Below are 68,926 nucleotides of genomic sequence, written 5' to 3'. Positions count from 1 at the left end.
CCAAGTAGATGGGACTACAGGCATGTGCCACCATGCCTGGCTAATTTTTTTTTTTTTTTTAATTTTTAGTAGAGATGGAGTTTCACCATGTTGGCCAGGCTGGTCTTGAACTCTTGACCTCAGGTGATCCACCCATCTTGGCCTCCCAAAGTGCTGGGATTACAGACATGAGCCACCATGCCTGGCCCTTTTTGAGGCACTGACAGCCTCCACATCCAATCAAGCAGTAAATCCTGTGAACCCTATCTTTAAAACAAATCCTGAATTTTTGGTTTCTCCCTGTCTCCAGCCCTGCCCACCCCAACCTTGTCACCATCATCTCCTTCCTCAATGCAGCAAGACCCTCCTGACAAGCCTGGCTGCTGCCTTGCTGAAGCCACGTCAGTTTATTCTACACACAGCATCCAGAGTGCCCTCTAAAAACTGTGCCCCAGGCCGGGTGCAGTGGCTCACACCTGTAATCCCAGCACTTTGAGAGGTCGAGAGCGTGATCACTTGAGGTCAGGAGATCAAGACCAGCCTGGCCAACATGGTGAAACCCTATCTCTACTAAAAATACCAAAATTAGCCAGGCATGGTGACGTGCGCTTGTAAGTCCCAGTGATTCAGGAAGCTGAGGCACGAGAATCGCTTGAACCGGGAGGTGGAGGTTGCAGTGAGCCGAGATCCCGCCACTGCACTCCAGCCGGGGCAACAGAGCGAGACTCTGTCTCAAAAACAAAACAAAACAAAACAAAAGAAAACAACCGTGCCCCAGATCATGCACACACCTTACTTCAAATCCCTCCCCCTCGCCATTGCTTTCTACTGTATTCAGAAAGAAATTCAAACACCTCATTCTGGTATTCTAATTTATTGCTGTACAGCAAGCCATCTTCGAACCAAGTAGCTTAAAACAATCAACAACATGTATTTACACACTATTCTGCAAGTGGGGCAAGGCTCAGTGCGGACAGCTTGTCTCTGCTGCATGTGATATCAGCTGGGGCAGGCTGACCCAGGCTGAACGTCAAGGATGGTTTCACTCACATATGTGGCACCTCAGCTGGTGTGATCAGAACCAGAGGGCTGGCCAGACCTCTCTGTTGTCTCTCCGCAGTCTCTCATCTCCCGGGGCCCCTCTCTCTTTTTCCACACGGCCTCTCTCCAGCAAGGAGGGTGGATTTCTTCATGTGGTGGCTCAGAGCTCCAAGAGGAAAAAGCAGGTGCTTCCATGCCTTCTACGCCCTAGACCTAGAACTGCCCAGTGTCACTTCCACTATATTCTGTGGGTCAAAGCAAGTCACATGTGAGTGGAGGGCTAGATTTGATGGGAGGAAAAGCAGACTCTGTCTCTTGACAAAGGAGCAAACTGTGCTCTCTACAGGGATGGATGACTTGCTGGTGGCCATTCTTTGAAGACATCTGCCACACCTGGCCTCAAAGCTCCTGCCTTTCTTTCTGTCCTCATATCTCACCTTGCTGCTCCTCAGCAGCCAAAGGCATCTGTTTGTTTTTGTTTTGTTTTTTTGTTTTGTTTTGAGACAGACTCTCACTCTGTCAGCTAGGCTGGAGTGCAGTGGCACGATCTTGGCTTACTGCAACCTCTACCTCCTGGGTTCAAGCGATTCTTGTGCCTCAGCCTCCCCAGTAGCTGGGACCACAGGTGCTGCCACCATGCCCGGCTAATTTTTTGTATTTTTAGTGGAGATGGGGTTTCACCATGTTGGCCAGGCTAGTCTCGAACTTCTGACCTCAAGCGATCCGCCCACCTCCGCCTCCCAAAGTGCTGGGATCACAGGCGTGAGCCATTGTGCCCGGCCCACAGGCTTCTTTTGTTTCCTTAAGAGCACCAGTCTTGTCTCTACCCTGGGGACTTTGCCCTGGCTAATCTTCTGCGGAAATGTTCTTCCCTTGAGTTTTTGCGTAACTGGATTCTTCTTGTCATTAAACTCAATTTAATTTGGTAGAAATGGACATAAAGAGACACAAAGTTCCGTTGGTAGAAAAGAAACAATAGTCACTGGGGACAACTAGAGCAAGGAGGGAGTAAGGAGGGCAAGGGCCGAAAATCTGTGTGGTACTGTACTTGCTACCTGGGTGATGGGATCATTCGTACCCCAAACCTCAGCATGAGGGCATATACCCATGTAACAGACCTGCACATGTACCCCCTGAATCTAAATTAAAAGTTGAATTTATTTAAAAAAAAAAAAAAAGAACTCAGTTTAAATGTCACTTCCTCAGGGCAATCATCCCTGACATCCAACAAAAAGCAGTGCCCAAGTCCCATCTCTTGCCACTTACTTCTTTCCTAATACCTCTCACCATCTACATTTGCAGATGTGGGTAAGTGTGTGTATATTATATATTACTTGTCTGCGTCCACACAATAGAATAGAGAGACATTGTCTAAATCCCAGTATGTAATACATTACCCATCACATAAGATTGCTCAGTAGATATAGCTTTCTAATAACTGTATAATGTAATAGGTTTTTAAATCAATAGAACTTCTTTCTTTCTTTTAAGACAGAGTCTCAGTCTTGTCCCCCAGGTTGGAGTGCAGTGGTGTGATCTCAGACTCACTGCAACCTCTGCCACCCAGGTTCAAGCAATTCTCTTGCCTCAGCCTCCTGAGTAGCTGAGAATACAAGCATACGCCACCACACCCTGCTAAATTTTGTTTTGATTTTTAGTAGAGATGAGTTTTCACCATGTTGGTCAGGCTGGTCTCAAACTCCTGACATCAAGTGATCTGCCTGTCTCAGCCTCCCAAAATGCTGGGATTACAGGTGTGAGCCGCTGCACCTGGCTTCTTTCCTTCTTTTGTTGAAATACACTTCGAATGTGCAGTTTCTTGTTTAGCTTCTTGTGCAAAATCATTACTTGCATAGAATCACTTGTGCTGCAATGTGGAGAATCATATTCCATATTCTCATTGTTCATTATTGACACATAACCTACACGTTTATTGCAATCCTGAGTAAAATACCCTGGGATTTTTTCAGGGAGCTTCAAAAACTGATTCAAAAATTTATATGGAAGATGTAGGAATAGGAAGACTGATCTAGGAAAAGTTAAAATAAGTTTGAAAAAGAAGAATGGTAACCTAAGGTATATGTATAAGAATGTGTACTACTGATAACACTAGAAAAATCGTAAGTGGGATTGAAGCTGATTAAATAAATGATTAAACATCCTCACAAGGAAATAGCAAGCAACCATTAAGAAGAAAGAAATAGCTCTCTGTTCATCAATATGGAAGGTCTCCAGATGCTAAATGAATGATATGTGAAGTATTTGTAGAAGACTAATCGTTTGAGGCATCAGATTGTATATTAGGCTCTCTTCCTTCACCATACTGCTAAGAATGAAGACCAGTGTTATAAAAGCCTTGTTTCAGTGCCTCTGCTCCTACTGGAGGAGCCATGAACCTTATATCAGGAACAGCTGGAAGGCACTGAATGATTTTAACCATGGGTGATGGCTGAATATGATTAGGCTTGCATTTTGCAAAGATTACTCTGGCTGACATGCAGAGAAGGGATTAGAGGGGATTGGAGAAGGATTAGAAATGATGCGAGGAGGCCAATTGCGGCAATCCAGGAGAGATGATGGAGGCTTATAATATGGAGGTCATGATAAAGATAAAGAGAGATGGAAAGATTTGAAAAACATGTATGGAGTAAAATGAGCAGGACTTGGTGATAATTAGTCTTCTTAGGGGCTTTTGTTGGGAGTAAGTGATGATATCACATCTTCACCAGGTCAGTCCCCTCCCCATGCATTCTCTGCACGCTTGTCTTTATCTTTGATTCTGTATCAGCATCTACCTCAGTGCTTGGCACATGGTAGTCAATACAGATCTGTGTAGCTGGGCACAGTGGCTCATGCCTGTAATCCCAGCACTTTGGGAGGCCAACGTTGGCAGATCACTTGAGGTCAGGAGTTCAAGACCAGCCTGGCCAACATTTTGAAACCCTATCTCTACTAAAAATACAAAAAAGTTAGCCAGGTGTGGTGGTGCGTTCCTGTAATCCCAGCTGTCAGGAGGCTGAGGCAGGAGAATTGCTTGAACCTGGGGGGCGGATGTTGCAGTGAGCCGAGATCACGCCACTGCACTCCAGACTGGGTGACAGAGCAAGACTCCCTGTCAAAAAAAAGAAAAAACAGAGGAAATTATATACAGATCCGTGGAATGAGATGGTGTGCAGGTGACCGTGGCAGGTACGATTTAAAATCTTGTAGCTCATTTGTACCATAGTGCAGATTCAATATTGGAGGAGTGAAATCACTTATCTTTTTTTGAAAGCAGATTGATAAAAGCATAAGCAGTTAGCAGAATATGATATGTGGGGTAAGAACTGATGAATGGAGTAAGTTAGTGATATGGGTTGGATGTGTGTCCTCTCTAAATCTCATGTTGAAATGTCATCCCCAGTGTTGGGGGTGGGGCCTTGTGAGAGATGTTTGGATCGTGGAAGTGGATCTCTCACGAATGGCTTAGCTCCACCCTCTTGGTAATGAGTGAGTTCTCACTATGAATTCACCTGAAATCTGGTTGTTGAAAAGTGTGTGGCCTCTCCTCCTTTGCTCCCATTCTCATCATGTGATACTCTGGCTCCCCCTTTACCTTCCACCATTATTGATAGCTTCCTGAGATCTCAACAGAAGCTAAGCATATATCAGCCTGATGCATCCTGTAAAGTCTGCAGAACTGTGAGTCAATTAAACCTCTTTTTCTTTATTCAGCCACGGTGGCTCACGTCTGTAATCCCAGCACTTTGGGAGGCTGAGGCAGGTGGATCATAAGGTCAAGAGATTGAGACCATCCTGGCCAACATGGTGAAACCCCGTCTCTACTAAAAATACAAAAAATAGCCGGGCATAGTGGTATGCACCTGTAGTCCCAGCTACTTGGGAGGCTGAGGTAGGATAATCGCTTGAACTTGGGAGGTGGAGGTTGCAATGAGCTGAGATTGTGCCACTGCACTCCAGCCTGGGCGACATTGTGAGACTCCATCTCCCCACCAACCAAAAAAACTTACCCAGCCTAAGATATTCCTCTATAGTGAAGCAAGAATATCCTAACACAGAAAATTGGTGGGGAGTGGGGCATTGCTACAAAGATACCTGAAGATGTGGAAGCCACTTGGAATTGGGTAATGGGTAGAATTTGGAGACTGCAGAAGAGAGCTGGAAGATGAGGGAAAGTTTGGAACTTCTTAGAGACTGGTTAATGGTTGTAACAAAAATGCTGATAGTGATGTGGACAGTGAAGTTGAGGCTGATGAAATCTCAAAGGGAAATGAGGAACTTATTGGAAACTGGAGCAAAGGTCACCTTAGTTATGTTTTAGCAAAGAACTTGGCTGTATTGTACCCTAGTGATATGTAGAAGTTTGAATTTAGCAGTGATGACTTAAGGTATATGGCATAAGAAATTTCTAAGCAACAAAGCATTCAAGATGTGGCCTGGCTGCTTCTCAGAGCCTATTCTTAAATTTGGAAGTAAATAAATGACTTAAAGTTGGAGCTTATATTTAAAAGGGAATCAGAGCATAAAAATTTGGAAAATTTGCAGTCTAGCCATGTGATAGAAAAGAAAAGCCCATTTTCAGGGGAAGAATCCAAGCAGGCTGCAGAACAACCCTTGCTGGAGAGATTAGCATGACTATAAGGGAGCCAAGTGCCAATATCCAAGATATTGGGAGAAAGGCCTCAAAGGCATTTCAGATATCTCTGAGGTAGCCCTTCTTATCACAGGCTCAGAGGCCTAGGAGGAAAGAATGGTTTTATCAACCAGGCCCAGGGTGCCAATGCCCTGCACCACCCTGGGAAGTTGCTCCCTGCATCCTGGCTACTCCAGCTCCAACACTGGCTCCAAACGGCCCAGGTACAGCCCAGGCCATAGCTCCAGAGGATGCAAGCCATAAGCCTTGGTGGCTTCCATGTGATGTTAAGCCTGCAGGTGTTCAGAATGCAAGAGTAAAGGAGGGTTGGCAACTTCCATCTAGATTTTAGATGACGTATAAGAAAACCAGGGTGCTCAGGGGTGGATCCCATGCAGAGAGCCTCTACTAGGCCAGTGCCAAGGCGAAATGCAGGGTTGAAACCCCCACACAGAGTCCCCACCAGGGCACAGCCTAGTGGAGCTGTGGAATGGGGCAACTGCCTTCCAGATCCCAGAATGGTAGATCCACCAGTATCTTGAATCCTGCACCTGAAAAAGTTGCAAGCACTGAACTCTAACCTGTGAGAGCAGCTCCCTGCAAAGCCACAGGGGCATGACTGCCCAAAGAGCCCAACCTTTACTTCAGTGTGCCCAGGATGAAGGACATGCATCAAGGATTATTTTAGAAGTTTAAGATTTAATATTTACCCTGCTGGGTTTCAGACTTGCATGGGGCCTGTAGCCATTTTCTTTTGTTCAATTTATTTCTTTTGGAATGGTAATGTTTAAATAATACCTGTTCTACCATTGTATCTTGGAAGTGAATAACTGTTTTGATTTTACAGGCTTATAGGTGGAAGGAGATGAGTCTCAGATGACTTAGGACTTTGGACTTGATTAACGAGTTGAAATGAGTTAAGATGTAGGGAGACTGTTGGGAAGGGATAACTGTGTTTTGCAGTATGAGAAAGACACGAGATTTGGGGGACCAGGGGACAGAATTATATGGTTTGGATATTTGTCCCTTCCAAATCTCATGTAGAAATGTCATCCCCAGTGTTGGAGGTGTGGGGCCTGGTAGGAGATGTTTGGATCATAGGAGCAGATCCCTCATAAATGGCTTAGCACAATCCCCGTCGCCATCTGAGTTCATATAAGATCTGGTTGTTTAAAAGTTTTAAAAAAGTTTAAAAGTTTCCCTCTCTCCTTGCTGCTGCTCTCACCATGTGATACGTTATCTCTTGCTTTGCCTTCTGTCATGATTGTAAGCTTTCTGAGGCCTCACAAGAAACCTAGCAGATGCCAGCACCGTGCTTCTGGTACAGCCTGCAGAACCATTAGCCAATTAAGTCTGTTTTCCTTATAAATTACCCAGCCCCAGGTATTTCTTTATAGCAATTCAAGAATGGACTAACACAGTTAGAAATAGATTTTCTTTTTTTTTTAGTCTAAAGAGCATAGCGGACATCAACGTAAGGACTAAAGTATCTACTGTTCCTGTCTCATACCTGCTATACTTCGGATAAGAACACCCTCTTTCCTGGGACCTCAAATACTTAGACAACCCCCATTCATTTTTGGAGATGAAGCTTAAACATGTTCACCTTTTAAAGCCTCTATTGATCCACCCAAACCTGGAGAACTTCAATGGTTGCATTTACACGGGTTCCTACCTCAATGATTGTATTTATACAGGCCCCTCCCTCAGTGATTGCATTTATGCCAACCCCAACTCAAAGATTACATTTACACTGGACTACACGTCTTTATGTCTAGTTGTCCCCCAGGTACCTGCTTTGTTCATTTCGCCACATCCCGTGCTAAGCTGGGAAGGTAGATTGTCAGAAGAATACTTTGACCTTTAAGGCTCACAGCCCAGAGGTGAAGCAGACAGGAAACAGAGAAGGCCTCCTTTTGGATATATGCCGGGTACGCATGGAGTCCACACTTCATATGGCCTCTGTTGGCATCAACTCTCTTCACTGGGCCCCCCAACCTTCACTCTGCTGTCTGGCTTCTGCTTTAGCTCTTGTGCCTTGTAGATGAAGTATTTGTTGGATGAGTAAATAAATGAGTGAATTGTCATGATGGAGACATGGCTAGGGAACTCTGAAAGCAGGGAGGAGGGGGTCCTAACCCAGTCTGAACCCAGGAGGCGAGGGGGAGAGTGATGAGAAAAGGTTTTCTGGAGGAATTTAATGAGTAGGATTAGCTAGGCTAAGTGTTCACACAATGAAGCTTCTAGGCAGTGAACACAGGCCAAGGTAGATATAGCTGATGGAGGCCCTCAGTGGTCCAGTATGGCTGGGGGTAATGTGTGAGGCAGGATGGCAGATAGGAGGGAGGGGAGGCCTTAAGCTCTACTGTGAAGAACTAGTATTTTCTCCTATAGGTGTAGGTTTTAGTATTGAGTGAGGCAATTAAGTTTGCCTCTTTTTTTATTTTATTTTATTTTTTTTTGAGACAGAGTCTGGCTGCATTGCCCAGGCCACAGTGCAGTGGCACCATCTTGGCTCACTGCAACCTCTGCTTGTCAGGTTCAAGCGATTCTCATGCCTCAGCCTCCTGAGTAGCTGAGATTACAGGTGTGTGCCACCACACCCAGCCAAGTTTGTCTTTTAGATAGTCTACTCCCCATTTACCCTGTGTAGTATGGATTTGAAGTGGACAAGACTGGAGGCAGGAAGGCTGTCCTTTGGAGGCAGTACTAGGAAGGATGTAAGAACTATGGGAGAGGTTAAATTGGGCACAGTTATTGATCATGCAGACATGACAGACAAGAGAAATATTTAGAAGATGAAACCAACTGAATTTTGTGTCACGTAGATGTGGATGGTGTGGGAGGGCAGTAGTCTAGGGTTATGTGATGGTTACTTTTATGTGTTAACGTCACTGGGCCATGAGGTGCAGACTTTCGGCCAAACATTATTCTGGGGGTGTCCCTGAGGGTGTTTCTGGATGAGATTAACGTTTGAATTGGTAAACTGAGGAAGGCATATTGCCTTCTCTAGTGTGGGTGGGCCTTGTCCAATCAATCAGTTGAAGACTGGAATAGGACAAAAAGAGGGGAGCTCCTCTTGCCTGACTAGTACTAATCGAGCTAGTTCAAGCAGTCATTTCTTGCCGTCAGACTGGTACTACACCATCTACTCTCCTGTGTCTCCAGCTTGCCAACTATGGATCTTACGGCTTCTTAGACTCCATAGTCATGTGAGCCAATTCTTTTTAACTTCCCCACTTTACACACACACACACACACACACACACACACACACACACACACACCCCTACTGGTTCTGTTTTCGGATGATGGGACTATTAACTGAGCTAAGGAATGGAGCAGGAACTGCAGGTGGAGAGGAGAAGGTGGTGAGTGTAGTCTGAAGTGCCTGTGGCAGAAGATGTTCAGTAGGCAGCCGAGTCTGCATGCCTGAAATGCAGGTGAGCAGAAGCAGCTGCAGACATGGATTTGAGAGTCAGCAGAATACTGGTGATGTCTGGAACCGTGAGGAGGGATGTGATCACCCAGGTGAGTGTGCAGAGTGAAAAGTGTGGATCTTTTCCCCCTGAGGACATCTGCGACAGCAGTGCCCAAAGAACAGCCAGACAGAGAAGATTTCAGTGGGTTACAAGTGAATGGGAGCAGAGGGCCTAGAGCCTGTGAATGAAGATTACCCTTTGGAGAACTGTAGGTAAGATGAACTTGCAAAAGATAAGATGATACAAAAGGAAAAAACGTTTTAAGATGGTTAGATGATAGGTGAAGACATAGGCTCTAGAATGTGGAGGGGCAGGATTTGGGCATGTTTAGAGGCTGTAGGAAGGGGAATTGTGTAACAGGGGAGCATGACAGCTGAATCCAGGTCTCCAAGCATGAATGATGGAGTCAGGGGCACAGGAAGACAAGGGAGACTACCTGGACGGGACAGGCTGGAGAGAGGTCATGATAGGAAGTGGACCTTGATATGATTTGGATGTTTGTCTCCTCCAAATCTCATGTTGAAATGTGATCTCAAAAGTTGGAGGTGAGGCTTGGAGGGAGATGTTTGGATCCTGGAGGCAGATCCCTTGTAAATGGCTAAGTGCCATCCCCTTGGTGATAAGTGAGTCTTAACTCTGTTAGTTCACAAGAGAGCCGGTTGTTTAAAGGAATCTAGCACTTCCTTCTCTCTCTCTTGCTCTGCCTTTTACCATGTGACACACCTGCTCCCCCTTCACCTTTTGCCATGAGTGGAAGCTTCCTGAGGCATCACCAGAAGCAGATGCTGGTGCCATGCTTCCTGTACAGCCGCAGAACAGTGACCCAAATCAACCTCTTTTCCTTGTAAATTACCCAGGCTCAGGTATTCCTTTATAGCAACACAAAATGGACTAACACAAAATGATGAGTACAGAATTAGGTCATATAGAATTACAGGAAAATATATTCACTTATTACAGAACTGAAAGTAATCTTGGAGAACCTCTCACACATCATCATCCAACTTGTTTATTTAACTGGTGAGAAAACTGCAATTCAATAGGGGCTATTGAGGATCTTCGAGCTAGTTAGCAGCAAAGTAAAGACTCCTCTGAGAGCAGCTTCTTTTGCACTGGCTATAGTACACAGTCTCATTGCCTAGGCACTTTTCTTTTGAGGGCAAATGGATAAGGAACTGCCCAAAGATTTCAGACAAGGATGACAGCCTTAGTTTTTATAAAGCACAAGGACTGCCCTCAAAGTGACCAAAGTGGTTGAGACACAATATTTTTCCCTCAAAAGCTTACAGCCTGATGGAGGAAACAGAATTCATACAATGTGCAAGAACTCAAATAGAAATGGCTTAGATCAGGTGCGGTGGCTCATGCTTGTAATCCCAACACTTTGGGAGGCCGAGGCAGGTCAAACCTTGTCTCTACTAAAAATACAAAAATTAGCCGGGTGTGGTGGCAGGCGCCTGCAATCCCAGGTATTCGGGAGGCTGACGCAGGAGGATCACTTGAACCTGGGAGGCGGAGGTTGCAGTGAACTGAGACTGCACCATTGTACTCCAGCCTGGGTGACAGAGCAAGAAAAAAAAAGAAAGATGAAAGAAAGAAAGAAGAAAGAAAGAAAAAGAAAGAAAGAAAGAAGAAAGAAAGAGAAAGAGAGGAAAGAGAAAGGAAGGAAGGAAGGAAGGAAGGAAGGAAGGAAGGAAGGAAGGAAGGAAGGAAGAAAGAAAGAAAGAAAGAAAGAAAGAAAGAAAGAAAGAAAGAAGGAAAGAAAGAAGGAAAGAGAGAGAGAGAGAAAGGGAAAGAAAGAAAGGAAGAAGGAAAGAGAGAGAGAGAGAAAGGGAAAGAAAGAAAAGGCTCAGAGAGCTCTGGGTGCACAGAGGGTAAGTGCCTTGGCAGGTGGGGCAAATTTGTCAGGGTAGGATCTCACAAGTGATACCCGACCCAGAGAAACTGAGGGACCCTCCCAAGGTAACTCATCAAGAAGTGTGGACACCAGGTATTTTTGCACACACAGGACAGCCTCTCTTTTTAACAAGGTGAGAGCTTGCCTGTGGCCTTATTTATGAGTCCATGAATCTCAGTAGTTTTCACTCTATGCAGCATTTTGCGAGGTGGAGTGGAAAGCATTTCGCTTTGCTTTTTCTGTTTTCAAGATGTGTCCCATGGCATGGCAGCCAGATAAGCTATTGTTGGGGTGCGTTCTCTGAGTGACTTCCCAAGCTTCCCTGGCTTGCTCACAACTTAGAGCTCCCAATCCTGGGAGGCAGACACAGTGGAAAACGAAGAGAGAGGTCAGAATTTTGGGAACAAGATTTTTCTAGGGAAAGATGGAATCCCTTCAGAAACTACTGATGGGGTTAGGGGATGGAAGCCAACAACAGTCAGTTGGTCGAGTTTATCTCACCTGTTAGCACAGGGTGAGATGGCTAAGCTGACGTGCGTAGTTCTGGATAGCTGGTTGAGCCGCATACTGGGGGAATACCTGACTTAAATCCATGTTCTTCTTCTTAACCACTAGGGGGCAATAGCATGCTGAGGACACTATTCAACTTTGAACCTTAATATGATTACTTTCATAGATGTGTAAGCTTCAAAATCTTCAAATGTTAAAGTTAGATCAACTTCTATTTGGGGCAGAGATGTTCACAGCATCATGGATTCATTTAAAAAGCAAACTTAAGTATGTTAGAAAAAGATTCACTTTTTTTTTTTTTTTTTTTTTTTACAAAACTGCATTTACTTACCACTTGTTAGGGATATATAAAAATGTACAAAATAATAGTGTTAAAATTCTTATTAGATTAATAGCATGCGTTCTATTATGGTTGTGATCACTACTCTTTGATTTGTTGGGATTCATTTCCATATTTCTATATTACTATAAAGCAAATAAAAGAACAAGTAAAATGTGTCTATTTCAAATACCCGAATTTATTTTATGGAAAAACAGAGTGTAAACAATGCCTTTATTCCAGAACCCTTCAAAGCATTTTATTTCTCCTAACATCTCTACTGTCCTCAGTCTCTTTGACTTTTTTCTCCTATTTGATATTATCTTAATTAAGACTCTTTGGGTGGCAAATAACAGCTACCAACTCAATCCAGCTTAAATCAAAATAGGGGAGTTTATGATAATATTTCACGTGTTGAGGCTCAGAAAACAGCACCCCAAAATGAAGACCTCAGAAGCAAAATTGTTTCTCCAACCTCCTGCCCTGCTGTCTCTCGGTCCCATTTTCCCCCAGGCTAGCCACAGAAACTAGGATCCCCCTTCCCCAGGGTGGGTCAGAGAAACCAGAATCCCTTTTTCTCAAAGCCAGCCATAAACCTAAAAATATTACTCTAACCTTCCCGCTGCCTTTCTGTGCAAAAACTAGCCGTGAGGAAATTATCTGACCAACCTCGTTTGACTGTAGGCCATAAGACCCCCATTCCAGAGAGGGCCCTGCGCACACCCTGAAGGAAGGAAGGCTGCTCAGAAAGGCCAAGAAGAATCCAGGCAGACAGGCCTTGCAGGGAGACCTGCCTCTGTCTATCAGCATATGATCATATTTTGTCCAACCACATTTCTACACGGCTGTCCGTACTTTGTTGAACCCAAGCATAAAAATGGACAATTTCTCCTGTATCTTTTCTATTTTTCTTTTCTTTTTTTGAGACCGAGTTTCGCTCTTGTTGCCTTGTTGCCCAGGCTGGAGTACAATGGCGTGATCTCGGCTCGCTGCAGCCTTTGCCTCCCAGGTTCAAGCGATTCTCCTGCCTTAGCTTCCCGAGTAGCTGGGATTACAGGCTCCTGCCACCACACCCGGCTAATTTTTTGCATTTTTAGTAGAGACAGGGTTTCACCATGTTGGCCAGGCTGGTCTCAAACTCCTGACCTCAGGTGATCCACCCACCTCGGCCTCCCAAAGTGCTGGGGTTACAGGCATGAGCCACTGTGCACGGCCCTCCCCTGTATGTTTGGGTCTTCATTCTGAAGGCTCCCAAGGAATACATGTTAAATAAATTTGTATTCCTTTTCTCTAATTGATCTGCCTTTTGTGAGTTGATTCATCAGCTCACCCTTGGCCCCTACATAGGTGTGTCTCATAGAGCTGGAAAGCAGGGCTGTAGCCAGAAAAAGTGTAGACTGAGGAACTGGGAAGCTACTGAAGACCAAGCATTCATTCTCTTGGTTATTTTCTCAAGTCAGATTGTTTCTTGTCTGACCCTTCCTATGTTATTCTCTTGCTGTGAACAGTGTGTATTTCTCCTCTGTGCATCTTGTTGAAAGGGCTACCCAGAGCTCCTGGGATTGCTGGATAACATGATCATTCTGTTTTCAGGTTTTTTTGAGTTTTTGATCTTCTATACTGTTTTCCAAAGTGGCTGTGCTAATTTACATTCCACCAACAGTGTACAGGGGTGCATTTTATCAGCATCCTCACCGATACTTGTTATATTTTATCGTTATTGTAGTAGCCAGTCTAACAGGAGCGAGGTGATATTGCATTGTGGTTTCGATTTGCATTTCCCTGATAATTAGTGATTTGGCGCAGTTTTTCATCTACCTGTTGGCCATCTCCATGTCTTCTTTTGAGAAATATCTCTTCAGGTCTCTTGCCCATTTTTATTAGAACTCAGGACTAAGAAACTCACTCAAAACCACACAACTACATGGAAACTGAACAACCTGCTCCTGAATGCATATTGAGTAAATAATGAAATGAAGGCAGAAATAAAGATGTTCTTTGAAACCAATGAGAACAAAGACACATCATATTGGAATCTCTGGGACACATTTAAAGCAGTGTGTAGAGGGAAATTTATTGCACTAAATGCCCACAAGAGAAAACAGGAAAGATCTAAAATTGACACCCTAACATCACAATTAAAAGAACTAGAGAAGCAAGAGCAAACACATTCAAAAGCTAGCAGAAGGCAAGAAATAACTAAGATCAGAGCAGAACTGAAGGAGATAGAGACACAAAAAACCCTTCAAAAAATCAATGAATCCAGGAACTGGTTTTTTGAAAAGATCAGCAAAATAGACCACTAGCAAGACTGATAAAGAAAAAAAGAGAGACGAATCAAATAGATGCAATAAAAAATGATAAAGGGGATTATCACCACTGATTCCACAGAAATACAAACTACCATCAGAGAATACTATAAACACCTCTATGCAAATAAACTAGAAAATCTAGAAGAAATGGATAAATTCCTGGACACATACACCCTCCCAAGACTAAACCAGGAAGAAGCTGAATCCCTGAATAGACCGATAACAGGTTCTGAAATTGAGGCAATAATTAATAGTCTACCAACCAAAAAAAGTCCAGGACCAGACGGATTCACAGCTGAATTCTACCAGAGGTACAAAGAGGAGCTGGTATCATTCCATCTAAAACAATTCCAAGCAACAGAAAAAGAGGGAATCCTCCCTCATTCATTTTATGAGGCCAGCATCATCCTGATACCAAAACCTGGCAGAGACACAACAAAAAAAGAGAATTTTAGACCAATATCCCTGATGAACATCGATGCAAAAATCCTCAATAAAATGCTGGCAAACCGAATCCAGCAGCACATCAAAAAGCTTATCCACCATGAGCAAGTGGGCTTCATCCCTGGGATGCAAGTTTGGTTCAACATACACAAATCAATAAACATAATCCAGCATATAAACAGAACGAAATACAAAAACCACATGATTATCTCAATAGATACAGAAAAGGTCTTTGACAAAATTCAACAGCCCTTCATGCTAAAAAGTCTCAATAAACTAGGTATTGATGGAACGTATCTCAAAATAAAAGCTATTTACGACAAACCCACAGCCAATATCGTAGTGAATGGGCAAAAACTGGAAGCATTGCCTTTGAAAACTGGCACAAGACAGGGATGCCCTCTCTTACCACTCCTATTCAACATAGTGTTGGAAGTTCTGGCCAGGGCAGTCAGGCAGGAGAAAAAAATAAAGGGTATTCAATTAGGAAAAGAGAAGTCAAATTGTCCCTGTTTGCAGATGACATGATTGTGTATTTAGAAAACCCCATCATCTCAGCCCAAAATCTCCTTAAGCTGATACGCAACTTCAGCAAAATCTCAGGATACAAAATCGATGTACAAAAATCACAAGCATTCTTATACACCAATAACAGACAAACAGAGAGCCAAATCATGAATGAACTCCCATTCACAATAGCTTCAAAGAGAATAAAATACCTAGGAATCCAACTTATAAGGGATTGAAGGACCTCTTCAAGGAGAACTAGACACCACTGCTCAATGACATAAAAGAGGACACAAACAAATGGAAGAACATTCCATGCTCATGGATAGGAAGAATCAATATCGTGAAAATGGCCATACTGCCCAAGGTAATTTATAGATTCAATGCCATCTCCATCAAGCTACCAATGACTTTCTTCACAGAATTGGAAAAAACTACTTTAAAGTTCATATGGAACCAAAAAAGAACCCGCATTACCAAGACAATCCTAAGCCCATTTTTAAATAGGGTTGCTTTCTTGTTGCCGAGGGAGTAGATTTCCCTTTTGCTCTGGAAAATCCCTGGATGGTGGCAGTCGTCTTAATTACAGGGAGTGGGAAAATGTAAGTGAATAAAACACGGTGTCCATCTCCTAGTGTATTTGCTTGAATACGCAGCAAAGCTATCTCAATATAGCGTCTTGAGTGAAACAATAAATCGAGATTGTTTTGTTAAGGGGTAAAACTCTAAAGAATCTTCATCCTCACTACTACTTAGAGAGCATAAAGTCACATCAAAAAGGACGTGCTGTTTGATAGAGATAAATAGGTACTTGAGTATATTATTATAATTTTGGGGAGGGGTTATCTAAATAAAGTCACTTCGTAAGTTGAATTCCAATGTATGAGGTGGCCTTGTGTTTTAAGTCTAAAGACTTAATTCATTACAATATGTTTTTGTTGGCTTTCTTTTTTCTATTTTTTTGTGGCTTATCTGTTTCCTATCTTCTCTTCATGTGTTTTCCAAATGCGTTAATTGGTATCACCAGAAGGTCTGGTTTATTATCACCCTCTGCTTCAACTGGCATCATATATCTCTTTCTCAAAATCACAATTTCTAAATCTATTTTCAGACATGGCAGTAATTTGATTATTTGTTTTGTTTTGGGGCCTGGAAAGAGACCCCAACAGTTACTTTTAAATTGACGCATTTACCCTTTAGTCATCATTTCTTCATAAGAAACCACACAAACTCAGAGTTATTATGCCTCCTATTTTCATCATACAAACGTTAGTTTTCCCATGGTAATTTTGCAGATTGTTACATTTTGTTATCACAGAATCTTGATTGTGTTACATACTCTAATGAAACTCCATGTGACTGCTGCCCCTAATTTCATTTTTTTCATATGATTTAGGTTTAACTATATTACCATTCTGGAAACAGATACAAATTAGAGGAAAATTAGAAGCCAAATTGGTACAACAGGTTCTCAATTTCATGATGCATTAAATTTGGGGGCAATTTATCACAAGTGGAAAAAGTTTAGGTAGTGGCAATGGTCACATAACTGAATGAGAGCTCTTGAAGAAATACGATTTTCTCTTTAAGGTCTAGTACAAAGAAAACCCATGTATTCACCACCCTTAATAGAATTCAGTACACGAATCATTGTATCTGTCACTAGGTCTAGATACTGTCTGCAGGCACTACAATAGCTACAGAAATTTTATCTTTTCTGGCAAATTTCTGGGAAAACGAATATGAGGAGAGAAAATGTGTTACATCGTGGAGGGAATAACTGTAGCTCCACATGGATACTCTAGTTCACTCAGTAAATACCTAATACCTGTGATGATTCATTCCACAAATCGTCACTGAGTATGTACATGTGTCAAGGAGTGTCCTTGGCACTGGAGATACAATGACAAACAGAATGACAAGGTTCCTATTGGGAAAGACAGACCAACTGATATTATATAGTGAACAAGAAAAAAATTATAGGGCTGGGCGTGGTGGCTCACGCCTGTAATCCCAGCACTTTGGGAGGCCGAGGCAGGTGGATCACGAGGTCAGGAGTTCGAGACTAGTCTGACCAACATGGTGAAACCCCATCTCTACTAAAAATATAAAAATTAGCCGGGCATGGTGGTGCACACCTGTAATCCCAGCTACTTGGGAGGCTGAGGCAGGTGAATCTCTTGAACCCAGGAGGCAGAGGTTGCAGTGAGTCAAGATCACGCCACCGCACTCCAGCCTGGGTGACAGAGTGAGACTCCATCTCAGGAAAAAAAAAAGACAGAAATGATATACCATCTGTATAATCATATATGATACTTGTATGATTACACAATCATATGTGTATAGAGTGGAAAATTAAAATAGGATGGTATTTTAGAGAGTAATTGAGTGGCCTCTTGAGACTAGCCAGCCAGGGAGTGCTCTGAGATGGGGCACTAGAATCTGAGAGGTAGAGAGCACCAGAAACAGAAAGAAACAAATGCATTTCTGCAGTCGGGCACCTGCTGACTCCTGGATTCCGTTAGGACAGAGTAAGAGCTTGTTCTCTGCCGACCCAGAGTTCGGCCCTGTGGCTGCAGCAAAAAGGATCCCAGAAGAGGGCCTCACTCTGAACACATTCTGGCTCCAGAGGCTTCCTCATTAAAATAACAATAATAACAAATTTTAAAAATCCCGGGAGAGATTCGGGAATAAAAATGGAGAAAGTGAGACTTTAAACTAAAATTATTAGAAATCCCCAGGAGGTAAAGAAGGAAAAAGAAACCAGAAAAAAAAACCCATCCTATCAGTTAATTAAACCTTGGAGTGACAAGGAGATCTAGAGCTTCCTAAAATATGGAAATTTCTTGGCTTTGAAGAGTTGAGGGAGAATAATCATGAACAGTCTGAAGCAATTTCCCAGCGTCTCAAGTAGGAGGGCATGAGGAGGAGCTGGCAAGAACGTCTCCAGATGATGACATGTTTGCAGGGCTTTTTCTGGGCCACTCATGAGGCCACACAGAGGCCACGGAGCCATGCTGGCCCTGTTCTTATGGAGGGGCCCTGCACGGGATTTTGGGATAAGGATGGAAGGACAGTGTCTTTTCAGGTCCTCCCTGTGCGGTTGTGGTCGTCCTTCTCTCTCCTGAGTTCCAGCCCCAAGCCTGTGGCATCCCTGTTTCACTTTGAGGGGTTTCCGTGGGCTCCTCCACGCATGAACTACATGGAGGATCCTCAGGTACCCAGATGGGAAACCTGGAACAGGAACCCTCCATGGTAAGCCCCCTGCCTGTTTCCTTTTCCCAGCAGCCAGCCCTCAAGCCCCCTGCAGCAGTGGTCCGCCTCTTCTGATTCTGATCCAGATTCTGAACTTAGCAACAACTGGAACCTGAAGCCCAATTCTGTCTGAAATCAACAGAATAATATAATCTATATGCTGGTGCCTGACTCTTCGCCTAACCCAACTCAATGAGAGTAAAATGTGAAATAAACAGAACATAAAAAGTAAAGAATCTGAGATGTGAGGGGAGAGAAGGAAGCAGCCATATGGGAAAAGTCCCCAGCTTCGTGAGTTACAAGGAAGCTGGTGTGGCTGGATGGTGACGGTTGAGGGCACTGGGCATGGGGTGAAGCTAGTGGGTGTGGAGAGACTAGAAAACTAGAGTTTTGTGAACTTCTACTAAATACCACATTGTTAAACAGGATTTGAGGAATTTTGTTTGTTTGTTTTTTGTTTTTCGAGACGGAGTCTTGCTCTTGTTGCCTAGGCTGGAGTGCAATGGCATGATCTTGGTTCACTGCAACCTCTGCCTCCTGGGTTCAAGCAATTCTCCTGCCTCAGCCTCCCAAGTAGCTGGGATTACAGATGCACACCACCACGCTGGGCTAATTTTTGTATTTTTAGTAGAGACGGGGTTTTACCATGTTGGCCAGGCTGGTCTTGAACTCCTGACCTCATGATCCCCCCCATCTCAGCCTCCCAAAGTGCTGGGATTACAGGCGTGAGCTACCGCGCCCAGCCAGAAGTTTTAAATGTACCCCTGTGTGGCAGACAGTGCCGGGTACCCCCCGGTAACCATCCATTCCCATTTCTTCCCTTTCTCACAGAGCTCCAATTTAGTTTGGAGTTGCATAGTACCCAGTTAAAAGCACCTAGTTCCAGGCCAGGCATGGTGGCTCATGGCTGTAATCCTAGCACTTTGGGAGGCCGAGGCAGGCGGATCACTTGAGGTCAGGAGTCCAAGACAAGCCTGGCCAACATGGCGAAACCCCATCTCTACTAAAAATACAAAAATTAGCTAGGCATGGTGGCACGTGCCTGTAGTCCTAGCTACATGGGAGGCTAAGGTAGGAGAATAGTTTGAACCCAGGACACAGAGGTCGCAGTGAGCCAAGATCGCGCCACTGCACTCCAGCCTGGGCAACGGAGTAAGACTCTGTCTCGAGCAAACAAACAAACAAACAAAAATTCCTAATTCCAGAGTCCCTTACAGCTGGGGCCGGTCACACTACACGGTTCTGGATATGATATGTATCCAGAATGCTGATGAGAAGGTCCTCCCTTCCGCAATAAAACAGGGAACTTCTAGAAGACGGCTTCTCATGCTTTTTCATTCTTCCTGCCTTGCACACTGATGCAACGTCTGTGGGGATAACAGCCGCCTTAAACTATGACAATGAAAACCACAAATAAAAAAGTAAGATGAGAGAAAGACAGGAGTCTAGGAGACTGGTGGGATGCTGAGCCTACCGCACTGCACAGCCCTGCTGACCTCTGCACGTTTTGTTGGACTTAATAAACTAATGTGTGTTTTAGGCGCTGACATCCACGCATGCTCATACTTGTAACCAAGCACCATCCTAAATCATCCAACACAGAATAGGAAAAAAGCATTTGAGGAACTGGGGAAAATACTGGTTAAAATAATCCAGGGATAATAGTAACCCAGAAGAAGGCAAAGGTCGTCTTATCTTTCTGAAATTTGGCCTCGAGGAGTATAGAAGCCAAAGCCAGGAGGACATTCTCAATGCTACTACTCGTACTACTATTAATTCTCCTACTACCAATAAAGATAATAATACATACTAGCAGCAAAGCCAGCTCACATTTTTAAAGTGCTTACCATGTACCAGGCACTCTCCTAAGCACTCCACATGTCTTAAATTATCTAATCCTCAGAGCCACCTTCACAATTATTATCATTATTTCACAGATGAAGATATTGAGATAGAGAGGGTGTAAGTGACTTGTCAGGAAGAAAGAGCCAAAATTTCAACCTAGGAGGCCTGACGACGAGGCCTGCAGGATGAATCAAGTTTTATGAAATTCTTTTAATGTACGATATAATATCTCTTCATCTTCAGTAAAAATTCTGCTCAAATCTTCTGCCTAGTTTTAAAAATTGGTTGCTTATCATCTTAATATCAAGTATCTATTTGCTTTTTATAGTTAAAACAGTAACATTGCTGCCAGGCGTGGTGGCTCATGCCTGTAACCCCAGCACTTTGGGAGGCCGAGGTGGGTGGATCATTTGAGGTCAGGAGTTCAAGACCAGCTTGGCCAACATGGTGAAATCCCGTCACTACTAAAAATACAAAAATTAGCTGGGCGTGGTGGCGTGTGCCTGTAATCCCAGCTACTCAGGGGCGCTGAGGTAGGAGAATCGCTTGAACCCGGGAGGCGGATGTTGCAGTGAGCAGAGATCTTGCCACTGCACTCCAACCTGGGTGACAGACTGAGTGACTGAGACTCCGTCTCAAACAAAACAAAATGAAACAAAACACAACCCAAAAAACAATAACATTGCTGAACAGTACAAAGAAACACAGCGGAAGGAAGCAATGGCATGGCATCTTCAAAGAGCAGGCAGAAAATAACTTCTAGAATTCTGAATCCAAGGAAAATACCCTACACACATGAAAGTGATATACAAACTTTTTTTTTTTTTTTTTTTTTTTTGAGAGGGAGTCTCACTCTGTTGGCCAGACTGGAGTGCAGTGGCACAACCTCTGCCTCCCAGGTTCAAGCGATTCTCCTGCCTCAGCCTCCTGAGTAGCTGGGACTACAGGCATGTGCCACCACGTGCAGCTAATTTTTTGCTTTTTCAGTAGAAATGGAGTTTCACCGTGTTAGCCAGGATGGTCTTGATCTCCTGACTTCGTGATCCGCCTGCCTCGGCCACCTAAAGTGCTGGGATTACAGGCGTGAGCCACCGCACCCGGCCCAAACATTTTTGAATGAACAAAAAATTGAAAAATTCATTGCCAAGGCTACCCGCTCTGAAGGAAATATTAAACATTGTCCTCCAGGCAGATGGAAAATTAAGCCAGATAAAAACTTACTTAGAGATGTAGAAAGAAATGAAGAACAAGGCTGGGCGTGGTGGTTCACGCCTATAATCCTAGCACTTTGGGAGGTTGAGGTAGGTGGATCATCTGAGGTCAGGAGTTCGAGATCAACCTGGCCAACATGGCAAAACCCCATCTCTACTAAAAATACAAAAAATTAGCTGGGCATGGTGGTGGGCTCTGCAATCCCAGCTGGGAGGGGCTGAGGCAGGGAGAATCACTTGAACCTAGGGAGACAGGAGGATGCAGTGAGCTGAGATCGTGGCACTGCACCGCCTGCAGTGACAGAGTGAGATCCACGAAAAAGAATAAAGGAAAGAAAAGAAAGAAAGAGAGAGAGGAGGAGAGAGGAGGGAGGAGGGAGGAAGGAAGGAGAAAGAAAGAAAGAAAGAAAGAAAGAAAGAAAGCAAAGAAAGAAAGAAAGAAAGAAAGAAAAGAAAGAGAGAGAGAGAGAGAGGGAGGGAGGAGGGAGTGGAGGCAGGCATGTTAAGAAAAAGAAAGAAAGAGAGAGGGAGGGAGGGAGGGAGGGAGGAAGGAAGGGAGAAAGAAAGAAAGGAAGAGAGAGAAAGAAAGAGAGAGAAAAGAGAAAGAAAAAGAAAGAAAGAAAGAAAGAAAGAAAGAAAGAAAGAAAGAAATATAGGTAAATCTAAATGAATAATAACTATATAAAACCTCATAAAACAATGTAAATAATGTCTTGGGATACTTATTATTATATATTAGAAAATGCGTATTCAGATACATACAGTCACTATAGTTGCTTGTACGGATATATTATTACATATTAGCAAATATATATTATATATATAGTCATTAAGCTTAGACATTGGCAAGAGGTACTTTTCCCTGGCCCCTGAACTCTGGCCTTATTTCAGGCATTGCCCTACCTTATAGGATGAGGAATCCATGGGGCCCAGGGAATATGCCCACCTGGAGCCTTTATCACCCCATCTGGAGCACAGTTAGGTATCTGGGACCTCAGAATTTCCCACTCAGAATGACCTGATTATTCTTCCCGGCTCGTGTGGACCCTTTCCCTGGCTCCTTCCTTCCAAGGAAGGTACACTGTCAGTACCTAGGACCCAGGAGTAGACATGTGGAGGCTGTTTGTAACCAGTGTCTGCAGAGTTGGGTTCTCCATACGCACATGCACGAGGCCCTCACAGTGTTAGAGCTGGAAGTGGGAAGAGAAGAAGGATGACTGAACATCAGGTACCAGAGGCTCTCTCTCGTGCCGTATCATTTCAGCACAGAACTGAAATTAGAATTTAGAATTTGAATTTGGCTCTTCAAGTTGTCATGAAGGATTATTGGTAAATGTAGAAACTAGCACCCATTTTATTCAATAATCTGTTAGCTTGGTTTATTCTTTAAACTATCTAGATATGTGGTGTATGAGTCTCCACTTCTACTCTTTGTCTGAGCCCAAAAAATGGTTAATGGTCGGGTCTCTCTACATAGAATTAAAATATGCAAAAATAGCTGGGCGTGGTAGCTCACGCCTGTAATCCCAGCACATTGGAAGGCTGAGGTGGGCGGATCATGAAGTCAGGAGTTTGAGACCATCCTGGCCAATATGGTGAAACCCCATCTCTACTAAAAATACAGAAATTAGCCAGGTATGGTGGCGGGTGCCTATAGTCCCAGCTACTCAGGAGGCTGAGGCGGAAGAATCGCTTGAACCTGGGAAGCGGAAGTTGCAGTGGGCCAAGATCATGGCACTGCACTCCAGCCTGAGCAACAGAGTGAGACTCCATCTCAAAAAAAAAAAAAAAAAGATATATATACATATATATATGCACACACACACACACACACACACACACAACAATAGCCCATAATTTGGAATGGTGATAAATGTAGTTAAAGGGTCCTATGGCAGTAGCATGTCTGAGATGAGGTAAAAGCACTAGTATAACACTGCTTTTTTCTAAGTTAAAGATATTTGAGCCTGAGCACGGTGGCTCACGCCTATAATCCCAACACTTTGGGAGGCCAGGGCAGGAGGATCACCTGAGGTCAGGAGTTGGAGACCAGCCTGACCAACGTAGAGAAACCCCTCTCTACTAAAAATACAAAATTAACTGGGCTTAGTGGCATATGCCTATAATCCCAGCTACTCAGGAGGCTGAGATAGGAGAATTGCTTGAACCCGGGAGGCGGAGGTTGCAGTGAGCCAAGACTGCACCATTGCACTCCAACCTGGGCATCAAGAGCGAAAAGAAAAAAACAAAAACAAAAACGATGTTTGTTGTAATATCTAAGGTATCCACTAAAATAATAGGCCGACAGTGTATAGTTAACAAGCATTGAAGAGGGAAAATAAATTAAAAAGTAAACAAATCCAAAAATAGGCAAGAAAAAGTGAGAGTTAAGGTGAGAAAAACAGACAGCAAGTAGTAAGATGTTTAAACGGTGTATATCAATAACTAAATTAAGTGCAAATGAAAAGCCAAAAATTGGCCAGGAGTGGTGGCTCACACCTGTAATCTCAGCATTTTGGAAGGCTGAGGGAGCCGGATCGCTTAAGGTCAGGAGTTTGAGACCAGCCTGAGCAACACAGTGAGACCTTGTCTCTATGAAAAATTTAAAAAAATTAGCTGGGCATAGTGGCATGAACCTGTAGTCCCAGCTACTCAGGAAGCTGAGGCAGGAGGATCACTTGAGCCCAGGAGTTCAAGGCTGAGTGAGCTATGTTGCACCACTGCACTCTAGCCTGGGTGACAGAGTAGGACTCCATCTCTGTCTTTAAAAAAAAAAAAAAAAAGCCAAAGATTCTAAGTCTGGACTAAAAAATCTCCAACAGGCTGGGCGCAGTGGCTCATGCCTATAATCCCAGCATTTTGGGAGGCTGGTTGGGGGGGGAGCGGATCACGAGGTCAGGAGTTCAAGACCAGCTTGACCAACATGGTGAAAGCCCGTCTCTCCTAAAAATATAAAAATCAGCTGGGTGTGGTGGTGTGCTCCTGTGATCCCAGCTACTCAGGAGGCTGAGGCAGGAGAATCACTTGAACCTGGGAGGAGGAGGTTGCAGTGAGCCAAGAGCCAAGATCACGTCACTGCAATCCAGCCTGGGTGACAGAGCAGGACTCCGTCTCAAAAAAAAAAGAGAAAAAAGAAAAACTTCAACAACATGTTGTTTACAAGAGACATTACCTAAATATAAGAATACAAAAAGGTTCAATGTAAAAGAATAGAAAAGGTACAGCATATAAACATTAACTAAGAGAAAGTTGATATGCCCGTATTAATATAAACAATGTCAATGTTAAGATGCATCAATAGAGGTAAAGATTATTTATTAATCATAAAAGTTTTTGTTAATCCAGAAGCTATAACATTTCCAGAGTCATAAATGACACAAAAAATTTAACAGAAATGAAAGTAAAAGTAGAGATTTCTTGAATCAGAATGGGGGATTTTTAACACACTCTTTATCTCATAACTGTTAAACGAAAATCAGTAAACCTGTTGAAGATTTGAACAATGTGATTAACAAATTTGACATAATTGATATGGATAAAAAAGCTATACTCATCTGTCATCCCAGCACTTTGGGAGGCCAAGGGAGGCAGATCACCTGAGGTCAGGAGTTTGAGACCAGCCTGGTCAACATGGTGAAACCCTGTCTCTACTAAAAATACAAAATTAGCCAGATGTGGTGGCACGTGCCTGTAATCCCAGCTACCGGGAGGCTGAGGTAGGAGAATTACTTGAACCCAGGAGGTGGAGGTTGCAGTGAGCCATGATAGTGTCATTGCACTCCAACCTGGGCAACAAGAGTGAAACTCTTTCTCAAAACAAACACCTATAGTCAGTAATTATGACATATACATTCTGTTCAAGTACACATGAAATTTTACCAAAATTAACTATATGTCAGACCATAAAGCATACTTCATCGCATGGAAATTATACAAAATATGTTCCCTGACCACAGTGGAATTAAGTTAGAAATCAATAACAAAAGGATTCAATAGAGCAAAAGCATTAAGGTAAAGATATGCATCCCAGACAGTAGCAAGGGGCCCAGGGCACCAGGTCCAGGCTTTAACTGTTCTCTCCCTGTAAGGACTCTAAGTCCTTACACACGTTTCTTCTCCAGGAGCAAAACATGGATGAATCTTACAAAAGAATCCATACTGTATGATTCCATTTGTATAAAAATAGGCAAAACTAGTCTATGGTAAACATTGATTATCTTTGGAAGGGAGGGATGGAGTAATGATTAGGAGAGGGCCAGAGACAGGCATGCTGGCAGAGTTCTGATTCCTGCCCTGGGTAGTGATTCCATGGGTGCGTTCAGTTTGTTATAATTCATCAAGTTTGTGATTTGTTGTATAATATTATACTTCAAAAAAGTTTTTAAAAAACAAAACAAACACCTACAAGTTCAGAATACTTTTTTTTTTTTTGAGGCAAAGTCTCACTCTGTTGCTCAGGCTGGAGTGCAGTAATGCGATCTTGGCTCACTGCTAACTCTGCCTCCTGGGTTCAAGCGATTCTCCTGCCTCAGCCTCCTGAGTAGCTGGGATTAATAGGCAGCACACCACCACACCTGGCTAATTTTTTATTTTTATTTATTTATTTATTTATTTATTTTAGTAGAGTTGGGTTTTCTGCCATGTGGGCCAGGCTGGTGTCGAACTCCTGGCCAGGCTGGTGTCAAACTCTGAGCAATCTACCCGCATTGGCCTCCCAAAATGCTGGGATTATAGGTGTGAGCCACCATGCCTGGCCACAATACTATTTTAAAAGAGAGAAAGAAAGAAACACTTATTTGGCAACCTTTGGAAGTAACTAGAACATCAACTCCTTAATCTAAAAATTGACAACTAACAGGAAAAACATAAGCAGTTAACCTGCTTTCTTGTAGATTGTATTTCAGTGTAAGTAGATAGCTCTAGTTGATGAGGAAAAGTTTTTCTTTACAAATAATTTCCAACTAATAAATGTGGAATTAATGGCAGGATTAGATAATCACCAACGAGTAACCACTAATGAAATAATTCAGCCAAAGGTCATAATATGAGTTATCTATTGCTGTGTAACAGATTACTTCAGGATGTTGCAGTTTAAAACAACAAACATTTATCATCTCATAGTTTCTGTGGGTTAGGAATCAGGGCATAGCTTAACATGATGTCCTGGTTCAGTCTCTCAACACTACAATCAAATGTCAATGAGGGCTGCCGTCGTCTCAAGACTTGAGTCGGGGAAGATTCACCTGCAAGCTTACTCATGGGGTGCTTGGCAGATTTCAGGTTCTTACTGGCTGTTAGCCAGAAACAATAGGTACTTGCCACATGGGCTTCTCCATAGGGCATCTCCCAAGATGGCAGCTGGCTTCTCTAAGAGCTAGCAGTGAAGAAGAGAGCAAGAGAAGATGCCCAAGGTAGAATCCACAGTTTTTTGGTAGCTTATTGTTGAAATGACATGTCATCACCTCTGCTGCACCCTATTCTAGAAGTCTTAAGTCCAGGCTAGAGTCAAGAAAAGGAGATTGCACAGAAAGTCAATACAAGGAGGCGGCAATCACAGGGAACCTCCTAGAGGCTGCTATAAAAGTTGATCATACAAATTGGATCGTTCTTGTCATACCGAACTAAATGAGAGTTGAGGGTCCAGGAGAAAAAGCACTAAGACACATAACATTGCTCCAAGAATGTCATTCTCTGCAAGCCTGGATGCTGAAACGGTCTGCTATAACTTCAAACCAGTCTTATCTAATGGCTACTGGAACAACCTGCTTAGACTCTAAGACTAGTTTTAGCCACCACGGTCACTCACCAATTAGAGCTTGCCAGTTCCCCAAAACTTTGCTAGTGCCAGTGAACTTTCTTTCAGAACAATATGTAACATTTCTTCTTTTTATGAAACCTGCAACCTTATCTTTGTTCTTTGGACATACTGAAGACCACCTGGTGTGTGTGTATGACCCAAATTACAATTCTTGCTTCCCCAATTTTAAATTTAGGTATGTGTTTCTGTATTTTATTTGACTTCAACACTGCCTACCATCATCATCGAAGGATGGAAGCTATTAGGTGAAAAGTTGATGGGGACTTTATAAAACAGAGGTATCGGACTGTCATCACCTGAATGCTTTACTCAGTCTGAAACTCACTAAAGAACAATAAGACATTTTTTGCCTTGTACTGTGAAGCAATGTGAAGTACATAGCACCATCTAATGAGGTACTTTTTCCAAAAAGAGGTGAGCTCAAAACCAATCAAGTCTTTCACAGACACCCATTTTGTAAGAAATAAATCTGTCAATTTATTTCTAAATAAATACATGTGATAGAAGAACAAGTTAAATGACACCATGAGCAGTCAAATCTAGAAGGCAGGACCTTCTACATGTCAATAGACCTATTTCTTCAGTAAGTCAACTGCATGAAAAAAATGAGGAATCGCTTTAGACTAAAAGAATCTTACGAGACCTAACAATCAAATGCAATCTTTAGACCTTGCTTGGATACTGATCCAAGCCAACCAACTAGAAAAAGATAATTTTATGATAATAAGGTGACTTTCAATATAGATACAAAGATGGCACCAAGGAATTATTAACTTTTCTTAGTAAAGAATGCATTGTGGCTATGAAATAAAATGTCCATATGTTTCTGAGATGCAAACAAAAGTAACAACTGAGACATGGGGTCTAAGATTTGCTTTAAAGTACTTCAGCAGACACAGCAAATACAACAAAAGGAACGGATAAAACAGATGTAGTAAAATCTTAATAACTGTTGAATATAGATTATGGATATATGCAAATTCATTGTAGAATCCTATTCATTTTTATGAATGTTTAAACATTTTCATAAAAACAAGAAAAGTTATCAGGGGTGGATGGTTCTATAGCTGAGTTCTAGCTAGATTTCAATATTTCTAATATTGTTTAAATATCTGTGATCTTAAAAAAGATTAAAAACTCCCCAATTCATTGTATAAAGCTAGCATAACTTTTAATAAACTGTTTTTTTGTGTTTTGTTTTGTTTTGTTGAAGAGACAGGGTCTCACTTTGTTGCCTAGATCGAAGTACAGTGGCATGATCATAGCTCATTTTAGCCTTGATCTTCTGGGCTCAAGAAATTCTCCTGCCTCAGCCTCTCAAGTGCTGGGACTACAGGTGCACACCACCACCCCCAACTAATTTTTGTAACTTTTTTTTTTCTTTTTTTTGAGATGGAGTCTTGCTCTTTCGCCAGGCTGGAGTGCAGTGGCACAATCTCTGCTCACTGCAACCTCTGCCTCCCAGGTTCAAGCGATCCTCCTGTCTCAGCCTCCCAAGTAGCTGGGACTACAGGCACGCGCCACTACGCCTGGCTAATTTTTGTGTGTGTGTGTTTTAGTACAGACGGGGTTTCACCATGTTGGCCAGGCTGGTCTCGACCTCCTGACCTTGTGATCCACCCGCCTTGGCCTCCCAAAGTGCTGGGATTACAGGCCTGAGCCACCACGCCCAGCTGTAACATTATTTTTTAGAGACAGGGTCTCACCACATTGCTCAGGCTGTTCTTGAACTCCTGGTCTCAAGTGATCCTCTTGCCTTTGCCTCCCCAGTAGCTGGAATTACAGGAGCAAACCACTGTGCTTGGCTCTAAAACCTTTTTTTTTTTTTTGAAATATTATATGCCTGGAGAAAAATTAATAGTTGTGTGTAGCTTGAATAACTTTTGCATACTGAACACATCCGTGCAAAAAGATTAAAAACCAGAACACTGTGTGCACCCCAGATACCCACCCCATGCTCATTTTAGATAATATCTTCTGCTGAAGATAGTCACTGTGCTGAAGCCAGCATAATTTTTTTTTTTAAGATGGAGTCTCACTCTATCGCCAAGTCTGGAGTGCGATGGTACGATCTGGGCTCACTGTAACCTCCACCTCCAGGGTTCAAGCGATTCTCCTGCCTCAGCTTTCCATGTAGCTGGGATTACAGGCACCCACCACCACACCCAGCTAAGTTTTGTATTTTTAGTAGAGATGGGGTTTCACTATGTTGGTCAGGCTAATCTCGAACTCCTGACCTCAAGTGATCCACCTGCCTCAGTCTCTCGAAATGCTTACCTTTTAATACCAAAATCTGGTTTTAAAAAACAGTGCAAAAAGTGGAGACTACAGAATAATTTCACTTATATGGAGACAACTTTTGAAAATAACATATTAGGAAATAGAATCTGGAAATATATTTTAATATCTACACATTCATACATATATTGTTAACAATTTGTGTGCCATTATTTCTTGCATTCCCTCCAGGTTCTTACTAAAATACATACTTTATTAGTAGTTTTTTAAGAAAGGGATTATGGATAGTAAACATTTTTAGGCTCATGTATTTTTTAACGTATTTATTTTACCCCTACTCCTCAGGGAGAGTTTGGCTGCTTACAGAATTACAGACAGCTGTTTTCCTTCAGCATTGTAAGTATATGGCACTATTGTCTTCTGACCTCTATTGTTAATGAGCGTTCTATTGTCAATTTGTCGTTTCTTTGTATCTAATCCATCTCTCTTTTGTAGATTACATTTTCCTTTATTGCTTAGTGGTCCATAGTTTTGCTACAGTATTTCTGGGCATAGATTTATTTTCAATATCTTGCTAATCAGCCTGTGATTTTTCAGTTCAAGGTCTCCTGTGTTTCTTGAGATTTTCTGTCATTTTATTTTCTCATATCACTTACTTTCCATTCTCCTATTTTTTTCTGCGCATTCCATTGTATGCATTTCTGAACTTCTCATTCTACCCTCCAACACTCTTCTTTTTCTGTCTTACTGTGCTATGATCTATAAGCTTTTCAGTGCTGTCTTCCAACTTGTTAGCCCTCTCTCTTCAGATATATCCAGGGTACCACTGGGATAATTTATCAAGGGTTATTATTATAGTTTTCAATGACTGTATCTTTCACTTCCAAGATTTCCAATTTGTTCTTTTTCAAATATTTCTGTTCTTATTTCATGGATGCTGTTTCCTTCTTTGTCATTGGACAGTTAATAGATTATATTTAAGTTTTCATGTCGATCTCTATATGCTCACGTGTTAATTTATTTGTCGAACTTACCAAATACTTTTATGATGATGAACTTCCTTGTGTGCTTAAAATTCCTTAAAAAGCTATTCTTGCTTGGGTATTCTTCAGTTACACCTTTTCTTTTCACATGACTTGTATTTGCTTTAGCGCTGGTCCAAATGGGTTGCACAGTCCAAACCACTTCTCACATTAACAGATTAAATCGGACCTTTTGCTCTTTATTAATGGCTTAATTTTACGGTACACCTTCATGTGTGTTGTACACACTCAGTTCAGATGTTCTGTTGGGTCCTTGGCTTCTTTACTTTTTGTGTATAAATTCAATGCTCTCAAAAGCAAAAATCTATGTCCAAAATATTTTCATACACTACATATTCAATTTAAGAGAAGAAATTCCTTCATTTTGATAATCAATTTGAGGATAAATGACCAAAGACTTGCGAACTATAGGGGGGAAAATAACATCAGGCATGCCCTGGCTCTCTGTAAATCTCTTCTCAGTGTTGTATTTTACGTTTGTGAATGAAAGTGCTGTAGTGCGCCTCCACTTCGCAAGCCCCTTAAAATATCTCCATTCCAGATCCCTTAGATCCATGAATTGTTTTCCTGAAAAGAATCACATGGTGTTTTTACTCAGCCTTTCATTACTCAGAGATGCTTCATGGACAGGGTAAGCCTTTGATGAACTCAAGTCTCCTCTTTCTGACAGAAAGCCATTTCTAAAGCTTTATTTTAAATTTGTATTTATTTATTTATTTTTGAGACAGAGTTTTGCTCTTGTTGCCTGAGCTGGAGTGCAGTGGGGTGATCTCGGCTCACAGCAACCTCCGCCTCCTGGGTTCAAGCGATTCTCCTGCCTCAGCCTCCTGAGTAGCTGGGATGACAGGCGCCCGCCACCACGCCCGGCTACTTTTTTTGTATTTTTAGTAGAGATGGGGTTTCACCATGTTGGCCAGGCTAGTCTCAAACTCCTGACCTCAGGTGATCCACCTGCCTCAGCCTCCCAAAATACTGGGGTTACAGGAGTGAGCCACTGTGCCTGGCCTAAAGCTTCATAAATTTAAGGGAGACCCTGTGATGTCGATTTCATGTGAAGCCCGCTCCTAGACAGCAATTGAGTGGGTCTGGCTAACTGGGCTTGAGTGGACCCTGCAGGGCCCCAGCAGGTGGAGGGAGTATCTCATTCTGTGCTTGGATCCTAACTGAATGTGCAAACGGAGAGCTCTACGGAGCCCTGAGAGCAGCAGGGAGGAGAAAAGGATCCTAAACCAGGGAGGAAGATGGGTCAGAAGTGCACAGATTGTTAGAGTCATTTCTTCCAAGATGCTAATGGAAGCCCTAAGTATAAAAGGGCAGTGGCTGAGCTAGAATTTGGCCATTCTCCACACTCATTCAGGACCCACAAGCTTGGGGTGTCATTAGCAGTTACAATTCCTTCAAAGAGCCAATAAGCCAATGAGAAGGAATCAAGCAAAGACACAACCCGTGTTCCCCTCCCCAGCAGCCATTCCCCTTTCCCTTCCCTTCCACCCCTTTCATTGTAATGCTGAAAACAACAACAAAAGCAAGGCTGAAGGCAGGGACTGGAGTGTAAAACCAGGAGCCAACGGGCCACAGAAACAAGTATAAGGAGAATTATGGTCACGGCAGATAAGAGGATGGCTGGTCTATTTCTGGTGTGTGACTTTGCTGTCCCCCACGTGGTGACATTTGAACAGGTCACCTGTAGTCCAAAGACTGAGCAGGCACCACCCCACCCCAATCAGTCCTCCATCCCTGTACCGGGAGGGCCTGGGCCTGCCTGGTGAGAAGTCTTTATACAGACTGTACATGTCTGAAGTAGAAGGCAGGTGCCAGAGACTCTTCACTGGGCTCATACCTCCCCCAGTAGAACAGACACTGCGACTGGCCATGGTGTTCAGCAGTCCGATCATAAGGCCAGTTGCCAAGTTTCAGGGAGTTTGACAAGATCTTTGTAGACCTGGCATAGCAAGAAGTGGTGGCAAAAAGAAGGAAGGGGATCTTTGACAAGAGAAGGTCCTAGAGCAGATAATTTTGGTGACTAAAGAGCCTCATGTCTCAAACTCCTGACCTCAGGTGATCCACCTGCCTCAGCCTCCCAAAGTGACCAGCCTGGCCAACATGGTGAAACCCCGTCCTACTAAAATTACAAAAAATTAGCCAGGCATGGTGGTAGGTGCCTGTCATCGCAGCTACTCGGGAGGCTGAGGCAGGAGAATCGCTTGAACCCGGGAGGCGGAGGTTGCAGTGAGCCAAGATCGTGCCATTGCACTCCAGCCAGGGTGATAAAGCAAGACTCTGTCAAAAAAGAAAAAAAGAGCTTCATATCATGATCTCTGACAGACACTTTAGGCTGGCTTACTCCATACGCATTGCAGTCTTCTTCTGCCTCCCTCTGCTATAGAGGAGGGAGCTAAGAACTCTTATTCACCAGCCTTCCCTACAGGAAGGGGTGATAATTGGACACAATTCTTGCCAAGAAGATGTAGAAAGAAGTCACCTAAGGAGAGGTGTTCTGGAAAATCGTTGCTTCCCTATTAAAAGAGGACAAAAGTATCAATGTGGCTCTTCATCCTATCCCACCTTTTCCTGCCTGGAATGTAGCCACAGCATCCGAGGGGGAAGGAGACGTCTTTTGGATGTGAAAACAAAGGCTACACACAAAACAATGGCAGAGCCCGGGTCCTTGGAGACATTTGAAAGCATCGCTCCACAGACAGTGGTCACCAGAGACAGAGTAGGGAGTGGGAGGGGAGGATGGGAGAGAGAAGTCAGTGAGTTCAGAGTTATAATTAGAAGCCCTGTGGCCAGGTGGGTTGGCTCACGCCTGTAATCCCAGCACTTTGGGAGGCCGAGGCGGGCGGATCACAAGATCGGGAGATCGAGACTATCCTGGCTAACACTGTGAAACCCCGTCTCTACTAAAAATACAAAACAAACAAACAAATAAAAAATTAGCTGGGCATGGTGGCAGGCACCTATAGTCTCAGCTACTCGGGAGGCTGAGGCAGGAGAATGGCGTGAACCCAAGAGGTGGAGCTTGCAGTGAGCCGAGATCACACCACTGCACTCCAGCCTGGGCGACCGAGAAAGACTCGGACACACACACACACACACACACACACACACACACACACACACAGAAGCCCTGCATAGTGGCATGCCCCTGTAGTCCTAGCTACTGGAGAAGCTGAAGGAGGAAGAGTCCTTGAGACCCGGAGTTTGAGGCCAACCTGGGCAACATAGCAATATACCATCTCAAAAAAATGTAAAATGGGCCAGGAGCGGTGGCTCATGCCTGTAATCCCAGCACTTTGGGAGGCCAAGGCAGGCAGATCGCTTGAGCTCAGAAGTTCAAGATCAGCCTGGGCAACATGATGAAACCCCATCTCTATAAAAAATACAAAAATTAGCCGGGTGTAGTGGCATGCACCTGAGGTCCCAGCTACTTGAGAGGCTGAGATAGGAGGATCGCTTGAGCCCAGAAGGTTGAGGTTGCAGTAAGCTGAGGTTGTGCCACTGCACTCCAACCTGGGAGACAGTGTCTCAAAAAATAATAATAATAAAATCAAAATAAATAAGTAATTGAAAACAAAGTTACAGTTAGATAAGAAGAATAAATTCTGGTGTTCTATTGTACAATAAGGTAAGGATGGTTAACAATAAGATATGGTATCTTACAAAATAGCTGGAAGGAAGTCTTTTAAAAGTCGTCACCACAAAGAAATAGTAAGTGCATGAGGTCAGGATAAATACACAGATTCAATCACTATACAACATATATATCTATTGAAACATATATTGTACTCTGTATATATGTATAATTACAATGTGTTCATTAAATAAATGGAGAGATAAAAAACACTGGGAGGCCGAGGCGGGTGGATCATGAGGTCAGGAGATTGAGACCATACTGGCTAACACGGTAAAACCCCGTCTCCACTAAAAATACAAAAAAAAAAAAAAAAAAAAGCCAGGCATGGGAGTGGGCACCTGTAGTCCCAGCTACATGGAAGAGGCTGAGGCAGGAGAATTGCTTGAACCTGGGAGGCGGAGCTTGCAGTGAGCTGAGATCAAGCCACTACACTCCAGCCTGGGCAACAAAGCGCGACTCCATCTCAAAAAAAAAAAAAAAAAAAAAAAAAAAAAAGCATTGCTCCGACCCTTGTCTGCGTGCCCCTAGACTTCTAATTATGTAAGAAAAATAACCACTATTTGGTTTTCTGTTATTTTTGGTTCCTCACCTACATGATTCTACAGGATTTGGCCTGAACAAGAGGAGCTCATATGACAGAAGAACAAAACGGCAACACCCACTCTCTTTTCCTTACCCGGTGCTTGGTGCTAGTAGGAATATGTCCTTCAGTATACTTTGGAATACCAAGATCCTAAAGTTCTTCTGGACTGTGTAGGAGAGTAGAAGATGAATTGTTGCAATACCAGTTACCCCTGAGGGATTACTGGATACCCTTCACATAGATGCCTGCCTGACTCCACGCATATTTCTTTTTTTTTTTTTTTTTTGAGACGGAGTCTCACTCTGTCGCCCAGGTTGGAATGCAGTGGTGCAATCTTGGCTCACTGCAACCCCTGCCTCCTGGGTTCAAGCGATTCTCCTGCCTCAACCTCCCAAGTAGCTGGGATTACAGGTGCCTGCCACCAAGCCCAGCTAATTTTTTGTATTTTTAGTATATATGGGGTTTCACGATGTTGTCCAGACAAGGTTTCACCATGTTGTCCAGGCTGGTCTTGAACTCCTGACCTCCGGTGATCCACCCACCTTGGCCTCCCAAAGTGCTGGGATTACAGGCATGAGCCACCGTGCCCAGCCGGCATATTTCTTGAATAGACATGACGTGTACCAGAAATTTACCTCTGGGATCTCAGGAAATGAAGATAAGGAGGCAGAGAAGAGACTCCAACACAGAGTTTGTGAGACCACATCAGAGACCTCCAGAAGTTAGGTAAGCAGCAGGTAATTCATACATTAGGAAGAAAGAAAAACTTGGCCCCTATGGATGGCAAAGTCATAAATGTTCAAGACCCTATCAAACATCCAAAACCCTTCAATAGGTTTTTGACTAGTTCTTCTTATTGAATCTCAAAACTTTTCATGATTTTTCCTTTCCGGTCCCAGACTTTACTTGTGTACTTTGTGAATTATCTAGGCCAGTCCTATGATTGCTTTAATTGCACCGCTACCTAGGCTCCAAAGCCCACAAAGTAGGACTCTATGAAAGGATTTTGAAACCTGCATTTGGTTCTGTTAAGATGTCAATGTAGGGAGTTACAGCAAAAACTCTTCCAACTCTTTGGACCAAATATACTGACAGTAATCAATCTATTCCTTTAAATCTGCTCCTTCTGCCTCTCACATTACTTTTTTTTTTTTTTTTTTTTTTTCATCTTTGAGACAGAGTTTTGCTCTGTTCCCCAGGCTGGAGTGCAGTGGCACAATCTTGGTTCACTGCAACCTCTGAACCCCTGGGTTCAAGCTCTCCTCCCACCTCAGCCTCCCGAATAGCTGGGACTACCAGTGCATGCTACCACGCCTGGCTAATTTTTAAAATTTTTTTGTAGAGTGTGGGTTTTGCCATATTGCCCTGTCCCACTACTTTTAATATAAAAATGGGGTGTCAAAATATTAGCTGTGAAAATGGTCTTATCTTGAATCAAGAAACTACCTCAGAGGGTAATCACAAATTGATGTAATCTATTAACAAAATGATAAAATATTACCTCTCTCAATTTACATAAGATGGAGACTTAAAGTGTAAGACACTCCCTTCTCATTAAAATTCAGCACCATAAGTTTCATGGTTTTTTTGTTTTTTTTTTTTGAGACGAAGTTTTGTCCTTGTTGCCCAGGCTGCAGTGCAATGGCGTGATCTCGGCTCACCACAGTCTCCACTTCCTGGTTTCAAGCAATTCTCTGCTTCAGCCTCCCGAGTAGCTGGGATTCTAGGCGCCCGCCACCATGCCCAGCTAATTTTTTGTATTTTTAGTAGAGACCAGGTTTCACCATGTTGGCCAGGCTGGTCCCAAACTCCTGATCTCAGGTGATCCACCTGCCTCAGCCTCCCAAAGTGCTGGGATTACAGGCGTGAGTCACCGCGCCTGGCCCAACAATACATCTTTTAAAGAATGAATCTGAGACTTGATCCTGGAATTCTGGATTCTCTGTTTTGAATTTTAATTTATTTTTATTTTTACCTATTCATTTTTTAGAGACAGGGTCTTTCTCTGTCACCGAGGCTGAAATGCAGTGGTGTGATCGTAGTTCACTGCCACCTCGAACTCATGTGCTCAAGTGATCCTCCCGCCTAAACCTCTCGGGTAGCTGAGATTACAGGCACATGCCACCAAGCTCAGTTAATTTTTATTTATTTATTTATTTTTTGGAGATGGGGTCTTTCTATGTTTTCCAGGCTTGTTCTGCATTTTATTGACGCTATGAAGTAAACATATCGATAGCAGCCATGAACCTCAGAATGGCAAAATTGCTGTAGGTCAGTATTGGACTATTTCCGCTCTAGTAAATTTGCAGTGAGATTTCCATTCCTTTTTTCCCACATAACCTCATCTGTTTAAATTACCTGGGTCCACTAAGAAGTATCTATGAAGTTTATCTTCCAAAACGAACTTTTCCGGGGTGGCACTGGAAATGCCTAGGCTGCACAAGATTTTGGCGCTTGGAACCTTCTTCTGTACGGTAACTTGGGCCAAGGCATTCGAGTGATCACTGAGAATTTCATAAGGAAAAGTGCGCTTGGGAGGGGAGATCCCACACTGTGACAGCCTCTGCCGGGACCTGGAGAGCCTCCCCGCGGGAGAGAGGGAGCCCGCCAGTAAGCTGCTGTGGAGGAGCTCAGTCATGGATACTCGCTTCTGCTCTTTTTTAACCACTGTGCACCTGAAAACAGGTTGGAGATCTCTTCTCACATCAGTGCCCCTGGTGAATGACATGACATTCAGGTTTTTAGCAAGTACTTCCTGTGCTTCATTAAGTGAAATACCATGCATTTGTAGATTTGTTTTCTTGCTCTCCTTATTAAAATTCACAATACATGCATATAATTCTGGCAGCTGTGGACAGAAAAAAAAGTGGTAAGTCACGAGACTGACAAAAATGTAATATTCTGGCAGACCCACAAACCCTAGAAAAAATAACAAATAACCATAAAGACAAAGCATTTTTATCTTTGGAAGATATCTTTGCCTATCTAAACCGAGTCAATTGTGGCAATGTGGAATAGAGAACAGAGAGGTCAAATCTCCGGTTCACTCCCCTAAAGATGTATTATTTAGACACGTCTTATAAACGTTTGTTATAAAATTAGGCAGTTAGAATTGAACTCAAAAGTCTTGAAGATCTTTCCAACTCTGAAATTCTATGAGTGACCATGGAGAGAAACAGCTGTGGGAGACTGGCCTTTGCTTGTTTTGAGCAATGCTATACTTCTTTGAAGGAAGAAAGGGAGCCAGATGACTTTGATATCAAAGCTTCATCCTGGTTTCCAAAGAACCCCCAGAATGTTCAGGAATCCAGTCCTGAGGAGGCTGTAATAGTCATTGATCACTGGGATTATTTGACCAGAACAAATGGTTATGTTCATGGAGTATCTGGGAATAGTTGTTGGCAGAAGAAAACAGTAAGAAATCCCTGAGAGGACCTGTCCCCATCTAAAATCCTGTATTTCCTACAAATCCTATCATTTCTAAGAGGTTTCCATTACATTGGAAGGCCAAAGAGGCCATAGTCTCAGGTTAGGGCCAAAATTTAGGTCGTTTAGCCCAATGCAGAGTTTTCTTTCAATCCTAGTCACTTTTATTGCAAGGGCAACAAATAGAAAGTGAGCTAACACGTGGGAAAGCAGAAGGGATGTTGGAGGTCTTCTAGAAGGTCAAGAGTCTGCAACTACTGAGGCTACACATGTGGTCCAGACCCTGGAACCAGTATGAGCTCGGCTATAAGGTGGTGCAGGAATATACTGATGCATTCTCAGTTATGCCAACTTCAAGTAAGAGGTGACCAGGAGGATTGCCTTTAATATTTTATAATAGTCTGTTTTGTTAGTTTACCCCAAATTGTGTATCTGTCTTATAATTGTTTTAGAAATTGGTACATACATGGAGATTTTATATGTAAATGTGTTAGCACTGATAGTCTTTTTTTCCAGTGTTTTTTTTGGGAGTTAAATAGTGCGATGTTTGGACTGATATCATGAAATCTTCGGCCTGGAAATTGGGCTGGATTGTGCTTTGGTTAACACATCTTTTCCTAAAGAAAAAAAAAGAAAGTGAGCTAACATTGGTGAATGGCTCTTTAGAACGAATTATGTAACCAAACTATCACGAAAACAGCTCAGCACTTCTGCCCACCTGCCCTAGGAAGAACTACGTTTCTCTGTGACTAAGAATGTTAAGTCATTAAAGTGACATTTTGGTGTTTCCCATGGCTCCCAAGTGTGTCACTGTGCATTCAATAGTTTGAATATTTATGATACTTGAACGTAAAGCTCCCCGTGTACTCCCCACCGTACAACGTTAAGTACATACTGAACATCGAGGAAGGGCGGCTGCTCTATTGTCCTCAGCTGAACTGGTGTCTTCAGTGAGGAACATCGTGCTGGGATTTTATTCTCTAATTCCTAAAGAAGCAATATAAGAAAAGACAAAAATCAAAGATTAAAAATCAGATTGACTACAAAGGGGGAGGTGAGACTTCTTAAATCTTAAAAAATTTGTGAGTGGGACGTTTTGAAAATGTTATACGTGTATTAGTCCATTCTTGAATTGCTCTAAAGAACTATCTGAAACTGGGTAATTTATAAGAAAATAGGTTTAATTGGCTTATGGTTCTGCAGGCTGTCCAGGAAGCATGGTTGGGGAGGCCTCAGGAAACTTACAATTGTTGGGGGAAGGCAAAGAAGAAGCAGGGCATGTCTTACATGGCCAGGACAGGAGAAAGAAAGAGTGAAGAGAGAGGTGCTACACACTTTTAAACAACCAGGTCTCATGAGAACTCACAATCATGAGAACAGCAAAGGGGAAATTCTCCCCCATGAGCCAGTCACCTCCCACCAGGCCCCACCTCCAACACTGGGGATAACAATTTGATGTGAGATTTGGGTGGAGACACAAATTCAAAGCATATCAATACAATTTAAATTTTTCATTTGCTTTTTCCTAGTTTACGTCTGCCAAATTTGTCACATTTCAACTGAACATTTCGCTGAAATACCCAAATTCTTCTACAACGTGTGTATTTAGTTTTAATACTAGTGTAACAAATCCTATATGGATGGTTTTGTTTTTTATTTTATGTATTTTTTTGAGATGGAGTTTCACTCTTGTTGCCCATGCTGGAGTGCAATGGCACGATCTTGGCTCACTGCAACCTCTGCCTCCCGGGTTCAAGCAGTTCTCCTGCCTTAGCCTCCCAAGTAGTTGGGATTACAGGCATGTGCCACCATGCCTGGCTGCTTTTGTATTTTTAGTAGAGACAGGGTTTCACCATGTTGGTCAGGCTGGTCTTGAGCTCCTGACCTCAGGTGATCCACCTGCCTCGGCCTCCCAAAGTGCTGGGATTACGGGCGTGGGCCACCACGCCCAGCTGGATGGTTTTATTTTCTTGTCTTACATATTCTGATCAACTTTCAGTTCATCTAAAGAAAAACCCATCCACCTCCATATACTCAAAAAGTGTTTTTTATTCAGGAGGAAAAGGCTCATATGTAATGATGATAACAAAAACAATACACATTTTGAAAGTAATTTGCTTTGTGCCAGATATACTATAAGGCATTTTGCAGATGGAACTGTGTTTAATTCTTCTGCAAGAGGTTAAAAATGGCCATGGAATCTCCACAATTGGTCTCATTGGTAAGTGGCAGTGAAGTGCTCTCCCACATTTGACTGGGCTGGCCTATGCTTGACTTTGACCAGTATCTTGTGGCATTGTGTCAGTGACATAGTGTGAGTGCCAGAACCCAGGCTTTAAGAGGCTTTACGGCTTTCCTACACATTCTTGGGAGCCTGAGCCACCATGTAAAGAGAGATCTGGCTGCCTATCTGGAGAGACCATGCAGACTCCGCAGCCAGCATTGACCACTAGGCATGTAGATGAAGCCATCTTGGTTCTCCCAGTCCCAGACGAGCCTCCAGATGACTACAGCAGCATAAGCAAACTCAGCCGATCCCAGATGGAGGAGAACCATCTCCCAGCTGAGCAAAGCAACTCTAAAATTTTGACAAAGAGTAAATTATTGTTGTTTCAAACCACTAAGCTTTGGATGAATTGTTATATAGCAATAAATACAGATAAACCCCATAAAACTTCACATTCTTGGCTTAATTTATTCCAGTGAAACCCTTACTGGTAGGTAAGGGACTATATGGAGGGAAAATATATTTCTAGGTACAGGGTATTACTGTATCATGACTGGCAGCTGTGGTCACTGGGGTGAGTGCCTGAGATGAACCAAAAACACTCATTTGGTATTTGGGATGAAGTGAAAACAATTATGTTTCTCCTCCTTCCTAAGCAAAGTAGAAACACCCAGAATGGATCCACACACACACACACACACTCTTACACACACACACTCTTACACACACACACATTTACACACACACATTTACACACATGGAGATATATACACACATGTGTGTATATGCATATATACATATATATAAAATCTCAAATACATTTTTGTCACTATTTGTCACTACTAAGATCATTATGTTGACATACAGGACTAGAAAAACATACAGTGCAGCATGCCTGCCACAGACCTGTTTATCTCTAGGCAGTTAAAATAAGACTTGATTGTGCTTTCCTTCTGCAAAGGAAGGAAATGGTTTCTGCAAAGGAAAATATTTCTCTAACGTGCTTTACCTAAAACCTGTCAATGTCTTCCAGTCAACCATTACTATTGTCTTTCAGACAGCTTCAGAGTTGTCCACCACAGGAAGGCTGCCTTCTCCCATCACCAAGGGTTAATACATATTTCTCCTCCCTTCCCTCAGAGGAGGGAAAGATGTAACCTCTCGCCTCTCTCCCCTCTTCTCTCTCTCTCCCTGCCACCTCCCAATTTTAATCAGCAGTGCCAATTCAGGTAGACAATGTCCAACTTCAATAGCCAATCTTGCAACTCTCTATACATAGAGTCAAAGCAAGAGCTAAGAAATATGTCTTCATTTTATTACAATAGTATCGATGATGACAAGGAATGGAGCACAAAGAAGTTTAGATTCTTGCTAATCCTCTTTGCTAAACTATCGTTGGGTGCCTCTCCCTGTCACTGAAGTGTCAGGATTCTGAATGCTGAAACAGATCACTAGCCAAAAATGCTTTTATACACTTAAAGGTTGACTTGACCAGCAAACTTTTAACCTCAGTCTTTGCTTGATCCAAGTCAATGCCTAAATCTAGATCAGCCCTTTGACCCAATCTCTCATGGAGAGTGTTCCTGGTGAAGTCATGGAAATATGGCCAACGGCTGGTTTACAGATTCGTGCGAGTAAAGTGGAGCTCTTGCAGGGGGCTCTGTGGCACTTCTCTTCATCGTTACTCCCACAAATTCCTACAGTAAATTTTCCTTGTACTGTGAAGAGCAAGGGCGTCTCAAAGAAACTCCTGGGGATGCGATCCCCTCCTCCATTTGCACTCACTCCCAACTTTTCACCCTTCCCTCCAACTCAGAAGGAAAAAAGTTCTCTCTGCTCATCTAGTGTTAATTTTCTCTCTCTCCTACCCAGGGTGATATATTTTATCCTCCTCCTAATTTTTTTTTTTTTTTTTTTTTGAGATGGAGTCTCACTCTGTCACCCAGGCTGGAGTGCAGTGGCACAGTTCTCGGCTCACTGCAACCTCCGGTTTCCGGGTTCACGCCATTCTCCTGCCTCAGCCTCCCAAGTAGCTGGGACTACAGGCAAGCGCCACAACACCTGGCTAATTTTTTTATTTTTAGTAGAGACAGGGTTTTGCCACGTTGCCCAGGCTGGTCTCAAACTCTCGACCTCAAGTGATCCGCCCACCTCGGCCTCCTAAAGTGCTGGGATTACAAGAGTGTACCATCGCACCCAGCCCCTCCTCATAACTCTTGTGGAGTATTTCCGCTCAGTTATCCTCCCTTCCCTTCCAACAACTCCTCTTTTCTTCCTTCTTGCTTCCTGTCACTCTCTTGTCTTCAGTCTCATGTTCCCCAATGGCTCCTTCCTTTCTTTGCAAATATGTAAATTTTTTTCCACTTGGGGTAATAATACAACTTCTCTTAACTGTGAACCTACCACTAACCTTGGACCCTTGTCTCTTCTTTAACTCTGAACTTGCTACATTTATATTTTCATCATATAATCTTCAGTATAATGACATTTAGCTTCTACCTGGCTGATGAACTAAAATTGAATTCTTAAAAATAATAGCAGCTTCTAAATTATCAATTCTAGTGTAGTTTTTATAGCCCTCACTTTTCTTTTTTCTTTTTAGAGACGGAGTCTGGCTCTGCCACCCAGGCTGGAGTACGGTGGCGTAGTCTTGGCTTACTGCAACCTCCGTCTCCTGGGTTCAAGCAATTCTCCTGCCTCAGCCTCCTGAGTAGCTGGGATTACAGGGATGTGCCACTCTGTCTGGATAATTTTTGTATCTTTAGTAGAGACGGGATTTTGCCATGTTGCCCGGGCTGGTCTCAAACTCCTGACCTCAGGTGATCTACCTGCCCTGGCCTTCTAAAATGCTAGGATTACAGGCATGAGCCATTGTGCCCATCCAGTTTATAAATTTCGTGACCAAACTTTCAAAGACTAACCACAATCTGCTTCTGATACTTTTCTATCATTTAAAAATATCATATTTAGGTCAGGCGCAGTGGCTCACACCTGTAATCCTAGCACTTTGGGGGGCTGAGGTGGGTGGATCACAAGGTCAAGAGAGCGAGACCATCCTGGCCAACATGGTGAAACCCCGTCTCTGCTAAAAATACAAAAATTAGCTGGGTGAGGTGGTGCATCCCTGTAGTCCCAGCTACTCGGGAGGCTGAGGCAGGAGAATCGCTTGAACCTGGGAGGCGGGTTCGGTGAGCTGAGATCAAGCCACTGTACTCCAGCCTGATGACAGAGTGAGACTCTGTCTCAAAAAAAATAATAATAATCATATTTCAATGCTACCACAATGCCATAAATGTTCTCTATACTTTAGCCAGCTGGCCTCATTTTTTTCTGAAACAATCTTCTGCGCTTCTGTGCATTCTTTCTTTGAGCCTATGCTTACTCTGATTCCCCATTTAGTCAAACAGAATGTCCTTCTTTCTCTTTTATGACAATCTAAATAAAAACAGTAGAACTGAAGTTGAAATGGAAAGAACCACAATGTTGAATAGCTATTGTGTCATATAAAAGGAAAACATAAATAACAGGAAATGAAATAAAAGCTAAAAATTATTTAGAGAGAACCCAATTATGGTGAGTCAATTTTCTGACAAAGTTGCCAAAACAATTCAATGGAGGAAAATAGTCTTTTCAATAAATGGTGCTGGGACAATTAAATATCCACACATAGAAGAATGACATTAGACCCCTACCTCAATCCTTATACAAAATGAACCTAAAATGGATTATAGAACTAAGCATGAGAGCTGAAACTATAAAATTCCTAGAATAAAACATAGGGGTAAATGTTTGTGACCCTGGGTTAGACAATGGTTTCTTGGGTATAACATGAAAGCATAAGCTACAGAAGAAGAGAATAAGTTGGACTTCATCACAATTAAAAACGTTTGTGCTGCAGCGAAAATAGTGAAAACACCAATCACAGAATGAGAGAAAATATTTACAGATCATACATCTGACACGCAACTTGTATCCAGATGTACAAAGAACACTTAGAAATCAACAATTAAAAGACAACCCAATTGACATATGGGCAATGGGACTTCTAGTGTGGCTTCTCCTCTGGCATGCAAGGAGCTGGAATTACCAGCAACTCTTCTTAGATCTGGCAGAGAAGTAAGGTCAGGGGGCAAACTGCTGACCTAAAATTGGAGAACAGAAACAGACAGGTAAATACAGGGAATTGCAGCTTACCGCAGTAGGAAGCTCCCTGAGAACAGAGCAGAAACCTCCAGAAGAGCCAGTACAGGATCATGTTCAACTTTCAACAAAAAATTATAAGGCAAAAAATAGAGTTTGAAGAGACAGAGCAAGCATCAGAACTAGATTCAGATATGGCAGGGATGCTGGAATTACCAGACTGTGAATGTAAAACAACCATGATTAACGTGCTAAGGGCTCTCATGGGAAACGTAGACAGCATGCAAGAACAGACAGGTAATATAAGTAGGAGATGGGAATTCTAAGAAAGAACCAAAAAGAAATGCTAAAGGTCAGAAACACTGTCACAGAAATGCAGAATGCCATTGATGGGCTCATTAGTAGACTGGCTGTGGCTGAGGACAGAATGTCTGAGCTTAAGAATATCTCAACAGAATGTTCCAAACCTGAAAAATCAACCAAAAAAAGGCTAGGTGTGGTGGCTCATGCCTGTAATCCCAGCACTTTGGGAGGCTGAGGCAGGTGGATCACGAGGTCAGGAGTTGGAGACCAGCCTGACCAACATGGTGAAACCCCCTCTCTACTAAAAATACAAAAATTAGCCGGGCGTGGTGGCACATGCTACTCGGGAGGCTGAGGCAGGAGAATCGCTTGAACCCAGGAGGTGGAGGTTGCACTGAGCCAACATTGCGCCACTGCACTCCAGCCTGGGTGACAGAGCAAGACTCCATCTCAAAATAAAAAAAAATTAAAAAAAAAAAAGAGAGAGAGAGAAAAAAACACTGGAAAAAATGATGACAGAATATCCAAGAATTGTGGGACGATTACAAAAGGTATAACATATGCATAATGAGAATACCAGAAGAAAGAAACAGAAGCAACATTTGAAGCAATAATGACTTAAAATTTCCCCAAATTAATGTTGTACACCAAACCACAGATCCAAGAAGCTCAGAGAACATCAAATAAGTTAAATGCATAAAACCCCCAAAACAAAAAACTTCACATAGGTATATCATATTCATACTGCAGAAAACCGAAGATAAAGAAATCTTGAAAGAAGCCACAGGAAGATTAGAAATAATTATTTGCTATAAATAGCAAAGATAAGAATTAACTCTTCCTTCTCCTCAAAAAGCATGCAAAGAAGCAGAGAATGGAATGAAATGGTTCAAGTGTTGAGAGAAAAAAAAACCCACCAACCTAGAATTCTGTATTCTGTGAAATTATCCTTCAAGAGTAAAAGAGAGAGAGGACCAGGCGTGGTGTCTCACGCCTGTAATCCCAGCTCTTTGGGAAGCTAAGGCAGGTGGATCATGAGGTCAGGAGTTCGAGACCAGCCTGGTCAACATGGTGAAACCCTGTCTCTACTGAAAATACAAAAAGTTAGCCGGCATAGTGGCATGCACCTGTAATCCCAGCTACTCAGGTAGCTGAGGCAGGAGAATTGCTTGAACCTGGGAGGCGGAGGTTGCAGTGAGCCGAGATCGTGCCATTGCACTCCAGCCTAGGTGACAGGGCGAGACTCCAACTGAGAAAAAAAAAAAAAAGTAAAAGAGAGGTCCTTTCTCAGGCAAGCAAACATTGAGGGAATGTGTTGCCAGTAGACCTGCCTTGCAAGAAATGTTAAAGAAGTTCTTCAGAGAGAAGGAAAATTATGTAGGTAAGAAACTCAGATCTACATAGGGAAGTGAAACGTATTAGAGAAGGAGTAAATGAAGATTAAAATAAAAGTGTTTATTTTTCTTATTCTTAATTCATGAAACAGATAACAGTTTGTTCAAAATAATAATAGCAAGCTGCACTAGGTGGCTCATGCCTGTAATCCCAGCACTTTGGGAGGTGGAGGCAGGAGGATTGCTTAAACCTGGGAGTTTGAGGCCAGCCTGGGCAATATTGGGAGAACCTGTCTCTAAATAAAAAAAAACAAAACAAAATATAATAGCAAGAATGTATTCAAACAATTACAGCTTATTATAAAATGAAGCAAATGACAACAATGATACAAAGAACAAGAGGAAATAATTAGGAGTATTTTGTTATTATAAGGTACTCACACTGCCTGCAAGGTGTATAGTGTAATTTAAAAGTGGACTTGGGTTAGTTGTAAACATATATTGCAAACTCTAGGGCAACCACTAAAAAGTAAAAAAGAAATATAATTGATATGCTAAGAAAGGAGAAAAACTGAATCATATAAAATGGTCCATTAAAACTATAAAAGGCAGAAAGTGTGAAAGACAAAAATAGAAACAAGGAACAAGGGCAAAAAATAAAAAACAGTAAAACATTTGGTAAATATTAATACAAACCCATCACAATCACTTTTAATGTCAGTGGTCTAAATACACTAATTAGAAATAGAAAGTGTCAGAGTGGACCAAAAAGAAGACCCAATTAATTATATGTTGTCTACACACTTTGTTACTTTTTTAAATGAGATAGAGTCTATGTTGCCCAGGCTGGTTTCAAACTCCTAGGCTTAAGCAATCCTCCTGCCTCAGCCTCCCAAGTAGGTGGGACTACATGTGTGTGCCACTGTACCTGGCCAGAAACACACTTTAAGTATAAGAACCCTTACAGATCAAAAGTAAAGAGATAGAGAAAGAGATATTATCCTTATTAATCAAAAGAATATAGGAGTAGTTATATTGATTTCAGACACAGCAGACTTCAGAGCAAGAAAATGTATCAGGGATGAGGAGGTGCTTTACGTAATGATAAAGCGGTCAATACATAACTATTTGTAACATGTATGCACCTAACAACAAAGTGTCAAAACATGTGAGGCAAGCCAAGCATGGTGGCTCATGCCTGTAATCCCAGCACTTTGGAAGGCCAAGGTATCACCTCAGTTCGAGACCAGTGTGGCCAGTATGGCAAAACCCTGTCTCTACTAAAAACACATTTAAAAAATTAGCCAGGTGTGGTGTCGGGCACCTGTAGTTAGTCCCAGCTACTTGGGAGGCTGAGGCAGGAGAATAGGTTGAATCCTGGAGGCAGAGGTTGCAGTGAGTGGAGATCACACCACTGCCCTCCAACCTGGGTGACAGAGAGAGACTCCATCTCAAAAAACCAGAAACCAAAAAACAAAACAAAAAACCCAAAAGCAACCATGTGAGGCAAAAACTGATAGAAGTACAAGAAGAAATAGATGGATCCACTTTTATAGTTGGAGACTTTAATACCCCTCTATCGAAAATGGACAGATCCAGCAGGCAGAATATCAGTAAGGACATAGCGGAACTCAACGGCGCCCTCAGTCAACTGGATGTAATTGACATCTATAGACTACTACTTCATCCAGCAATGGCAGGTTACACATTCTTCTCAAGATCAAGTCCACATGGGACATTCACCTCGATAAACCAGACCCTGGGCCATAAAACACACATGAATTGAATTAATTTAAAGGAATAGAAAATCATACAATATCTGTTCTCATACGACAGTGGGGTTAAGCTAGATACCAATAACAGAAAGCTGGAAATTTTCAAAATACCTGGAACATGATCTTGTTTTTGTTTAAAATATACCTATAGTGAAGGCTTATATATTCATTTTAAATTATGGAAGGACATACCCCAAGAGTGGGACTGCTCAAACAGTAGTCCCTAAGAGTATGGGTTACAGTGGAACTTTTACTTTCCTTGTATCTTTAAATTTTTATTTCATGAACTAGCACAGTAAGTAAAGAAGTAATTCCAAGTTGAATGAGAGAGGTTAGTATAACAAATGGCAGAGATATGTGCTGAAATAGATCTCCAGAGATGTAAAAAAGGTCTTATGTAGACTAGAAAAAAATAAGAAACAATGTCCAATGAGGGGCTCATAATTGAACAAATTTGGGGAAATTACAAAACTGTACAGAAATATTTAATAACAGGAAAATTTAAAAATAATATTTATACTAAACAAAAAGATATAAGAAACTATAATATAATTCTATTTTTCTAAAAAAAAAATCATATATGGGCCAGGTGCGGTGGCTCACGCCTGTGATCCCATCACTTTTGGAGGCCAGAGAGGGCTGATCTCGAAGTCAGGAGATCGAGACCATCCTGGCCAACATGGTGAAACCCCATCTCCACTAAAACACAAAAAATTAGCCATGCGGCCGGGCTCGGTGGCTCACACCTATCATCCCAGCACTTTAGGAGGCCAAGGCGGGCGGATCACGAGGTCAGGAGATCGAGACCATCCTGGCTAACACGGTGAAACCCTGTCTCTACTAAAAATATAAAAAATTAGCCGGGTGTGGTGGCAGGTTCCTGTAGTCCCAGCTGCTGGGGAGGCTGAGGCAGGAGAATGGCGTGGACCCAGGGGGCGGAGCTTGCAGTGAGGCGAGATCGTGCCACTGCACTCCAGCCTGGGTGACAGAGCGAGACTCTGTCTCAAAAAAAAAAAAAAAAAAAAATTGCCAGGCGTGGCAGTGCATGCCTGTAGTCCCAGCTACTTGGAAGGCTGAGACAAAGGAATTGCTTGAACCCGGGAGGAGGAGGTTGCAGTAAGCTGAGATTACGCCACTGTACTCCAGCCTGGTGACAGAGTGAGACTCTGTCTCAAAAAAAAAAAAAAATATATATATATATATATGTGTGTGTGTGTATATATATATCTACATAGAGATATATACTCATATATATGAGTATATATGAGTGTGTGTGTGTGTGTGTATATATATATATATGAGATTCACTTAAAAATGTTAACAGTTCCATCTAGTGGGAAGATTATGAGAAATTTGTCTCTTTCTTACAATTCTTTGCACTTTTATATATTGTACAATGAAGATTTATTACTTTTGCAATTAAAAAAGATACATTTTTAAATCAGCAGAAAGAAAAAAAAAGACATGGATGAAGGCAGCTGTCTGTAGAAATTACACATCATGGGAGATTGCTTATAATGTTTCACTGAAGAATTATAGTTTAGGGGAGTCCAAATAAGGTGGCTTATTGCACTCCCTGAAGGGCCTGGGTGGCTGGACTGGGGCTCAGCAGCAAACCCTTACAGCCTGCCTGGGGCTGGAGGGGTAATGGGAAGTCAGTGCCAATGGGCACCATATTTCTTTTGGGGATGACAGAAAAGTTCTCAAGTTAGATCGTGGTGTTGGTTGAACAACTCTGTGAATTTACTAAAAATCATTGAATTGTATGCTAAAAAGAGTGAGTTTTATCTTATGTAAATTATACCTAAATAAAGCTGTTTTTTAAAGGAAACAAAAATCTAGTCAGTTACATTGTGATCTGCTTGAAGGAAAACTATGTTAACAGAAGGACCTGCCTGGTACATATAAAAGGGAATCTGGGCTGTTAGAATTTCGCAGGATGCACCCAGCACTACTCAGGGTAAGAGACCCTGATGGTGGGGCAGTTCAGTGCCCTGAGCATTATGTGTCTTATAATGAAGGCACCAGTGCACACAAACTCAATGATACTGACCACTGCTAAGAGTTATGAACACTAACTGATACTCTGTGAACATTTCTATATGCCTTTATAATCATGTGGTTCTAAGAACTTAAATGTATTATCCCATTTGATCCACTCAACAACGTTCTGACACATGTACCATTATAATCCTCATTTTACATTTGAAGAAATCGAAACACAGACAGGGTAAGCGCCCCTTTCCTAGCACAATAGAGCTAATAAGTAGCAAATCTGAGATGAAACCAGTAGTTTGACATCAGAACCCACAGTTTTATATATTATGCTATCGTGGATAAATATGATCTTGTCACACATACATTTTTCAGTGCAATTTAATTTCTTTTTTTTTTTTTTTTTGCGAGTCTTGCTCTGTCACCCAGGCTGGAGTGCAGTGGTGCTATCTCAGCTCACTGTAACCTCTGCCTCCTGGGTTCAAGCAATTCTCCCACCTCAGCCTCTCAGGTAGCTGGGACTACAGGTGCATACCACCATGCCCGGCTAATGTTTGTATTTTTAGTAGAGATGGGGTTTCACCATGCTGGCCAGGCTGGTCTTAAACTCCTGACCTCAAGTGATCCACCCACCTCAGCCTCCCAAAGTGGTGGAATTATACATGTGAGCCACTGCAACTGCACTAATTGTCTTTTCGTTTCTTTTCTTTTTGAGATGGAGTCTCCCTCTGTTGCCCAGGCTAGAGTGCAGTGGCACGATCTTGGCTCACTGCAACTTCCAACTCCTGGGTTCAAGCGATTCTTCTGCCTCAGCCTCCCGAGTAGCTGTATAGGTGTGCACCACCACTCCTGGCTAATTTTTGTATTTTTACTAAAGACAGGGTTTCACCATATTGGCCAGGCTGGTCTCGAACTCCTGACTGATTTGCCCGCCTTGGCCTCCCAAAGTGCTGGGATCACAGGTGTGAGCCACCGCGCCTGACCCTAATTTGCTTTTCTTTTGTGCCCCTACCCACTCTCCTCTGCCTTCTCATATTAACCCTTTCATGAAGTAACCTATATATTGAGCTTATTTTTTCTATGCTTATACAGACAGCCCCCTCTTTGCTTTTCCTACTAATGATGGAAAGTCTACCACCTAGTATACATACCTCTGTCCATCATGAGTGCTGCCTTATACTAGTTCTACAAGAACGTGTTCTGATTTCCACTTCAGCCCTGTCATTTAGCACACCCTAGGCCCTTCTGCCTGGGCACGAGAAAGAGATGCCAGGAGAGAACTGGGGCTGCGTGTTCCAGGTCCTGCCTGGAGCTGGCCTGCCTGGGAGACACTCATCCTCCTTTCTCCAGGTGGGGGATCCCCATCTATTTCAGGGTGCCAAGAATGGCTTTGGTTGTGGGAGGGAGATTGTTATCAAACTGAACTTGGGTCTGTCTGGTGAGCACAGCAAAGACAAATACTGACATGATTGTAGCAAGAGAAAGTGAGGCATGTATTATAGGAGGCTAAGCAAGGAAACTTGGGCAGTTCTCATGCTTAAGAACCAAACTCCCTGATGGCTTACATAGACAAGTTTTTATAAGTCTCCTCTCCCTTCCCTTCCCTTCCCTTCTTTCCTTTCTCTCTCTCTCTCTCTCTCTCTCTTTTCAGAGATGGAGTCTCATTCTGTTGCCCAGACTGGAATACAGCAGCAAGATCTCAGCTCATGCAAACCTCCACCTCCTGGGTTCAAGCGATGCTCCTGCCTCAACCTCCCAAGTAGCTGGGATTACAGGTCTCCACCACCATGCCTGGCTAATTTTTCTATTTTTAGTAGAGACGGGACTTTACCATGTTGGTCAAGCTGGTCGTGAACTCCTGTTCTCAAGTGATCCTCCCACCTCGGACCCCCAAAGTCCTGGGATTACAGGCATGAGCCACCATGCCTGGCCTCTTGTGGAGTTTACAGGTCAGCAAGGGGGAACTTACAGAACATCATGTGTAATTCATAAGTTTGAAAGCTGTTAAGTGCAATGAAGGTTACCAGAGAGATCAGGGTGAAGAGGAGCGGGAGTGTGGTGATGGAGAGTTGCAACTTCAAATAGGGTGGTTGGGTTGACCTCATGGGAAGGTGACATTTGAGCCAAAGCCTGTAGAGTGACAGTGAGCCCTGAGAAAAACGAGGGAGAACCTTCCAGGCAGAAGGTCCAGCCAGGGCAAAGGTCATGTGCTGGAGGAAGAGCAGGTTGCAAGAGAAACAGGAGAGAGAGAGGAGGGAAAGGAAGAGAGCCCTGTGTTCTTAGGGCCTTGCAGAGAGGGGACTGAGGAGCCACTGCAGGCTCAAAGAAAGACAGGATCTGGCTTACACTCTTGTTTTTTTCTTCTGCCACAAGACTTTCTTTGTGCAGCAGGTTGAGCTGAGTAGTTGGCACAGATTTGTTTCGTTTTGTTTTTCTAACTTACATTTATTCTTAAAGGAGCACTCTGGCTGCCATGTACAGCGTATAATTTATCAATTAGAAACTTATTAAAAATGCTGAATACGCCGGGCACAGTGGCTCACGCCTGTAATCCCAGCACTTTGGAAGGCTGAGGCAGGCGGATCATGAGGACAGGAGATTAAGACCATCCTGCCTAATACAGTGAAACCCCGTCTCGACTAAAAATACAAAAAATTACCCGGGCATGGTGGCGGGCGCCTGTAGTCCCAGCTACTCAGGAGGCTGAGGCAGGAGAATGGCGTGAACCCAGGAGGCGGAGCTTGCAGTGAGCCAAGATCGCGCCACTGTACTCCAGCCTGGGCAACAGAGCGAGACTCCGTCTCAAAAAAAAAAATTGCTGAATGCATGCTAACAGTAATTGTATAGTGTAAGCCCACCATATAAAATACGAAGCCAAATATGTATTTTATGTAGGACAGAAAGCACGTTTGTCTATCAAGTGAGAATCTATGCATAGTTGTGAATCCGCAGAGCATCCTCTGGAAGGATACACACCACTTTTTTTCAATGGATTCTCACTCTGTCACCCAGGCTGGAGTGCAGTGGCGTGATCTTGGCTCATGGCAATCTCCACTTCCCAGGTTCAAGTGATTCTCCTGCCTCAGTCTCCTGAGTAGCTGGGATTACAGGTACCCACCACCACACCTGGCTAATTTTTGTATTTTTAGTAGAGATGGGATTTTACCATGTTGGCCAGGCTGGTCTCGAACTCCTGACCTCAGGTAATCCACCCGCCTGGGCCTCCCAAAGTGTTGGGATTACAGGCGTGAACCACCACGCCCGGCCCCACTGGCCACATCTTAATAGAAGGGACTGAGCAGGAAGGCACAAAAGCGGGGCTTTGGCACTTTACTATTTCGAATGTTTTCCACTATTTGGATTTGTTTTTTACAGAAAGCATGTGTTCCTTCGATGATGTATTGCAGACCAGGCTGCCTTCCTGTTTTGAGGAGAAATTAGTCTCTATGGAAAGTGTCTGTTGAGTTACTATTATAATCAGTCCCATGACAGACCCTTTGGGAAAATGAAACAATATTTGAAGCAATTCCTACTCTCGAGAGTATTTTTCGAGATAGATAAGTGGGCACAGGGGATTTTCTCTCTCCCTCCTGAATTCAACATGATGATAGAGAATAAATTAGATGTTCAAGTATAAACCTTCCACTACAACAGAAACAACTGTGGTATAATTTGAAATATATTTGGTCTCTGTCCCAAGTTCTGGCCATAGAGCACCTAAAACCCCTGCTTTTTTTTTTTTTTTTTTTTTTTTGAGACAGCGCTCTTGTTGTCCAGGCTGGAATGCAATGGCACGATCTCCGCTCACCGCAACCTCCGTCTCCCGGGTTCAAGCAATTCTCCTACCTCAGCCTCTCAGACCCTTAACTATGATCCCCCAGGCTCTAGCCACCTAACAGGTGACAGAACTGCATTTAGCAAGCCACATCGCCTGAATCTAACATTGAGAGTTCAGATTCACTTTCTTGCAGGCTTCCAGCACCATCTGGCTACATTGTTGTTAGGCTTTTCTAATAACAACTGGTCCCCATACTCATAGACAGTTGCTTTGCAACTACCATATTGCATCAATGTCACATTGTCACATTTCTGAAAAGCAGGCTGCATCTCACAATCAATCGGTCTCACAGTTGATGCTGGCCCAGTGGCCTCCAGACTAGTTCCTATGACCTAGATCTACATGAAATTGGACATAGTTGTTCATAAGGCCATCCATTCACCTTATATACACACATATTATGGAGAGTACAAGTTGAGTTTAATTGCTGTTTCAAGTGCTTTCTAGATCTGTACCATCCAATATGGTAACCACTAGCCAAATGTGGTTACTGAGAGCTTGCAGTGTGAGTAGTCCAAATTGACATGTGCTGAAGCATGAAAACAGAATGAAAAGTATCTCCTTAGGGATTTTCATATCAATTACATACAGAAAAGATAGTATTTTAGATACACTGAGTTAAATAAAATATAGTGTTAAAATTAATTTTGCCTGTATCTTTCACCTTTTCTCTTTCAAAATAATTTTTTTTTTTTTTTTGTAGAGACAGGGTCTTGCTTTGTTGCCTGGCTGGTCTCGAACTCCTGACCTCAGGTGATCCTCCCATCTCGGTCTCTCACAGTGCTGGGATTACAGGTGTGAGTCATTATGCTGGCCTCGTTCACCTTTTCTAAGCTGGCTATCTGGAATATTTAAAATCACATAAATGACTTGCATTCTATTTTTATTGGACAATGCTGATCTCAAAGATAATACTGATTTAGTAGTGGTCATGATAGACACTGAATAAGGCAGTGGATGTATGATAAAAATCAATGCCTAAATAGATCTAAAAGAGCTCTTCTTCTCTAAAACAAAGTAGATATAAAATAAAAATTTAAAGTGATTACAGAGCATGTCAGAGTTTAAATGGGAGTGTTTTCTTTCTTGGTGAATGAATAATTATAAAGGTCTGTGAGCCCCAAACCCAGATGAAGAATGTCGGGAACACCACTCAAGCCTTCTGTCTCCATCCTCAGTTCCATCTTTCTCCCTCCCTAATCCCAGGGATAACCACTCTCCCGAATTTTGTGTTTAGCATTCTCCTTTTTTATTTCCATTTTTCACATGTGCATGTATCCTTGACAACATACTATATTGTCATTTCTGCATGTGTTCGAACCTTATGTAAACAAAAGTGTCCTATAGATTTCTCTTCAAACTTACACCTCTCTTTTTTTGAGACGGAGTTTCACTCTTGTCGCCCAGGCTGGAGTGCAATGGCACAATCCCAGCTCACTGCAATCTCCGCCTCCCAGGTTTAAGAGATTCTCCTGCCTCAGTCTCCTGAGTAGCTGGGATTACAGGTGCCGGCCACCACAACCAACTAATTTTTGTGTTTTTAGTAGGGATGGGGTTTCGCCATGTTGGCCAGGCTGGTCTTGAACTCCTGACCTCAGGTGATCCGCCCACCTTAGTCTCCCAAAGTGCTGGGATTACAGGCATGAGTTACCATGCCCAGCCACATCTCCCTTTTAAAAATTTTATTTTTAATCATGGTAAAATACATATCACAAAATTCACCATCTTAACCATTTGTAAGTGTAGTATTCAGTAGTGTTAACTGCATGTGCATCATTGTGTAACGAATCTCCAGAAGCCTTTCATCTTGTAAAACTGAAATGTTATACTCACTGAAAAACTCCCACTTCTCCCGTCCCCCTAAACCCTGGCAGCCACCATTCTGCGTCCTGAGTGTGACTACTCTAGGACCCTCATATTAGTGAAATCATACAGTATTGGTTTTTTGGGGACTGGCTTATTTCACTTAGTACGATATCCTCTGGGTTCATCCACGTTATAGAGTAATACTCCATTGTGGGTTGCACACCTCATTTTGTTTATCCATTCATCTGTGGAGGGAAAAGTGAGTAGCTTTCACCTCTTCGGGATTGTGAATAAAGCTGCTCTGAAGGTATATGCTCCCTATTTTTAGTGTCACCTGGAATTAGGTTTTCTTTTTTACTTGCCTGCAAATCACTCTAACTGATCTATTCAGGGCATCAGCACAGAATTCTAGGCAAGTAAAAAGAAAAGATTTATCACAATTCTCAAAGTAAAAACATGACTTTACAAATGATGGTTTCCTGTGAGAGGAGATGCTCACATTCCTGTTTTCCGCTAAGGAATTCTGATGATACTTGGGCACTGGGTCAGTTTGTCAGTTTCCACATCCCACAGCTTTCTTTTCACCTTATTTCTATTAATTTACAAAACCTCAGCTCCCAGTTATAAGTCTCCCGCAGTGACAGCTAGTGTTTGGTGGCTCTGCCAGGTGGCTTACAATTTACTCATGTGACAAACATGTCACCGAGTTCTCTACAAAAGCAAACATTACGGGGTGATTTCCCTCTGAAGTCTCCTCTCACTGCCATGTCACGTTCATCTGCTGAGCAGTTGATCGTCTCAGCTGAGGACAGCTTGGCAAAGAGATAATAAATCCATGCTTGGTTGTATTTGCCTTGGAAAGATTTTTTCAGGTTCTCTTGCAGCATTTGAATGTAATTTTAAAGGACACTCAATCACATGCCACTGATTTCTGTGCCTGAGGGGTGAAAGAGTTTACTAAGGATTTGGAAAAAGTGACGCCCTCTGCAGTGCAACCATTGTACTACAGCTTGGACTTCCTAAGACAGCCTGACACGGCGTCTTCCACATTAATAGTGCAGACTTTTTGGTCCTGACAAGCAGGGTCAGGCTATAGAAGGTCATGATTACTTGGTGAAGACCCTCGGTGCCGCAAGCAGCCACTTAAATCAGCCAAACTGGACTCGTGGATTAACACATGAAATAATTTTTTTAAAAATCTCATTTGCATTTCAAAAACCTTAACAAGTACTACTTTTCTCTCAACATCTAATTGTCCTGAGCATGAAAACAGGGTATAAAATGTATATGTGTTATTTAAATAATAAAAATACAAGCCACAAATAATAAAAATGCACTCACCAATGGGTTAACAAACAGTATCATGAGACCTCCGGATGGCCATCTGCAAGTGAATCCCCTCCCTCCAACCACAGGCTACCCCATTCTCAGTTCTATGGGCATCATTGTCTTGTTATTCTCTGCAGTTTTGCTATTGATTTACATGTTCCTATCATGACAGCATTTACTTTTGAAAATGGAGTAGCAAGACGTGGAGGAAAGGGAAAGCAATGTTTCCCAAGCTAGAATCAGGCTCCCAGGGGACAGAGATCTGCACAGAGGCAGGTCCCCGTCTGGCTGCCACTTCCTGTGAGTTCACACGGGTCTCTTTGGGGAAGCCAAAGGGCAACGTTGTGACTTAGCCCTGGATAACAGCCCCACTGTTGGGATGTCTGGTAGGACTCCACAGTGGGCCAGAGACAGCAACCCAGCCAAAATGCAGTCCGGGAACCGCACTGCTCTACACTGTTTGTATTTTCTCTAATTTTTGCTCCCTATGGCCAAGTATCAAATCTCAGGAGGAGATCAAAGCAGAGCTCTTTGGCGTCCAATGCATTCTCTCTCGCTCTCTCCTCTCTCTCTCGCTCTCTCCTCTCTCTCGCTCTCTCTTTCTCCGCTCTCGCTCTCTCCTCTCTCTCGCTCTCTCTCCTCTCTCTCGCTCTCTCTCTCCTCTGTCTCTCTCTCTCTCGCTTTTTTTTTTTCCCACCAGGTTGCCAGGCTGTCGTTTTCATCGTTTTCTTGTGCACATTCCTCTGCTTTATCTTCTAACCTTCCTATTTTGTTTTCATTCACTTAGCTTATAAGAGTTGTTTTTAGGCTGGGCGTGGTGGCTCACATCTGTAATCTCAGCACTTTGGGAGGCTGAAGCGGGTGGATGGCTTGAGCCCAGGATTTTGAAACCAGCCTGGGTAACATGGCAAAAACCTGTCTCTACAAAAAACACAAAACTTAGCCAGGCAGAGTGGTGCATCCGTAGTCCCAGCTACATGTGAGGCTAAGGTGGGAGGATCCATTGAGCCCTGGAGACTGAGGCTGTAGTGAGCCATGATCATGCCTCTCCACGCCAGCCTGGACAACAGAGTGAGACCCTTTCTAAATAAATAAGATGATTTAAAAAGAGCTGTTTTTATCCCGAGTGTTCCTTTTCCTGTCATTCATTCACGTTTCATGATGCAAAATTATCTTCTCTTATCCCTCAATGATACTCTGATTGTTCTTTTGAAGTTTTCTTCTGCCAACATAGTCTATCTTTTTTGTCCCTGTTTGTTGTGGTCCCTACTTTCCATTATAAAGGCAGTCCTCTGATGGGCTGGGGATCATTGGTCGTCTGCTCAGTGAGAGTGAAACGCTAAAAAGCTGGCGGGAGGCTCTGCACACGTTGTTGGGACTCACAGACTTTGGGTGAATCCTTTGGGGGAGGGTCCCTTGATGTGATGAGTATCTTTAGGTTTTTCCTGAGCTGGTAGGATTCCCCGGAGATTTCCATTTGTCTGCACTGAGGGTAGAGGTTGCACTATTTATTTGCACAAATTATTTGTTTTTTCTACTTTTTGTTTTGAGACAGTCTCTCTCTGCCGCCCAGGCTGGAGAGCAGTGGCACGATCTCGGCTCACTGCAAGCTCCGCCTCCCGGGTTCACGCCATTCTCCTGCCTCAGCCTCCCGAGTAGCTGGGACTACAGGCGCCGCCACCACGCCCGGGTAATTTTTTATATTTTTAGTAGAGACAGGGTTTCACTGCGTTAGCCAGGATGGTCTCGATCTCCTGACCTCGTGATCCTCCCACCTCGGCCTCCCAAAGTGCTGGGATTATAGGCGTGAGCCACCGCGCCTGGCCTAATCTTCCTTTTTTATTAAGAGACAAGAGTCCTGCTATTTTGACCAGGGTGGAGTGAAGTGGCTATTCATAGATGTAGCCATAGCTCATAGCAGCCTCAAACTCCTGGGCTCAAGCAATCCTCCTGCCTCACCCTCCCAAGTAGTTGGGACTACAGGCGTGAGCCACTGCAGCTGGCCAAATGTTTAATAATAATTGTTTTTTAGAATATGTTTACTTAGAAAAGTTTTATCAAATCTTTTTGGTAATAAAAACTCCTAGAGTTTTGCTAAGCTAAATTAAATAATGGATATTCGTTAGCTATCTAGATGATACCCAAATACGATATAATGCCAAGATATTACTGATTAAATATGAGTTTAAGCTCCTATAATTTTGGCTTCCTATTTTAGAGAAATAAAACTTATTTAGATCTGTTAGTAAATATGTCCTGTTTCACACTGAAATACTGTTTTGTTAGAAAGCCTATGTTTCTAAAAATAATAAAATGTGTATCATAAATTGTTAGTATGTGACTAACAGTTAAAATTGCTTACTTTCTAGGTTTTCTAAGAGTTAACATCATAATTAATATATATATAAACTAAAACTACCGAGTATAAGATAAACAATTTTGAATGCACAGTGTAATAAGAAAAGTAGAATGTGGTTTTGGAAAAAAATTATAAAACATCATGAGAATGTGGTTTTTGTTAAAGTGAATATAATTGTGTCAGTTTAGAGGTTTTGAAAGTCTTTTTTTTAATTAAAGGAATAAAAAATAGATAAACCTAAATGGAAATAAAAAATTGGAGAAAGAAAGAATAAAAAAATTGTAAGAGGTTAAAAAAGGTTTATGGAAATCTTATCATGTGTGGTCAAAACTGATTACAATTGAATGGATCCGTTTATCAGGTTTTATTAAAGTTAGTTTTAGCCTTAATACACTGATGCAAAGGCAAAATTCGGTTTCCTCTTTTAAACAAGATTTCCAGGTAGTATTAACAAGAGATAGTAAAAGGTTTTACTTTAGCTTTTAGGTAAACTAAACACACACACATACACACACACACACACACACACACACACGAGAGAGAGAGACAGGAGATGGGGAGAAGACGGAAGACGAGACAGATTCGGAGACAGATTCTGTTGGTCTCATGCTGTCATTATTTGGTCTTTTTTGTTTTGTTTTGAGATGGAGTCTCACTCTGTTGCCGAGGCTGGGGTGCAGTGGCGCCATCTTGGCCCACTGCAACCTCTGCCTCCTGGGTTCAAGAGATCTTCCTGCCTCAGCTTTCCAAGTAGCTGGGATTACAAGTGTGTGCCACCACAACCAGCTCATTTTTGTATTTTTAGTAGAGACAGAGTTTAGATTAGAACAACTAGTTTATAGATAGAACATTCCAGATGTTAATGTTTTTCTTCTGTAGAAATGCCTCTTATTAAAGATCTGTTTACCTGCATAGTATAGAGAAGCCTAGCCCATCTGCAATGCCAACTTCTGGAATGGGAGAAAATGGTTTCACTGAACTGATCTATTCTCAGAACCAAGAGATTTGGCCGGGCACAGTGACTCACACCTGTTATCCCAGCACTTTGGAAGGCCAAGATGGGTGGATCACCTGAGGCCAGGAATTTGAGACCAGCCAGCCAGCCTGGTAAACATGGTGAAACCCCGTCTCTACCAAAAATAGAAAAATTAGCTGGGCATGGTGATGCATGCCTGTAGTCCCAGCTACTCAGGAGGCTTAGGTGGGAAAATGGCTTGAACCCAGGAGGTAGAGGTTGCAGTGAGCTGAGATTCGGCCACTGCACTCCAGCCTGGGCGACAGAGAGAGACTCTGTCTCAAAAAAAAAAAAAAAAAAAAAGAAAAAGAAAAGAAAAAGAAATAAGAGACTAATTCAAGAATATATGGACAATATATTTAAATTTGCTCTTTTTCGCTTGTCCCAAATTTTTCCCACTCCTTTGCCTATCTCTAACAACTTCTAACCCAAATCTCTGTAAAGCCATGAACATGGCTTTTAATATGTGAAAGTTTTTTAAAGTTTCGAAGTAGGACTGACAAATAAAAACAGTTTTACCCCCAAAATATCCTTCTTTGATATATTTTGAGGTGTCTGTTCAGAGAACCAGCAAACAGAAGTAGCCCTGCAAAGCTGTCTTTCGTGGGGAGATTTGCATCTGTATGGAATCTGCCTTGATGCAGCCTGGCTTCTTCTGAGCCTTGTTTGATCTAGGAAAGATTGACACCTGAGAGCTTGACACCTTTGAAGGTCGGAAACATTTACCATCTATTCTTTCTGAAGGCTGCTACCTGTGAGGCTTCATCTACATAGCAAGACCACCTTTGCTAGCCAGGCCTCCTCTTCTCTCCCCGCCATAACCTGTCATGCACCATAACCTGATTTACCACCCTAACTTGTTTTGGGCCGTTCTCTGAGCTCCCATTCTGTTGGTAACCTCAAGATGGTATGTAAGCTTCTGTACCCCCACTGGGCATTTGGAGTAATCACTCTGTGGTTCTTTCCTATGTGCACATTATAAAATTCGTACTCCTTTTCTCCAATAAATCTGCCTTTTGTGAGTTATTTTTTTCAGCAAACCTTCAGAGGGCAAAAAGGACATTTTTCCCTTGGCTCCTGCAGGTGTATTGTTTTTTGAGCCCTAACAAGCCCTCATCTGGCCAGGTTTTTGTTGTTGTCATTGTTTTCTTGCTTTTTTTTTTGAGATGGAGTCACGCTCTGTTGCCCAGGTGGGAGTGCAGTGGCACTATCTCAGCTCACTGCAAGCTCTGCCTCTCAGGTTCACACCATTCTCCTGCCTCAACCTCCCGAGTAGCTGGGACTACAGGTGCCCGCGGCCACACCTGGCTAATTTTTTGTATTTTTTTTAGTAGAGATGAGTTTTCACTGTGTTAGCCAGGATGGTCTTGATCTGCTGACCTCGTGATCTGCCCGCCTGAGCCTCCCAAAGTGCTGGGATTATAGGCGTGAGCCACCGTGCCCGGTCCCTGGCCAGGTCTTATACTTTGCTCAGGGGACTTGGGGAAGGAGAACTTTGATTTAATCTAACACGTTTTTCAGATGTTCATTGTGGTACTTCTTACTCACTTTCACTTTTCAGCTGCCTCTGTAAGATCATCACACCTGCAGATCTGCTTGACGCAGTGAGTCCTGGTTGCCATCCTACATCATTCTGGAATCATGAGCACTGTGTGTGTTCATAGATGATTCTGATGTGTGGAATATCTACTACTGTCTCCATCATTATTTTAGGTTTCAATGAATACTTTTGAGCCACTGATTCAATCTAATATGACCCAATAGCAATGATAAAAACTGTAGATTTACTAAACAGAAATAAGCAAATGTTGCGAAACATATATTAACCAGAATGAACTGTATCCTGTTAATTGAATGTTATTTAAGAACATTTGATTAATATCATCTTCGTGGAAAATGCTCAACATTTAAATATGCAGGGGCTATTAGGAACAAAATGAGATTTCTGGGAAATCATTACTTTGTTACATTTTCAATTTATGAAGTGTGACTACAACTGTTTCATTTGGGAAAGGAAAGTAGCTCAGAGTGGTTGGAAGAATCTGAGGAATGCAAAATTTATCAGAGAGACAGGAGAGTCTCATTAACCCTATGCACAGGGTTAATTGTTTAAAGGCATTTTGTACTTTTCTTTTATTCCCTGTAGTTTCCAGACTAGCTGATAAATTACCTAAAATGCTATGAGTTGCACAATGTGACCCTCACCCATATCTTCATGTTTCTGGAATCTGTGATACAAAGAACAACGTACAGCCAATCAATTGCTTATGCTATTTTGAGTCACCGTGGCATGCACCTGTAATCCCAGCTACACGGGAGGCTGAGGTGAGAGATCACTTGAGTACAGGAGTTCAAGACCAGCCTGGGTAACACAAGGAAACCTCGTCTCAACAAGAAGAAGAAAAAAGAAGCTTACGGCATTTTAATGAACCAATGTAAATACTTGGTAAACAACTTTAGAACTACCCCTTCTTCTTTCCCTTTAAAAACCCACTTATAATTGCAGATTGGAGCATATATTCTGGGCAACTTGAATCAATGTCCCCAGGGTTGCAGTCCTCAAACTTGGCTCACATAAGCTCTCTACTTACATTAATTTTGCCTCGGCTTCTTCCTTTAGGCCAACACATTGCCTTTTCCTCTGAAACCCCAAAGAAGCTGGGCTCACTGCAGCGATTACGGGGTTCCATGCTTTGGGAGTGCTGGTCTAAGTGAGAAGACTCCTTGGTGAGGAGATGAGAGCCCACAGGAACCTGAAGATTCCCCTGCAGAACGCAGGCCTTTTAAACTCCTCCCTCGTGGCTTTCACTTGGAATCAGCTGGAGGCTCCATCAAGCCAAACAAGACAACATCTGCCCCTTTTTCAGTTCTCTCAGCTGTCGCTTTTCATCTAGACTTCATCAGCTCCTGCCTGGTCTTTCCCCAAAATGCCTAATGGGCTTTCCTGGTTGATTCCCTTGATTTCTTGCCCTTGAGTCTGGCTGTCTTCCCAGGGGAGCCGCTTGTCTGGCGTGGCAGCCGGCACAGAGTAGGCACTCAGTCATTTTAGGCCTTCTGCTCTGGTTGTCAGAGGGTGAATTGACAATACGATTGACAGGGAATGCAATTTGCTACTACTGATATAACAATCAGAACCGAAAATATGACAGTCAGACTTACCTCCTCAGAGAGAGGGGAAAAGTCTGTGGTCTTGGCCAGGAACAGATCAGTTGAGTGCATTTATATACCAACACAATGGATGACAAAGGTGACAGTGTTCTGTCATGATGGCTTCAGGGAATGAGCGGTGTGGGCAGCTCAAACAACCCATCTTGTGCTAACATGGAGGGAGAGAGCTCATCAATCCTGAGCAGATATTAGATGCAGAGGCCAGATTACTTTGTGTGGGTTTTATAGCTGTGCACACTCAACTATTAAGGACAACCTTTATTACTAAAATTTTTATAGTACGGGCGCGGTGGCTCACGCCCATAATCCCAGCACTTTGGGAGGCCGAGGGGGGCAGGTCACGGGGTCAGGAGATCAAGACCATCCTGGGTAACATGGTGAAACCCTTTGTGCACTAAAAATACAAAAATTAGGCGGGTGTGGTGGTGGGCGCCTGTAGTCCCAGCTACTGGGGAGGCTGAGGCAGGAGAATCATTTGAACCCAGGAGGCAGAAGTTGCAGTGAGCTGAGATCGTGCCATTGCACTCCAGCCTGGGTGACAGAGCAAGACTCCGTCTCAAAAAAAAAAGGAAAAATTAACTCTGTCATAGAGGATGAAACTCTCAATCCCTCCTTTGAAATAATTACTTTTAGAGAGCTTGTTTGGAGGTTCTAGCAGGGCAGTGCATCTACTCATATACCCTTGGCCAAAGAACGGCCCTCCTCTACTGGTCGTCCGCAGCGTCTGGAGGGACGCGTGGAGTGATGAGGGAGGAAGGGGACACCCACCTCGCCAGCCAGATCAGACAAATTAACCCTGGCCATCAGTGGGGTGACAGATGTTGCAGCCAGATCACCCTCACATCTGGAAATAATTGATCTAAAATGCAATATTTGAAAACCTGAATTTTCTTGGGTAAGCAACTATTATATTGCTAATTTAACAAAAGGCTTTTTAAAAAAATTAATATACTTAATTTTTAGAGCAATTTTACAATTGGTTAGAAAGTACAGTGTTCCTACACCCTGCCTTGCCTGCATCATACACACAGCTTCCCCCCTTTTTTTACTACGTATGTTTGTGTGGTACATTTGTTATACTTGATAAGCCAATATCAAAGCATGCTTATTACTAAAGCGCATACTTCACAGTTTACATTAGGGTCCATTCTTGGTGTTGGGCATTCTATGAGATGTCACAATGTGCAATTACATATATCCACTTTTATAGTATCATACAGAGCAGTGTTGTTGTTGCTTTTCTCACTCTATCACCCCAGCTGGAGTGCAGTGGCGTGAACACAGGTCACTGCAGCCTCAACCTCCTGGGCTCGGGTGATCCTCCCACTCAGCGTCCCAAGTGGCAGAGGAAAGAGAAAGGACACTGGGTGTGAGGGAGGGGTGCAAAGTGAGGACCAAGCATCCATGGGAACACGGGGAGGATGAAGGCACAGAGGCTGGGGAGAGAGGGCAGGGCTGTCAGTGCTGAAGGCTGGAAGGGATGAGGGTGTCTGCAGGCTCGGCACGATCAACTGGGTTCCAGCTTCTGTGACCTGCCTGGAGGAAGACGAAACAGGCTCCTCATCCTTATTGGTAAAGATAAACCCAAACCCCCTCTCACCTCTCAGCTCTGGTCTTCCCACCCTGACCACTGCCCACCTCACTCCATGCCTCCTTGCCAAGCCTAGGCTGGCTTAGCTTTCGCTGCTCTGTGGTCTCTCAGTGCCCTGTGGCTATGGCTGTAGCTGCACTTACCACTCTGCACTTACCACTTGTCTTACAGTTGTCTCTTCACCTGGTCATATCTGTCTTGAGTCTCTGCACTCCCAGGGCAGAGGCTGAGTCTCATTCATCCGGCAGCCCCAAGGCCCAGCCCCACTCCTAGCATGTGTCATTGCTTAGTGTTGAGTGACTGTCCATTGTGACATGTGGACATCCTCAAGGTCACATAAACAGCTATATGACACTAAGCGATGGGGAATTAGCTTGCTGCTTGGTGGGGGATGGGAGAATAATAGGTGGGAAGATGGTGGAGGACGATGGAAAGGCATTTTTAAAGAGTGAACATTGAGTAGCTGAGTAGCTGAATTGTGAATGCAATTTCTTTTTTTTTTTTTTTTTTCTGCCTCAGTCTGTGGCTGGGACCCCAGGCGCACGCCACCATGCCTGGCTAATTTATGTATTTTTCTGTAGAGATGGGGTTTCCCCATGTTGCCCAGACTGGCGTGAATATCACTTCTTTTCTTTTATTTTCTTTTTTTTTTGAGACGGAGTCTTGCTCTGTCGCCCAGGCTGGAGTGCAGTGGCGGGAGCTCGGCTCACTGCAAGCTCCGCCTCCCGGGTTCACGCCATTCTCCTGCCTCAGCCTCCCGAGTAGCTGGGACTACAGGTGCTGTGAATATAATTTCTAATCAGTCAAGTTTTTCCTTCTATAGACATGGGCAAAGTGCAAATAAGAAATTGAGGGAGATAATAGGAGGTAGAGCTATGCTCTTTGCACCTGGCCAGCTATGGGGAGAAGTGGACCAGGGGCTGCTTGGCCGTGCAAATTCTCTCCCTGAGCCATGCAGCTGTGCTCCAGACTCTGTCCCCACCCCTGGGACGTCCTTGTGGCAATCACTGAAAATTTTCCTGAAACAGCCATTTCCCCAGAATGCAGTCTACTGGGTATTTAGTCTAATTGAGTTAACAACTCGTGAACACTGTGGCGACATATCCATAACATGAAACTTACCATGTTAACCCGTTTTAGGTACACAGTTCTGTGACATTCAGTACATTCACATTGTTGTACCATGGGCACTGCCTTCCATCTCCAGAGCTTTTTCGTCTTTTCCAACTGAATCTGTGTCCATGAAATTAATTTCTCAGCCCCTGTCCCCAGTCAATGGACACCTGGGTTGTTCCTACCTTTTGGCTATTGTGAATAATGCTGTTATGAACACGGATGTACAAGAAAGTTAATAATTTTAAGCAGAATTTAAGAAATACAGAAGATTCTTCCAATGAGAAAATATTTCAAAAGCCTGCCATTCAAAGGTGGTCTGCAGAGCAACGGCGCTGGCTTCACTTGGGCCTTCGCTACCGATGCAGAATCTCAGGCTCTGCCCCGGACCTTTGTTATAGAATCTGCTTTTTTTTTTTTTTTTTTTCTTGAGACAGAGTTTTGCTCTGTCACCCAGGCTGGAGTGCAGTGGCGCCATCTCGGCTCATTGCAACCTCCCCACCTCCCGGGTTCAAGTGATTCTCCTGCCTCAGCTTCCTGAGTAGCTGGGACCACAGGCGCCCACCATCATGCCTGGCTAATTTTTGTGTATTTTTCGTAGAAAAGGGGTTTTGCCATGTTGGCCAAGCTGGTCTCGAACTCCTGACCTCAAGCGATCCACCCGCCTCAGCCTCCCAAAGTGCTGCATTACAAGCGTGAGCTACCTACTGCTCCCGGCCAAGAATCTGCTTTTTAACAAGACCCCCAGGTGACTGACTTGCACCTTAAAGTTTGAGGACTGCTTCAAGACATAGACTCCACGGAGAACAATAAACGAGTACTTTGCTTTTTATTCTATTTTTTTGAGACAGGGTCTCACTCTGTCATCCAGGCTGGAGTGCAGTAGCACAATATTGGCTCACTGCAACCTCTGCCTCCTGGGCTCAAGTGATCCTCCCACCTCGGCCTCCCGAGTAGCTGGGACTACAGGCATGTACCACCAAAGCCGGCTAATTTTTGTATTTTTTGTAGAGATGGGGTTTTGCCACGTTGCCAGGCTGGTCTTGAACTCCTGGGCTCAGGCCATCTGCCCACTTTTGCCTCCCAAAGTGCTGGGATTACAGGTGTGAGTCAACACACCTGGCCCAATAAATGGGCACTTCATAATGAAAAGTTTGGGAATCACTAGCTAGTGGAAGTGAAAGCAGTAACCCACCAAGGCTGTCAAAGTAGGCTAGTTTTAAGCTCAGTACCACTGGTACACAGCCCTTGCCCCACTAAAGGTTGGCATGAAATGAAGCCTTCCCTGAACACTGCACAGCAGCGAGGGAGGAATTGCGTCCACAGTGACCACATGGCTTTGTATTTCAATAGAGGCTGAGGCTAGCGTGCACCTCCCTCTCTCCTACCTCTCTTGTCTGATGAGACCCACCCGGGTCCAGGAGACTGAGTTCCCACTGGGGAATGAGCTTTTCAAAACAGCTCCTCGATTAAGGCAGGTTTGTCTACAGTTAATCAGCCACTAAGAGAATGAAATTTCTCTGTATGGTTGTATTTGCAATTAATTTATGGTTCTTTTCAAAGAAGTTACTGTGGTCATTTGAGGGAAATACAGCAAATTTTCCCCAGATTTGAATATGGGACAGTAACTCCCTAATTGTGTTGAAAGTCTTTCCCTAAGCTCTTGCTTTGATTGATAGCCCATTAGCACACTATCCCTTTTGGCACAAGAAAATGGCTAAAAGGGATGAGAACTACAACGTAAGAAACGTCTACTCTTAGCAGGATGCCATTTATGTGTAGTCAGCTCATCACATCCCCCTCAATTCTGAGATTGCTCTACAGAAGGTTACATGGCTACAAAATGACAGGAACCACGATTCAAATCCAGGCCTATCTCACCCCAAACCTACACCTTTCCAGGCCAGCCTCCCAGCCTGCACTGACCTCAGGTGAGCTGTATTTGGGTTTATTCTGGGTTGATGCTGCCTCTGGCCCACGTCACGTCTGCTCTAAGGCTGAAATGAGACACTGATGTTGCTTACAGCTCAGCTTAACACAGGCTTTTCCATTTCCTGATTTCTCAGGTATCAGAACGTGACAAGAAAGGCCATTTTTTTTTCCCGGTATTTCCTGCTGAGTGAAACCTAGGAAATACCAGAAATCTTAGGGACATCTGATCTTGTAGGGATTGTTCCCAACCCTTTCCTGTTTGAGAAATAACATCATTCTGGTGGGTCCGTTGGCAGAGGGCTGGGAGGCGCCCTGCAACAATGGAGCACAGCAGGCCTCTGTCCTGATGGCCTGATCCATTCAATTGAGCATCCTGATGTGGAAGAGCGGGCTTATAACTGATCATGAAAAGCCTGAGATCTGCTGCTATGCCACAGATCTGCTGGCCTACCGATCACCCAGGGGCACTGCCAAATGGCCTAACACAACGACCAGTGTTTGTGAGCAGAGTGTGGACGAATGTGGTGCAACAGACAGAATCTTCCTGGTGAGGGCTCAGGCTTGCATGACATAGTATGACATGGCCGTAGGATGGAGCCATTTTGCAAAAATAATTCTGACCTGCCCAATGCTAAATGAACATTAAAGAAGCAATTGTATTCCTGTCTCCGAGAACCTTTCAATATTGTACAAGAGACAAGAACCAAAACCAAGGAACAGTACAAGTACTGCCTGTACAAATAGAAATGAGTCACAAAACACTGGCTGATGAGACTGGGCTACGCACAGAGTACTATCCTTTCTGCCTCCTAAGCCTTCCT

The 68,926-nt window shown here is 43.1% G+C and overlaps 1 protein-coding gene across 4 annotated transcripts; it reads right to left on the bottom strand.

Moving 5' to 3' along the window:
• Positions 1-29,797: 29,797 nt before the first annotated feature.
• C13H9orf153 (chromosome 13 C9orf153 homolog) lies at positions 29,798-65,589 on the bottom strand. 4 transcript variants are annotated; one of them, XM_009189046.4, is made up of 6 exons: positions 65,218-65,580; positions 63,461-63,617; positions 62,893-63,360; positions 39,076-39,167; positions 37,113-37,602; positions 29,798-31,101 (listed from the first exon to the last, which is right to left on the bottom strand). In XM_009189046.4, the coding sequence occupies exons 4-6, from the start codon at positions 39,139-39,141 to the stop codon at positions 30,863-30,865; spliced, it is 795 nt and encodes a 264-aa protein (XP_009187310.2). In that variant the 5' UTR covers positions 39,142-39,167; positions 62,893-63,360; positions 63,461-63,617; positions 65,218-65,580; the 3' UTR covers positions 29,798-30,862. The 4 variants fall into 4 exon arrangements, 3 of the variants coding, with proteins under 3 accessions (XP_009187310.2, XP_009187311.2, XP_009187309.2); XM_009189047.4 differs by lacking the exon at positions 62,893-63,360; XM_009189045.4 differs by lacking the exons at positions 62,893-63,360; positions 63,461-63,617 and having other exon boundaries at positions 65,218-65,579.
• Positions 65,590-68,926: the final 3,337 nt, after the last annotated feature.

This window comes from Papio anubis, chromosome 13 (genome assembly GCF_008728515.1).
Source record: "Papio anubis isolate 15944 chromosome 13, Panubis1.0, whole genome shotgun sequence".
Lineage (NCBI taxonomy): Eukaryota > Metazoa > Chordata > Mammalia > Primates > Cercopithecidae > Papio > Papio anubis.
The sequence above is the reverse complement of the archived record's forward strand: the minus strand, read 5'-3'. Positions and strand labels throughout refer to the sequence as shown.

Excerpts from the sequence above, each read along its gene's own strand:
- C13H9orf153 (XM_009189046.4), bottom strand. The coding sequence starts at position 39,141 with ATGTTCCTCACTGAAGACACCAGTTCAGCTGAGGACAATAGAGCAGCC. Across the intron at positions 37,603-39,075 it reads CCGCCCTTCCTCGATGTTCA|CTGCCAGAATTATATGCATG; the intron begins GTATGTACTTAA and ends TTCTGTCCACAG. Across the intron at positions 31,102-37,112 it reads ATACTTCTTAGTGGACCCAG|GAAAACAATTCATGGATCTA; the intron begins GTAATTTAAACA and ends GATTCTTTTCAG.